General features: G+C 37.4%; 1 protein-coding gene and 1 long non-coding RNA gene across 4 annotated transcripts; one reads left to right on the forward strand and one right to left on the reverse strand.

The window, feature by feature from the left end:
- Nucleotides 1–1,337: 1,337 nt before the first annotated feature.
- On the reverse strand, nucleotides 1,338–29,589 carry LOC131158244 (E3 ubiquitin-protein ligase RING1-like). Of its 3 annotated transcripts, XR_009137433.1 has the most exons (3): nucleotides 28,264–29,575; nucleotides 27,641–27,691; nucleotides 1,338–1,808 (listed from the first exon to the last, which is right to left on the reverse strand). XR_009137433.1 is itself a non-coding variant. In XM_058112976.1 (2 exons), the coding sequence occupies exon 1, from the start codon at nucleotides 29,579–29,581 to the stop codon at nucleotides 28,283–28,285; it is 1,299 nt and encodes a 432-aa protein (XP_057968959.1). In that variant the 5' UTR covers nucleotides 29,582–29,589; the 3' UTR covers nucleotides 1,338–1,808; nucleotides 28,264–28,282. The 3 variants fall into 3 exon arrangements, 2 of the variants coding, with proteins under 2 accessions (XP_057968959.1, XP_057968960.1); XM_058112976.1 differs by lacking the exon at nucleotides 27,641–27,691 and having other exon boundaries at nucleotides 28,264–29,589; XM_058112977.1 differs by lacking the exon at nucleotides 1,338–1,808 and having other exon boundaries at nucleotides 27,265–27,691.
- A 22,731-nt stretch (nucleotides 29,590–52,320) lies between these two features.
- Nucleotides 52,321–59,797, forward strand: LOC131158269 (uncharacterized). Its single transcript, XR_009137438.1, has 2 exons — nucleotides 52,321–52,817; nucleotides 59,436–59,797. It is a non-coding gene; the product is annotated as an uncharacterized LOC131158269 (long non-coding RNA).
- Nucleotides 59,798–72,089: the final 12,292 nt, after the last annotated feature.

The raw sequence follows: 72,089 nt of genomic DNA on the forward strand, positions 1-72,089 counted from the left end.
TTGGAGGTTTTCTCGTTGGATATTGTGCCATCGACATGTGAGAGATATTCTCTACTCATGTCAAAACATAAAGATGCTTTGTTAAATCATTCAATGTTACTTCATGAGCTCAACTTAAAGAAGTTACTAGTCAAACAAATACACATTGATAATTTTCCTCCCTGATTCCACACAGAACGAGTGAAAAAATAATGGATCCCTCCTCTTCATCATTCATGTGGCTCATTCACAAGCAATATGCATAGTCCCACATTTGTTAATCATTTACATCCATTTGTTTTTTTGTTTTTTTCTTTTTTGGAATATGCATGTTACATTAACAAGTTAATAAAATATATAATAAGTTAATTGCAGAGTTCTACATCCAATATATGTACCAATCTTTAAACATGGAGATTTTGCAATTGATTGAATAAGATGCTAGAAAGGATTAGTTGGAGTGTTGAGTTGGAATTATTACCCAACAAGTTGTTTTGAAATACCTCAAGCGTAGAAGATTGATTTTAAAATTAATCATTGGGTGGTAGCTGTTAGGAATGCCTAGAAAAAAATTTTAATGTTTCACAATCGTTAAACACATTATTTCTAATGAAATTGAATTATTTTTTTTATTTATCTAGCCTTTCTTGTCAATTAAATTAAATTCAAAATCATTCTTGCAAATGAACTTTACAATACTTTCAAGAAAGAAATTGAAGACCATTATCACCAATTCATACAAATAAATTATAATGTAAATTCTTCCAATAGAAAAATAAAACTAACCAAACATTAACAAAAGGTTGTGTTCTTGGCATTAATTCTTTTCATTTTTCTTGCAATTAAAGTAATTTAATTTTTTTTCACTATAAGATAATTAGATAATAAAAATAAGTCTTCAATTTCTCATTAGAAAAGAATGTAATTTAAAATATATTTACAAATATTTTAATCTAAAAATAATTGAAGTCTATACACACCACATATCTTGATGGTAATGGATCTTTTCCCATGACAACATTAGGTCCTGTGGATCAACTATTGCGGTTGTCTGAACAAGATTGATCTCTTCCACCAATAAAATTACTCTAAACAGTTAATTTCGTTGTACCACATCCAAATCCTGGAAACTCAAAAGTTATCATTGCCCAAAAAGGAGGTGACCCAAAGACCACCTTGGGAGGACCAGGGTCCTCTAATTCTTGGGCCTCTTAAAAGTTGCTTGGCCTCCCCTCGGCCCTCTCTCTCTCTCTCTCTCTCTCTCTGCCTGTTTTCTCTTAGGAGGCCACTGAAGTGTCATCATGTTGGATAGCTGAACAAATGCACTAAACAAGCGCAATACACTAGAATGGGATAAATTGAGAACAACATAAAATAAAATATATAAAAATTAATTCCATTCTAGTTTTGTCTACCAAACAAAATCATAAGCTCCAACAGCACGATGGAATGATTTCACTCTTTTCCCAAACATAGCTACTAGTTTTATAGCTAGGTATAGCTTCAGATTTGCAACAATACAGATTCATTGGAGCAAATAACTCGCGCTTTAAGTTCCCATCCATCACAAAACAAAAGTCCCGGGGTGGGATGGATGTAGTAAGCATAACAGACTTTCCACATGGTGCAATCATCATACATACATGCAATGGTGAACGTAAATTTATCACATGAAATAACCTCCAAAAAAATTTCGAAGCATGAAAAAAGGTATTAAGAATGAAAATACATTTACCTATTAATATAACAGTATTAAAAATGCCCGTCACTAATCCCCAATGTAGAGGAAGATCCTTTCCATTTGCAAATATTAGAGCTGCTTTTCTTCCCTGCCATATAACAAAAACAAAATTCATCCGTATGAACTATTTCACGGCCAGCGATATGGAAATGCAATTAATTGCCCCATCTAACATTGAGCAAATCGATGGACAATTCATTAAAAACATAAACACAGCCCTAAAAAGAAAAGTAAAATTAAAAGGAAAAAGAAAAAACAGTCTGAATTCTTGCATCCTTCTGTCTCTTTTTTCTTTTCCTCCTGTTGGTACAAGCATAGTGTGGTAGGGGATGTGCGTGCACAGGCACAAGTGTGAACGAGAACTTATTGCACACAAAGTACGATAGAATGGAATGGAATTGGAAATAATGGAATCAAATTTATCATTTGATTTTGTCATTGTCTCCATTCAAATTTTCAATTCATTTCTTTCCTACCTCATTCCATACTACAAGCCAAATTGAATCTTAAGCCTTCATTTTGCTTTCCTATTAAATAGTATTTGTTTCAAATAAACTAATACGACATCCATAAAAAGATAAAGTCAAGGTTTGTAAAAATCTGACTAGATTTTAAACATTTTTTCTATGATACCAGGCATTTCAGCACCAAAAAATATGGAAACATTTTCCCAAAGTACTTTGGGACCAATTTCATATTCTTCATCATTGTTTCCTCTAGAAAACAAGAAAACCTAAATAAACCATGAATCAAAATATACAAACAGAAAGAAAACAAGCCACATTTTCAAAGGCACCTGCCAACTTCTTGTTTGCCAATTCCCTATATGCATTTTTTATCAATTATTAAGGGAGCGTTTGGAGCATAGATTGCGGGGGTTAGATTTGGATTTTGAATTTGTATGGATTTGGAAAAAATTAAATATAATTTTGTACTATATTTTATCTAAATCCACAAAATCCAAATCCAACTCCTGAAATCCATACTCCCAAACACAGGATAAAAGTACTTCTGCTACCATGAAATGCATTTTTTCAGTCTCACTGGCAAGCCTAAGAGTTCTAAATGATACAAAAACTCAGCATGTCAACTTCAACAGGAAAGTACAGAAAAGCAAGCACAATAGAAACTGAACATAATGAAAATTGCACAAAAGCTCATACCTTTCGTAGAATGCTACAAATTAAAAAACACAAGAAATTCAACCAACCAAAGATTCTTAATACCTACAGCAAGGTAAGTGTCCAATATGAAGTTATCATGCATAACTGAAGCATCCTTAAAAACAATGCACAAGTTCCAGCTTAAGCCTTAAATTGAATTCCCAAACCCCAACCACCACCCCCACCACCCCCAAGGGCCGCATGGGGCGAGCAGCCATGGCCTCAATTTTAATTAGGAAACATATTGTCCTAATATTCTTCCAGATCATTCCACTGATTTAGTGAGAGCAGGGCAGACAAGCCCACACTCAGATAACAGAAAGATTAAACAAGCTAATAAACTAAGATTTCTTGTGTTTATCAGATTTGTTACGAACTCTAGGCTTGTTTGTAGTACAGTGGCCCCTATTCTACATCCAATGTTGCCATCTTCTTGTCAGGCTGCTGCCACAACTGTGCAAAATACAGCCAATTATTCTAGATGAATTAAGCTACCAAAAACAATGTCTTATGGAAAGGTCAGATCCACACTAGAAAAATGAGATTCAACTGGCCTTCTCCATGAATGCATAATTATTTTTGTACTATTGGTGCTTATAAAATTGTTCTGAATGCATTGAATGCTATATTGGTGTGACGGAGAAAAATTTTAGACTGGCAGTTTCCTAAATCCTGTCTGGAAGTACAGTTGTCAGACAAACTAGCTTTTCAAAGCAGATCAGGACTGTTAAGAGAAAAGTGTATTCCATGATGTTAAAATGCATTCATCAAAAGAGTTTCTGTTTAGCAGCCTCCACAGCATTTCCTAATCAATGGACTCCCTCAGCAATGTTGGAAATGAAAATTCCATAGACCCTATACTGTCTAAGACATTTTACTTACATGTTGTGTTTTGGGTTCTTTCCTTAGATGGTTAGAGTGTTCAATAAAACCATGATTTTAAATCGCAGTAATGGGTAGCGTAGCGTAATGTAACGGTAACAGGTGTAACAGGAAGCGGGAGTAGCGGATGTTACATAATGGAAAGTGGGTGTAACAGCTGTGAATTTTTTTCAAGCACACACAGCCTCGTGCATATTAGTGTATTTGTATGTTTTAAGCTTTTAACCCTTCTTAGAAAGAGTTTTAGTATATTTTGAAGTAAGTTGTTTAGTAAGGGGCAAGAAATTTACACTTGTTTTAAACAACCATTGACAAAAAAATTACATGTGTGCATATTTACACTTTCTCATTTTCTTATGCATGATAAATTCTTACGTGTGATAAATTAATTAATAAAACAAAATATATTATACACTCCATTAATCTATTAGACACATAAGACATTCGAATAATACAAATATACAATAACTAGAAAAGAAAAGAAGGTTGAAGTTGAAAAATATAGAACATAAATATCAATTTGCTAATATTATCAAAATAAAATATTTTCATAACAAGTTATTATTTTGTGTTAATTAATACATCTCTTGTGAGTATTTAAAAAAAAGAAAATTTTGTTTTGTTATCATCCTCATTATAATCTTTTCCCCCTCTCTCTACATAGTATATTGAGAATGATTTATGAAAGGAGTGAAAAACAAAAGAGAGAAGAAAAAGCAAAAAAATAAAATAATTTTTTTTTGGCGTAACAGTCCTATAGTGGTTACATAACGGTCATAGCAGCCTTTATATAACGATTGCAGTCCATAATGGCAGCTACGGCTGGGATTTTTCTTCCCACTGATTTGGCCGTGTGTAACGGTATCGAGAACTCAAAAAACCATTATGTAACAGCGTTACATAACAATCGTGACAATTATTTAAAACCATGAATAAAAAATATACCCAGAAATTATTTAGCACATCTACGATGTTTTCTAATCCAAAACCTCTGTGGCTTGAAGCTGCTCCATAACATATATCCTCCACACTTCAATTATTTAAGACAACGCCTCAAGTGTTTTTCTTTTCTTATTTTTTTAAATCCAAAATCTTAGTATCTACAGGAATCACCATATTTTATTAGCATCATTCAATCAACAGTGGATTACATATTCTTCAGCTTCACTAAAAAAATCTAAAGCCAAAGGCTCATGCCCTCAATATTCTGAGTTATATATTTATTATAGTGTAAGTCTTAAATCTTTTTACACAACCAGGCTTGGGAGGGATTGCATTAAGTAGGCAACAACCAACATAAAACTTGTCTGATCTCTATGATATAAATCCATACTGATTATGTGGTGGGGCATCCCCTACGAGCGACAAGTTGTAGTTATACCACCTGGGTGTTGTGAAAAATGGACGAAGATGGGCTGGGTCATCACCCTGAAACGATGTGCTGCATCGGCACCACGGTAGAGTGTCAAATATCGAGGTTCCCACATTATTTTGGGCGTGGGCTAGCAAAGAAGTTAGTTCAAAAAACTAAGGTTAGATTAGCAACATGGAATATAGGGGCACTTACTAGTAAAAGGATGGAGACAATTGAAACAATGATTAGAAGAAAAATTAACGAAATCTGCTTTTAAGAAACTCTGTTGGCAGGGGAGAAAGCTATAGAAATTGAAAAGTCAGGATTTAACCTTTGATATACTAAGGGGGAGAGGAGGAGGGAACATAAGAATGGGGTAGGAATCATTGTAGATGAAGACCTAAAAGAGAGAGTGTTGTAGATGTTAAAAGAGTAACGGGATAGAATCACAAAAATCAAGATGGTCTTAGGTCAAGAGATAATAAATGTCATTAGAGCTTATGCTTCTCAAAATAGGCATGGCAAAAATCCTTAAAAAGACAATTTTGGGAAGATATGAATAATATTATACAAAGGATATCAAGGACTAAGAAAATATTGATAGGAGCTTATATGAATGGACACAATGGAAATAATAATAAAGGTTATGAAAGAATACATGGAGGATGTAGAAGGAGAAAAAAATGAGTTTGGAGATGCATTCTAGACTTCGCCACATCGTATGATCTTATTACAATGAATACATGCTTTACGAAAAGAAAAGAAAAGAACACTTAATACCCCTCAAGAATGGACTAAAATAAGTCAAATAGTTTTTTCTTTACGAGGAGGACAGATTGTTTAACATGTAATAATTGTAAAGTTATCCTAGATGAAAATTCACCTACACATATAGGGTTCTCGTGCAAGATATATGTATTACAAAATGGTAGGGAAAAGGTAAAATGAATCAACGCAAGCAAACTAGGTGATGGAATCTAAAGGGAGAAAATATAGTAAAATATAATGACAAAATGATCAAGGAGGGGACTGGACAATATAATGTAGGCTCAAACACCCTAAGCAGAATAGCTAGCTCTATTAAAAAGATAACAAAAGAGATTTTAGGTGACTCCAAAGGAAAGTTATGGACCAGTAAAGAAAGTTGGTGGGATCAAGATGTCCAAAAAGCCATAAAGACGAAAAGAACTTGGTATAAAACATGACAAAAATATAAAAACATGGAAATCTTTGGGAACTATAAAAAGGCAAGAAAAAAATTCAAAAAATACTATTAGTGAAGCTAAACATTGAGCATATAATAATTTATATGAGATTATATAAAAAATAAGGTGAAAGAGACATATTTGATAGAGTTAGAGAAAGAAAGAGTAAGGATTTAGGCAGTGTAAAATGCATAAAAAATGAGGATGTGATTAAATAAGAAGACATAAAAGAAAGATGTTGGGGTTACTTTAATAAGCTATTTGACCAAAACTAAGTGGGAAGGGGGAGCATTAGTGCCAAAAACTTCAAAGATACGGGAACTCTGATGTAAATTTCTTAGCAAGCTTGTAGTTATAAAGGGCCCCATTTGTTAGGAAAGGCTGTAGTCCTAACCAGAAAAGGGTAAAATTATATAGCATGCACATACTGACAAAGAAGCCCCTGTAGAGGAATTGAGGCCTACAGAGGTTGTGTCTGCAGAGGGCAAGCAGCCTTAAAGCACTATAGGCAAGACATGAGAGCAATGGTGGGGAATCAGCCATGGCTGATGCAACTAAGCCACAATCAAGACTTGTTCGGGCCTAGGAAAGATCCGCAAACAGAGATTTCTTGGAGCCTTGGATGATGAAGAACCAAGAATCAAGCATTAGGCAAGGGCAAGGCCCAGTTTGTTTGCCATAGCTCCGTCTAATCTTGATAATGGGGCTGGGTGCTCTGGATGACAGACAAGTTCTGAACTGCTGCCTAATGCATTTACTCTCCTAGGATGGAAGAATTGCAACACCTTGACCCGGTCAGCAATTTGTTAAAGGAACAGATTTCCATATGGGTAGCTCAGGAAAGTCAAGATCTAGGAAGTACCGACTCCTGAAGACCTTGTGTGTCAGTATCTGACACGCCGGACACGGATGCATGGCTAAAATAGCCCAACCATGTTGAACATTAATTCAGTTGTTTTTTATTTTACAATACTAATCCAACACCACCATACAGATGAGGGGCACATCTGGGACACATTGCTTTAAGATGCCCCATTGGATCCCTTTTCTGAAGCAAAAATGGCCAGAGGGAGTCACCAGAGATGCGACAGCCAAAGGGAGTTACCAAGAAGAACCTTTCCTGTTTTATTTCTGCTTTTTAAAAATTTCATGACGATTAGTGTCCCTCAGCTCCCTCCCCCTTAGGGCTGCAAACAATCTGAGTTGAACCAAACTTAAGCATGTTCAAGCTTGGCTTGGAATAGGAACAGGTTGGCTCATGCTCAGGCTCAGCTCAGCTCGATCTGAATTTTGGAATCTGGGCTCAAGCTCAGCTTGAAGCCTAAATTACCAGCTTGAGCTCAACTCAGGCTTGGTTTGGTTTTACCACATATTTAATAATTTAAATTCAAAAAACAGAGGCGTCCACCATGTGGGGCCAGAAGCTTGCACAGCTCAGCCATAGGATGCGGAAATGAGTGGGAGAAACTTGGATTTATAAGCAAAGGAGAGGCTGAAACTTCAAAGGGTTTCCAACGTGGGACAAGAATGGGATGGAGACTGGCCTGCAAGTTGCAACCTACCTAAGCATTTTGTCCCACATCGAAAATTCTAAAGTGGGAAGAGCCTCCCCATCTCTATAAAATCTCACCCTACCCCCTTCTGCTACTTCACACACATTTGAAATTTTATTTTTAATAAAAGCTGAAAATTAGTAGTGTAAAATTCAACATATTAGGGGAATTATATATTTAAAAAAAGCACTTAAAATTTATTAATATAATGTAAACAAATTACTGTTGATTTGTAAACAAATTAGTAGGCTCGGGAATCGCTCATTAAGATAATTAACGAGCTTGAACGAGCTCTTACCGAAACGAGCCCCCAAGGCACTCAGGAGTGGCTGGATTTGTTTGCAGCCCTACTCCCTCTCAAACTGATAATCGCATTAACGCTGATATACTTCTTTTCGCTATTTGGTCCACTTCTAATTGCCTTGAATGGTGTACACTACAAATCAGTATATAGAATCTATATTAAACTTTAATGCATTACCTTGGAATGTATGTGTGTTCTTTCAATTGTAACGTGCATCTAATCTGTGTTTGGTAATGGCTTCGATAGAAAGTCCATCCTTCTCTACTTCTATCACAAGAAAATAGACGACGCGTGCTTCAAATGACCCTCTTTGGGTTTATGTTAATAAAAAAGAGGGGTTGAATGAGGGAGATGGAAATGATAGTCTTCACTGGAACTATCATCAATAGGTCAAGGGTTCATGTTCTAGGGTAAAAGTATATACACTGAGATTTGTGGATGTAGAGACAAGGGTGGTCTGAAGTGGCTATGGAATATCTTGCCGAGATGCAAAGATTGGAACATGCAGCAGATCATTGGAAAAAAAAGAATGAAACAAGTGCACGTGCCATGTCTCTATTACATCTTCTTAGCCAATCTACTACCTCAAAACTCTTTCATTATTTAAGAAGATAACTATAATTGGGAAGTCCCCACTGCAGAAGGCTTTCCAGATGGAAGCTAAGGATCATTTGACGAATTTGGTAGCTAAAATGTTTTATCCAATAGCCTACTTTTTCAATTTTATTGAAATCCATATCATGCAAAGCTTTAACTAATGCAGCCAATGTTCCTAGGTATAATGCTCAAAGAACCACCCTCAATGAGAGATGGCACATAATAGTAAAATGTTGCAGGCAATCAAGGGGACTAGGAGAGAAAAATAGGTGTGGGTATGGTAGAGTGATTCTCAAAAAATAAATAGGACACTAAAATTTTTTGGCTATATTAGAAGGGCACTCCAATTCAAAGCTATTGATGGCACAACAAACAACAAAGTAAAGCATTATATTGCTCATTTAATGTTGAATGTTATTGCAAAGTTGGACCAAAAATATGTGCGGTCCAAATTATTATTTATGCACCTGTTATGAAGTTTGTTGAGTCTCACTACCCACATAAATTTTTGTGGACTCCATGTGTAGTAAACACCCTTAATATTGTCTTGAATAATATGGGTGTAATCAAGATCTTAAATTTCAAATTTGACTAAAATTTTGAAACTTCAAAAGTATAGAAATTTTGAAGCCAATTCGAATTTCAATTAAAAAAAAAAGACGGAAATTAGTAGTAAAGCATGAAATTCTTTTTATGAAACTTTAGAAATTGTAAATAAAATAATAATGCAAGTTTAGAACTACTATATTACAAATTAAATACATCAATAACAAGTATGTCGTGTATAAGGTGCAGTAGTTGTAATATAATATTCGTATTAAACATATTCAGTTAATATAAATGAAATTCATAAATCAATTGAATGTTATCTATTATATAAATAGAGATAATTTAGACATAAATGATTAACTAAAATGATAATGCTAATATCTAAGTTTAATTTTTCATATAATTTTATAAGTCGTGGTAATAATATTTGGTTTCAATAAATAAATAAAAAATAAGATACATTATGAGAGAAATTTCATTGCGTTAAAATTTCACATTTGAATTCATAGGAAATTTAATTCTATAATTAAAGTTTCAACAAATTCTGCTAGAATTTCAAATTTTCAATAATTTTGGATGATTTAATGAAATTTTGAAAATAAAGGGATAGAATTATAAAAATTAAAATGGTATTAAGACAAAAAATAATAAATATCATTAGTGCTGATGCTCCTCAAGTTGGCTTAGCAGAAAATCTTAAGAGACAATTTTGGGAAGTTATGGATAGTATTATACAAGGCATATCAGGGACTGAGAAAATATTTATAGGAGGAGATCTGAATGGACACGTTGGAAGAGATAATAAAAATTATGAGAGGATAAATAGAGATAAGGATATGGAGACAAAAATGAGTCTGGAAGATGATCTTAGACTATGCTATGTCATATGATTTTAGTATAATGAATAATTGCTTTAAGAAGAGAGAAGAACACTTAATAACCTTTAAAAGTAGACAAAATAGAAGTCAAATTGATTTTTTTTTAACTGGGAGGGTAGATCATTTATCATGCAATGATTGTAAAGTTATTCCAAGTGAAAGCCTAACCACACAACATAGTCTTAGTGTTAGATATATGTATTAAAAAATGGAAGAAAAAGGATAAAATAAACCAGTGTAGGAGAACTAGATGGTGGAACCTAAAAGGAGAAAATATAATAAAATTTAAAGATAAAATGATCAAAGATGGGGATTGGACCATAGAGAATGGGATAGATACAAATACTCTTTGGAATAAATTAGCTAGCTCTATTAAAAAGATAGAAAAAGAGATTTTAGGTGAATCAAGGGAAAGATTCTCGAATAGCAAAGAGGGTTGGTGGTGGGATAAAGATGTACAAAAAATCATAAAGACAAAAGAAAAAGGTATAAAACATGGCAAAAATGTAGAAACGGAGATAACTTTGAAAAATATAAGGAGGCAAGAAAAGATACAAAAATGGTCGTTCGTGAAGCTAAATATAGATCTTTTAATAGTTTGTATGATAGATTAGGTACAAAAGAAGAGGAAAGAGATATATTTAAACTTGCTAAAGCTAGAGAAAGGAAGAGTAAGGACTTAGGAAATGTAAAATGTATAAAAAGTGAGGATGATATTATCTTGGTTAAGGACGAAGATATTAAAGAAAGATGGCAAAGTTCTTTAGTAAGTTGTTTAACAAAAACCAAATAGAAGACTTAAACTTAGAATTACCAAATGAGGAAAATACTAAAAATATAAGATTTATTCGCAAAATTAGAGTTAACAAAGTTAAATTTGCACTAAAAAAGATGAAAAATGGGAAAGCAATGGGACCAAATAATATCCCAATTGAAGTTTGGAAATGTTTGGGTGATAACGGAATTATATGGCTAACTAATTTATTTAATACAATTGTTAAAACTAAGAAAATGCAATTGAGGAAAAGCACTTTAATACCTATATACAAAAATAAAGGAGATATTCAAAATTGTAATAACTATCGTGGAACTAAACTTATGAGTCATACGATGAAACTATGGGAAAGGGTAGTTGAACAAAGATTAAGGTTAGAAACGAAGATCTCAGAAAATCAATTTGGTTTTATGCCTGGGAGATCTACCACAGATGCTATTTATCTTTTAAGAAGATTAATGGAAAATTTTAGGGAAAAGAAGAGGGACTTGCATATGATATTTATTGACCTTGAGAAAGCATATGATAGGATACCTAGGGAAGTTCTATGGTGGGTTTTAGAAAAAAATGGTGTATGTTGTAGGTATACCGATGTCATTAAGGATATGTACAATGGAGTAATGACTGGTGTAAGGACTATAGATGGAGAAACTAGAGAATTTTCAATTACCATAAGTGAACATCAAGGATCTGCTTTGAGTCCTTATCTTTTTGCTTTAGTGATGGACCAATTGACTAGGAGTATTCAAACGGAGGTTCCATGATGTATGTTGTTTGCAGATGACATTGTATTAATTGACGAAACTAGGGACGGAGTAAAGGCTGAGTTAGAATTATGGAGAGAAACTTTGGAATTTAGAGGCTTTAGGATAAGTAGAAATAAAACAGAATATATGAAATGTAATTTTAGTAATGATAGGAGGAATATTGGAGACAAAGTTAAACTTGACGATGAAGAAATAAATAGTACTTGTAGATTTCGATACCTTGGATCTATTATGCAAGTTGAAGGAGAAATTGAAGATGATGTAATGCATAGAGTTAAAACAGGTTGGGTAAAATGGAGAAGTGCTTCAACTGTGCTATGTGATCGAAGAATACCCTTAAAATTGAAAGGAAAGTTTTATAGGACAGCTATAAGACCAGTTATGCTATATGGATCGGAATGTTGGGCGACGAAAAAACATAATATCCAAAAAGTAAAAGTTGCCGAGATGAGAATGCTTAGATGGATGAGTGGTATGACATTGAAAGATAAATTAAGGAATGAACATATTCGTAGTAAGTTAGGTGTAACTTCTATAGAAAATAAGATAAGGGAGGGATGACTCAGATGATATGGACACTTGCAACGTAGGCCACATAGTGCACCTGTAAGGAAAAGTGACTTAGTTACTTTGGAGGGCAGTAGAAGGGGTAGAGATAGAACTAAAATAACTTGGGAGAAGATAGTAAGCAAGGATTTAATATCCTTGAATCTATCAAAAGAAATGGTCCATGATCGCATAAATTGGAGGAAAATGATTCATATAGCTGACCCCACTTAGTGGGACTAAGGCTTGGTTTTATTGTTGTTGTTGTTTAATGAAATTTTGATGAAAATATTGTAAGACAAAAATCAACTACCATTTGATTTCAAGAGTGATGGAAAGCAAAAATTTCAAAGGAAATTTCAACACTACCATGGAAATTTAAAATAGGTGCAAAAAAAAAAAGTATTAACAAAAGAAGGCTGCTTGACGGGACTCTAGTTCAACAATTAGATGTTACTGATGACATTTTTCATACACGCTTCCATAATGAATCATTCAATGTACTAGCAAAATGTGTATGTGCTACAAAATTGCTTGCCATAGTTGATACCAGGTTAGCATTAGTGATAATCATGCTTAGAAGATTGAAGTTGATGCATATAAGCCTCCTAGCCATGGACTAGTCAGAAGCCAGCTTCTAATAAAGATGTTGGGAACACTATGCATGTGAAATAGATTCTTTTAAATGATGTCTGGCAAGGAAAACTTGATTATATTTTATCTTTTACTACAAATGATATTGATAAACTCATTTTGATATTGATAAACTCATTTTCCACTTTGTGTATTGTTGGGACAACATGATAGAAGATGGGAGGAAAGCAACATTTCAAGATGATAACTTAGTCGAGGGGTACCAAATGTGTTATAAAAAAATTTCTTAGGAAATGGATAAATGTAGAAGAATATTTTTTACCCAACACCAGGATATGAAGAATGCAAACATGGAATTTGCTAGTTTTATGGTTTCAAGGATGCGTTTGGCGACGTTGATTCCATACAAGATAGATGAGCTTTGGATCCAGAAGTTTGGTAGTATGTCCATAGTGTACGGGCACCTATGCTTAAAACAATAGCCTTTGGATCCAAAAGTTTGGTAGTATGTCCACAGTGTATGGATACCTATGCTTAAAAAAATAGCCTCCTAGCTGAGGATGGAAGATACACAATCAACTTCTCCCACTGAACTCTTTCACAGGCATATCATTCCAAACATCATCATCTTTATAAATCCACTCATAATCAATGGCCATGGCTTGGAGGCTTCTCTCTATAGAAGCATCCTACCACTATGGCAAGCTATTTCAGTGGCACAATCTCATTGAGTGATCCATTATACAGTGTATATAAAAGAAGAATCATCAGCAATATATATTATCTAACTACATTCCTGATAAGCAATCACACTTGTTCTGTATTTGTTGTTGCATGTATGTTCTTCAAGCCAAGATTATGGGTGTGCACCACACAAGGAGTCTAAAAATATGCGGACAATAAAACTCATCCTTTAACCTTCATTACAAGTTCATTATCAATAATAATCAGAACCAATATTACGGACCAACTTTCAAACATTCAACATCAACCCATTAATGAATGCTTGTTCAATTGACTTTAGAAAATTTGAACCCTTTCAATATAGCCATGAAATTTATTAGTGACATTCTTTCTAGGATACTCCACTCATCTGCTACAATACCCACACCTTTTTTTCTCACCAAGGACCTTGATTGCCTTCAACATTCTCTTAATGTGTCCCTTCTCTTATTTGTTAAAGACCCAAGAGAAACAAAACCAACAATAAATTTAATGACTACATAAGTAAAAACTTCCATACATTATGAATTTCAAGTGAAGTATAAGGGTAGAGCACCTACATAAAACTTCCAAGCAATCAAACTATTCAAATGATCCCTAGCTATCATTTTTGAAAAGCCTTCTTCAATTTGGAATTACTAATCATCCTTTTTCTTCTCAAAAAATGAAGAGTTGAGGTAGTAGATTGACTAAAAGCAGCGGTGAAGCTGGACAGGGCTGGGCACTTCTTTAAGTTTTCTTTTCTGTACTTTTTGCTGCATCTTCTAATATTTGCAAGCTAAGATCCATAGCCACCTTAGGGCAGCCCCTTACCCCTACACCCACAATTTTAGAAAATTTACTTTTACCCTAAAATATGAGCTCTTGTAAATCAATAGTTGCACTTGAAACTAGCATTTTCCATCTCCCTTGCTCAACCTCCCTCATTTTGTAACATAAACCCAAACAGGGGCATCATCATGGCATAGTTAGTCCTGATAGAAGTAGAGGTAAACTATCTTTTTGAAACCATTAGAAAATACATATTCATTGCACCCAAAAATTGGAAAAGAAAAATACACATTTAGAGAACATTAAAGCCTAACACAGATTCAATATTGTTGATACGCAATGCACCATTCAAGGCAATTAGAAACAAGCAAATAGCAATAAATAAATAAAGGATATCACATTAGTGATATTATTTGTTTATCAAAAAAGGAGAAGGAGACAGTTGAGAGGCCAAAATATCAATTATCACAAAGAAAAGGTAAAGAGCCCTAACAAGTTGTGAGACAGTGTCCCATTTTTCCTTTTTTTTTTTTTGCTGCATCTTCTAATCTTTGCATCTCAATAAGATCCATCGACACCTTAGGACAGCCCCTTATCCCTATGCCCCAAATTTCAGAAAATTAATTTTTAGCCAAAAATATAAGCCCTCATAAATAAGTAGTTGCTGAAAAACTAGCATTTCCATCTCCCTCACTCAACGTCCCTCGTTCGGTAACATAAGCCCAAAGAGGGGCATCATCTTCTTAGTCATATGTAGCATATTTAGTTGTGATAAAAGTAGGGGATAAACTATCTTTTTTAAACCATTACAAAATACATATATATTGCATTCTACAAGTGGGAAAAAAAAATTGCAAATTTAAAGAAAACACTTTAAAGCCTGTATAAATTCAATATGTTTACACACAATGCACCATTCAAGGCAATTAGAAACAAGAAAATAGCAACTAATAAATAAATAATGAATATCACACTAGTGACATTATTTGTTTATCAAAAAAGGAAGAGGATAGGGTTGAGAGGCCACAATATCAGTTCTCGCAAAAGCAAAAAAAAAAAAAAAAGTAAATACTGCTACATTTTGGAGCAAAACATGCCCAAGTGTCACGGGCTAAGCTTGTTCAGGGCATTATGCTTGCCTATGACCGCTTATCTCGTGTGTTTGGGATGGGTTTCCATCATGTAAATACTAGTGTAGGGTTATTTTCTAGTATTTCTTTCATTGTAAGCCAAATAAGGCAGTATGACTCCTCGGTCACTTTGATGTTTCCTAGTGTTAGAGTGAGAATGGCCTAGAAAGCTCTTTAGGGGAGGGTGAGTGTTCATCAATCATTGTAAAACTCACTAGCAATTGTCAACGTGCTTAGCCTACTTGCCTCCCTCGCTAAGTACAACATGTCAACGGAGGATTTGTTAATGAATTACGTTTGCTTCAATATTTACTGCTTGGTTGCCACGGCTTTCATGAATTGATTATAATTTCCGCTGCTATCTGATTGAATGTTAATGAAAGTGTTCCGTGGATGAATGTTGGTAAACAAAAGGCTGGCTAGTTAAGCAAGAGTGCTTTAGCTAGCGCCGCACGGCCCTTCACAACGGTGTGAAAAAGGCGGACCGTGACATTTGGTATCAGAGCCCAAGTCGGTGACACTTGGTGAGAGCCCAAGGTTGAGTTGCTACGTGAATTCGATTGCCTTCGTTGTTGAGTTTGGAAAGCTTTGGTAAGTGACCATGGCACCAAACAATGCTGAGAGGATCAGCGTGCTGGAAGCACAGGTTGAAGAGTCAACCAACACTATGGCCGCGGAGGTGGCCCAGATGAGAGAACTTGTTGATGAAGTGAGGGGATCACAAAAACATCAAGCAGGTTTGATAGGCGACATGTCAAAGGACTTTCGCCACACTGTGGAAACTTTGCAAGCCCGGATGGCAAATCTGGATACAAAGGTAAATGTGATGGTTCTTGCTATGGGGAACTCCAACACTCCGGGAGTTAGCAAGACTAAGGTGCCAGAACCTAGGACGTATGGGGGTGCCCGAGATGCCAAGGAGTTATAGAACTTCTTGTTTGATGTGGAGCAGTACTTTCGCGTTGTGAGGATGGCCTCAGAACAGGCAAAGGTGGATACTGCGACCATGTACTTGGTTGGTGATGCCAAACTGTGGTGGCGTACCAAGTACAGAGAAATTGAAAATGGAAACTGTGTGATTGATAGTTGGGCAGACTTGAGGAGAGAGCTCAAGGCCCAATTCTTTCCTGAGAACGTTGAGTATAATGCAAGGAGAAAACTGAGAGATCTCAAGCATACGGGGTCAATCAGTGACTATGTGAAACAATTTTCTGCTTTAATGTTGGATATTCGGGATATGTCGGAGAAGGACAAGTTGTTCTATTTTCTAGAGGGGATGAAACCGTGGGCAAGAACTGAACTTCATAGACAAAGGGTTCAAGACTTGTCAACTGCACAAGCGGCTACAGAACGCTTGACAGACTACGCTGGTGAGGAGACCACTTCGTCCAAACGGTTTGGCGGAGAGGGAAACGGTGGAAAGTCTTTCAAGAATGGCAAACCCAAGAGTGGGGGAGCCGACCCTAATTCATCAACCTCACAAGAAGCTTCGTCGTCTCGAGGGTTCAACACACCCAATGGAAAGGGGAAGAGTAAAATTGAGTGTTTCTTGTGTCGAGGTCCTCATAGAGTTTTTGAGTGCCCTCACAAAGCATCACTTAATGCCTTACAGGCTTCTATTGCAGAACAGGCAGTGGAAGACGATGGGGAAGAGGATGATGCCCCGAGGGTGGGTTCAGTGCGGTTAGTGAACGCATTGGAAAAGCAGGCCAAAATACCGAAAGTTACACGAGCAAAAGGGTTAATGTTTGTGGACTTGAGGATAAATGGGAAGAGTACTCGCGCTATGGTGGATACGGGAGCTACTCATAATTTTGTTTCGCAGTTGGAAGCAGAAAGACTCAACTTATCCTTAGAGAAGGATACAGGACGCGTGAAAGCAGTTAACTCTGTAGCCCAGCCTACTCTGGGAGTAGCCAAGCAAGTGGCTATAAAGCTTGGACAGTGGGAAGGTCATGCGAATTTCACAGCGGTGCCATTGGATGACTATCCAGTCATTCTAGGAACGGAGTTCCTAATGGGGACGAGGGCAGTGCTGATGCCTTCGGCTGGTTCCCTGTGTCTGATGGGAGATCACTCGTGCATGGTGCAAGTCGTTGCAATGAAAGGAGACGAAGGGAAGTCCCTTTCAGCCATACAACTCAATGAAGGATTGGGTCAGGGTGAGCAGACACGTCTAGCCACGGTGGTGGTAGACAAAGAAGTAGGCCAAGAGCTGGAGCCTACGCCCATCCAAGCGGTGTTGGATGAGGATAAGGAGGTGTTGCCGGATAAGCTGCCTCAAAATTTGCCTTCACGACGGACTGTGGAGCAAGAGATCGAGTTGTTATCAGGAGTGAAACCACCTGCTAAAAGGCCATGTTGGATTGCGCCTAGAGAGATAGTAGAGTTGGGAAAACAGCTTGATGAATTGGAAGCGGGATGTGTTCGCCCTTCCAAAACACCGTTGGGAGCATCGGTGTCGTTTCAGAGGAAACATGAAGAGCATCTACGGAAGGTGTTCGACAGGCTGAAGGGAAACAGTCTGAATTTGAAGAAGGAGAATTTCTCTTTCGCTCGGCGGAGCAACAAATTCCTTGGTCAAGTCGTTGAACAAGGTCGTATCCGGAGGGGTATGGAGAAGGTAAGGATGGTTCAAGAACGGAAGATCCCCACGACAGTGAAGGAGTTGCGTTCCTTTCTTGGCCTTACTGGATGCTGCAGGAAGTTCGTTAAGGGGTATTCGCGGAGAATGACTCCAATGACAGGACTACTGGGAAGGTATTATTGGCTGCACATGCGGGATGATGTGGTTGATTATACCAAAACTTGTCTCACTTGCCAACAAGACAAGGGGGAGCGGAAGAAGTATGGTACTTTCATGGCCGCACCAAAGTACTGTTCGGCAGAGGGGACGACACAATTGTTCCTTGTGACTATTGTGAAACATTGGGGTTTTCCCCAAGTTATTATTTGTGACCAAGATTTAATGTTCACTGACAACTTCTTAACAGGGTTTTTCAGGATATTCAGGTCACACCTTGACATCTCTTCGAGTTATCATCGACAGACAGACGAACAGATGAAGAGATTCAGAGAGCTACTAGATGAGTACTTGCACCATTGTGTCAATGACAACTGGAAGAATGGCGTGCAACTACTTGATGTGGCTCCATTCTGTGGCAAAGCCCAAAGGCGCTCAACAACCAAAAAGAGCCCTTTTGAGCTTGTTATAGACCAGCTGCCGCTGTTACCTCACACAGTGGGCGAGCCGTACAGACGAAAGAGTCCTAAGGCATACATCTTCACCAGTGAAGGGAGACAGAATGCAGACTTTGCCCAAGCCTATCTGGATAAAGCTTGTAAGCAGATGAAGAAGTGGGCAGATCAACAGAGAAAACCGCAATTTCATGTCAATTGCCTCAAGCCATTCAACGCCAACACCAAAGAGCTGAGCAGAAGTCAGTCAAACAGCGCAGAGTTGAAGATAGTGCAACCTGACAGACATGATGTTGAAGAGATCCTTACAGGCAGAAAGTTCATATCCTCAAGGAAGAAGCGGCAGAAGTTCCTAGTGAAGTGGAAGCGCCTTGATGACAAAGAAATCAGCTGGATTTCTGCGGAAGATGTTCAACTGTTCGTGGACAAATTTGAAGTGTACCTACCCCCAAAAGTCTACGAGGACGTCGACCGCATAAGTGGGGGAGAATGTCACGGGCTAAGCTTGTTCAGGGCATTATGCTTGCCTATGACCGCTTATCTCGTGTGTTTGGGATGGGTTTCCATCATGTAAATACTAGTGTAGGGTTATTTTCTAGTATTTCTTTCATTGTAAGCCAAATAAGGCAGTATGACTCCTCGGTCACTTTGATGTTTCCTAGTGCTAGAGTGAGAATGGCCTAGAAAGCTCTTTAGGGGAGGGTGAGTGTTCATCAATCATTGTAAAACTCACTAGCAATTGTCAACGTGCTTAGCCTACTTGCCTCCCTCGCTAAGTACAACATGTCAACAGAGGATTTGTTAATGAATTACGTTTGCTTCAATATTTACTGCTTGGTTGCCACGGCTTTCATGAATTGATTATAATTTCCGCTGCTATCTGATTGAATGTTAATGAAAGTGTTCCGTGGATGAATGTTGGTAAACAAAAGGCTGGCTAGTTAAGCAAGAGTGCTTTAGCTAGCGCCGCACGGCCCTTCACAACGGTGTGAAAAAGGCGGACCGTGACACCAAGTGTGTCAGTCGTGATAGAAATGTATCATGAAATAAAAGGTTTTTAAATTAAATTCTGCCACATGTCAATTGTCAAACATGTGTCAAGTCATGTTAGTCCCATGTCTCTATCTCATGTGTCCGACATGTGTTGAGTACCAAACACAAGGCCTCCAAGAGTGCCAATACTTCTAGAAACCAAGAAACATGGTTGGCAAGTTTATTTAAAAAAAAAAAAAATTGACTAACAAAATAACAAACAACAAACGTGGTTGGCAAGTTTATTTTTTTAAAGGAGAAAGTAAATGAACAACTATATCAGAAAATCGGAAAAGTTCAACAAAGGTACACATCTCTTGAGGATTTTAGGGAAAAGAGAACATAACTACATATGGTTTTTAATAAACTAGAAAAGGATTATGATTGGGTTTTAGAAAAGCAAAGAGCATTTAGTGTGTATATAAAAGTGACTGAAGATATCAATAATGACGTGATAACTCTTGTTTGGACCACGCAAGAAACTAGGAAATGTCCAAGACTAAGAGGGAAATAGAAATTCCCAATCACAATAAATGTACATTAAGGATTTGCTTTGAATCCTCATATCTTTAGTCATTGACGAGCTTGTTTAACATATCCAAAATTAAGTTCAAGATGGAGCACAAGGCATCCTCATATGACTGGAGGAAAAAAAAAATAAAGGGAAAGAAAGATATCTAAAAAATTTAAGAGAAAAAAAAAAATTTTAAAATAAAAATAAAACAGAAGCAGCAACCCAATCTTGACGCATGTTGCCCAAGGAACATCCTTAAAAATACGAAGTTCATGTCATGCGTTACCTATGGACAAAACTGTCAAGTATGAAACTAGGTCAGGCAAAGAATTGAACCCAAAACCATGTAGAGAAGCATCAGATCTAGAAAGTTCAAGACAATTGACGAGAAAATGAATTAAGTAAAATTAGTAATTTTAGGAGGGATATAAAAATAAATAAAAATAAACTCTACCATCAAGAAATTCCTAGGGGCAGGAAACTCCTTCGTCCAGAAGTAGGCATGAAATCCATAGAGAACTTCCAGAGAATGGCTATAAATGCATACTACAATTTTTATATTAGAATGTGTTAACCATTTCACATGTTTTTTAGATGTTAAGGTTAAAATTAATTTAATTTCTCTAACCCCCGGGGTTTGGCTTGCAGATCCAAGGCTAGAATGGAATCGAAATTCTGGCCCAGTTCCCCTTCTTATGTTTCGTTTGCGTAAATGAGGTGGAATCGCATTCCACCATGAATGTTGATTCCCTCTTTGGAATGGTGATTCCTCCTCTTATAGGTGGATGACAACATAAATAATAATAATAATAATAATAATAATAATAATAATAATAATAATAATAAATAAGTTAACTGTCTCTCAACTTTACCACTGCAAATATAATAACAATATTATTAATACCATAAAAATAGTGGCAATAATTATTAATATAATAATAAATAATTATTATTATAAAAAATAAAAAAATAAAAAATAATAATAACCAAACAACAACGGATAATAACCTCTTTTTGTAATTATTATTATAACAACAAAAACAACAACAACAATAATAAAACAAAAAACTAATTATTATCATTATTATATATATATAAAATAATTATTATGAAATTTATGAAAATAATAAGAATAAAAACAACAATAAAAATAATAATTACACTAATAGTTACTATCATAAAAACAATAAAAAAACAACAGCAACAACAAAAATTATAATTGTTTATTATTATTATTATTATTATTATTATTATATTGTTTACTTTTGAAAAATAACAAGAGAATCCAAACAACAATACCATCTATTATTGTTACTATTATTATTATTAGAAACTTTCAAAAAATATTATGATCCATAAGCTGCAAAAAAGATTCAATGAAAAAATAATGTTGAGTTAAAATCATATATTTGAAAAATTAAAAAATTATGGGCCTCTTAAGTTGTGGATAACATTTTCCATTTCCCATTTTTTAGTTTTCCAAAAAATTATAAAAATTCAATTGGTTGAAAAATAAAGAGTTTGCTTGGTTGTACAAAACAATTTTTTTTTATTTTTAGATTTCAAAATAATTACAAAAAATTACAACTTGTTTTCCAATTTTCCAAAAATTTATATAAGGTAGTATTAGAAATCATGGATTTTACAGCTTGGATTTGGATTTATGAGGATTTGGAAGAAACTCAATACATAATTCAAACAATTCAAAGTCTACCATCCAAATTCCATGCTCCCATATGCAAAGTAAGAAGTTAGAAATCTAGAAAATAATTTTTTTTAAAAGTGTTTTTCTACTCTCTTATATAAATTTAGAAAATTGGAAAACAAGGTGGTATTGTTGTAATTATTTTAAAAAATTAGAATTGTAAAACTATTTCCACAAGAAAATAAGGCCAAAATTGTTTATTGTTGTTCATTTATACAAATGTTGTAAAACTGAAAAATTAGCTAATTTTTTATGTATTTCTTTAGAAAACTAAATTGAAAAACAGAAATTATTTTCCACAACTAAATGGGCCTTAAATAATTATGTATTAGGGGTATTTTGAAAATGACTTATTTGTCATTCCATTATGGGCCGCCACCAGAAGAATACCAAATGTTGAAAAAGAATCAAAACTTCAATTACTACAATCATTCTATACCAAGCGCAGTAATTGCATTCCAAGCAATTCTATTCCAGGTTTGTTTCTATTCCTCCCTCGATTTCTTTCCAAGTAACTTATTATAGATTTTAAAAACATAAATATATGTATGATCTTAGATCCCACAGATCCTACTATAATCCTACCAATTTGCAATTCTACGTAGGATCAAGATTGTTTTGGTAAAGCAGGCTCTTAAGATCATTGATCTGGATTGCAATTTTAACAACAATGGTGGCATGCTAATGCAGGAACTAATATTACTTATTCAAGTCCTTGGAAATCTCTATCACAGATCTATTGTTATTTCCTTCCTAGTTTTCATTATAAAGTGGGTGATGGGGAGAGAATCCATTTATGGTAACGATCACTAACCTAAGGATGTTCCTTCGGCTCTTAGGTTCCCTCATCTTTTTCGATTATTTACTCCTCATGAGTCTCCTATTTCTACCTTCCTCATCATGCAAAAGGAGGACCATTTGTGGGATTTTGAGGAATCTCAATAAGAGACAAATGAGCTTGCTTTCTTTGACTACTGTGTTCAATTCTTTCGTGTATAGTTTGGGAAGTGATAAAGGTGTATGGAGTTTAGATTCTTCTAGTGATTTCTTGTGCAAATCTTTCTTTTCTCATTTGATTCATTGTCCTTTCAGTTGGGTTCTTTGGAGTAAATTGTTTGGGATTTTTTGATGAAAATTGGGTGTGCTCCTCCTTGTACAAGAGTTTATGTACTTTTATGTTTAGGGCTTTTTGTCAGAGAAAAGTGAGGAAAGCTTTGTGGCTTAGAATTGTTTTGGCTATTATTTGGTGTACTTGGTTGGAAAGAAATAATAGGATTTTTAATGATATATCCAATAGCGTGTTTTGGAGTAGAGTAGTGTTCCTTGCGTCTTTTTGGTGCTCAAAAAATGAGTAGTGTTCCTTGCGTCTTTTGGTGCTCAACAAATGTATTCTTTCGACATATTTCTTTAAAAGACTTCTTTTGTCAGATTGGTTGGTGTCACTTTATTAGGTTTGTGTCATAAATACTCTTTCATTAATTATCTATTTTCCTTATGTATTGGGAGGATATCTTGTTCTCTCTGTTTTCTCTTTTCTCTATTGAACTGCTTTCTTCCTTTAATGCGATTCTTTAGGTAAAAAGCGGGGGGGGGGGGGGGGGGGGGGGGGGGGGGGTTGTGGCAGAGCTCCAAAACATAAAATAAATAATAAATACATCCATAGAATGCTAGAAGTATCCAAGATAAATGAAGAAAGATAGGAGAAAAGAAACGTAATGATATGTTCATTTCCAACACATTACAAGATAAGAGGGATTTATCCTAAATTGATGTATAGCAAATCCACCCGAATATCATGAATCCTTACCAAATCCACTTGGGTCAAGGGAATAGACCAAGTAAATATAGAAGGGAGAGGGTTAAGAAATTAGCACAAGAAACTAAAATTAGATTAGCAACTTGGAATATAGAAACGTGGGCAAAAGCGTGGAAATAGTGGGTAAATACTATTTGGAATAAGATGGCTAACTCTATTATAAAGTTAGAAAAAGAGATTTTAGGTGAGTCCGAAGGACGATACTAGGGTAGTAAAGAAAGTTGGTGGTGAGATGAAGAAGTCCAAAAAACCATCAAGACAAAAAGAAACTGGTATAAAATATGGCAAAGTTGCATAAATATAGAAAAACTAGAAAAGTATAAAGAGACAAGAAAAAATGCAAAAAAGACTATTAGTAAAACTAAACATAGAGCTTATGATATTTTATATAATAAACTAGATACAAAATACAGATAAAGAGACATTCATAAACTTGCTAGAGCTAGAGAAAGAAAATACAAAGATTTAGGTAATGTAAAATGTATAAAGGATGAGAATAATAATGTATTAACTAGAAAAGAAGTGGTGGAAATACTTCGATCCACTTCAATAATTTGTTTAAAATCAAAATGAAAGATTAAACTTGGAAGTGACAAATGAGGTGAAGACTAAAAATAGGAAATTTATTTGCAAAATTAGTGTCCTTGAAGTTAAGATGGCTTTAGAAAAGATGAAAAATGGGAAATTTTTAGGACCAAATAACATACCTATTGAAGTACACAATGTTTAAGGGATAAGGGAAGTATATAGGTAACTAATCTATTCAACATTATTCAAAAAAGTAAGAAAATGCCGAATGAATGAAGGAAAAGCACATTAATACTTTTATACAAAAACAAAGATGATATTCAAAATTGTAATAACTATTGTGGAATTAAGATAATGAAACTAAAGGAAAGGGTAATTGAACAAAGAATAAAACTAGAAACAAGGGTTTTAGAGAATCAATTTGGTTTTATGCTTGGGAGATTGACAATAAAAGCTATTTATCTTTTAAGAAGAATAATGGAAACGTTTAGAGAGAAGAAAAGGGAGTTACATATGGTTTTTATTAACCTAGAGAAAGCATATGATAGAGTACCTAGGAAAGTTCTTTCGTGGGTCTTAGAAAAGAAGGGGGTATGCAATAGGTATACTGAGGTTATTAAGGATATGTATGATATTAGAATGACTAATGTCAGGACTGCAGGAGAGGAATCTAAAGATATTCCAATCACAATAGGTGTACATCAAGGTTCTACTTTGAGTTCTTATTTTTTACTTTAGTGATTGATGAACTCAACAGAAATATCCAAAAGAAGATCCCTCCGTGTATGTTGTTTGCAGATGATATTGCCTTGATTGTTGAAAGTAGGAGCGGATTGGAATCTAAGTTTAACTTTGGAGAACTATTTTAAAGTATAAATATTTTAGGATGAGTAGGAATAAGACAAAAATATGAAATGTAACTTCTATAATGAAAGTTGTGGAGAGAAGATTATGCTTGGTAATCAAAAAAATAATAGCACTTGTAGATATTGATATCTTAGATCTATTATGCAAGCAAAAGGGGAAATTGAACAAGAAAAGCAGGTTGTGTAAAATGGAGGAGTGTGTCAAGCGTGTTGTGTGATCGTAGAACACCCTTAAAATTAAAAGTTAAGTTCTATAAGACAGTTATAAGGCCAGCTATGCTTTATGGTTCAAAATGTTGGCCAACTAAGAAAAAACACGTACAAAAAATAAAAGTTGTTGACATGCAAATGTTAAGGTGGATGAGTGGTGTAATATTAAAAGATAAATTAAGGAACAAGCATGTACACAATAATCTAAGCATTACACCGATCGAAGACAAGATAAGGAGGGGCTGCTTAGATGGTTTAGGCAATTTGAAGCACGGGCCTAGCCTAGTAGCACACATGTGAGGAGGAGTGAGTTGGTTATTGTTTATGGCTTGAAAAAGGGAAGCAGTAAGCCAAAAATAATGTGGAATGAGGTTGTAAGGAAGGATTTAATGACTCATAATCTGCTAGAGGAAAATGCTCTCGATCAGGTGAATTAGCGAAAAAAGGATTCATGTAGCTGACCTCACCTAGTGGGGCTTAAGGATTCTTGTTGTTGTTGCTGCTATTGTTGTTGATGTAGTGCAAATAAAGGATTTACCTTGGATCGTGTAGAATGGCAAAAGGGGATTTGTATAGCCAACCCGACATATAATTGTAGTAGCGGTAGTAGTAATAGTAGTAGTAATTTAGAAAGATACGTGGTTGGGTAAGGGCTGCAACATTCGTTTTTGGAAAGATATATGGTTGGGGAATGTTGGTTTGGCCACCTCTTTTCCCCGCTTATTTTGTTTGAGCTCAAGGCAAAATGATCCCATTTCTTCTTTTATTGTAGATTCGTGCAATCCTCTACCTTCTTGGGATTTTTGTTTTAGGATAGCCTTGAATGATAGGGAAACTATTGACTTATCTTCTTTGTTGGTTATGTTAAACAATTGCATAATGCCTTTTGAGGATGATAATCGATCTTGGTTGTTGGATTCCTCGGTGTTTTTTTGTGTAAATCTTTCTTTAATTTCTTGGTTGGTACCAATCATTCCTTCACACACTAAAAAGTAATCTGGAAGGTCAAAATCCACCATAAAATCAAAGTGTTCCTTTGATTGGTTGTGCTTAATAGAATAAATACTAATGACTTGTTGTAGATGAGGAGATCTTTAAAGGCTCTATCCCTTGATATATGTATGCTTTGTTTTGATTGTTTAGAATTTGTTTCTCATCTTTCCTTGTGTTGTGATTTTGCAGGGAAGGTTTGGAATAAGTTATTCAATTATTTTGGAGAAAGTTGGGTTGTCTGAGAACAGTGGAGGAGTTCTTGACAATATCTTTTGTGGGGTTCGGAAGGAGGAAGGAAGGTATTCCTTTATGGAATTGTGCTTTATTTGCAGTGCTATGGAACTTGTGGAAGGAACGCAATTTACATATTTTTTTAGGGAAGAAGATTCCGTATTGGTTGGTGTGGGAGAAAGTGTTTTTTACGACTTCTTTGTGGTGTGTGGACAATGGGGAAATTTTAAGGGGATGTGTTTGACAAATTCTCAGCGGGATTAGAACTCCCTTCTAAGAGCTTGCTGATTTGAGTTTGCTGTATTTTTTTGTTTTTTCCTCTTTTTGTTTTGTTTTTCAGGGGATTCCAATATTTCATTAAGGAGATGTCTTCTCTCCTGATTGTACATTCTTTATTTATCCAATGAATTTATTCTTCTATCAAAAACAATAGTAGTAGTAGTTTAGAAGAAGTAGAGGTCGTAATAGTAGTTGTTTTTGCTGTACTTTCTCTAACCTCCACCCTTTAAATTTTAAAACAAGACACAAAGTTGGTGTCTAGTCCAGATTTCCCGCCAGTTAAACAGCAATTTCTCACTCTCAAAACTAGTTCAGTTCAATCCATTCTCATTCATAAAACATACCGCAACATTTCCTTCTCCAGGAACCGTAAACCCGCTAGCTTGTTTAACCTACATCCATGGCAAAAACAAACTGGCGTCGTATAATATAAACCATCGGTTTAAGCAAGCAACAATTTAGTAGTTTAAACTCAACCTGGTCCCATGCACAGGTGATTCAAGTTTTAAATAAATCAGGGGTATAACCAGACCTTAAAAACATACCTAACCATACAGTTGCTTTTGACTTACAGTTGCCCAGTTCAGCAACTTCTTTTTAAAAATGCAAAACACTGGTCATGGCTAACTTAAACAGCCAGATAGCTCAGATGAACAATTAAGACCCAGTGACCCTCATCCTCCAACAAATGCAAACTAAATCAAGCATCTACTGATGAAAACAAGCTCCAAAAAACATCTGGTTGTTTGCTGAATACCTTCCAAGTCAGTTTCAAGTCTTGCATGTGCACAATTCCTCATTGCTTATTCTGCATTGTCCAAGGATGCAGCCTTCTTAATGCTATTCAACCAAAAAAAATGCTACAAAATTTACAATCCACAAACCACAGCAAACTCCAAACCCAAAATGATAACAACCTTTTACTATTTCCTCATCCTTTCTATTAACCAAAAAGGAGCAAACAAAAAGTTGCCACACAAAACAAACAAAATAAACTGGCCATAAGTGCAGTTTTACAATGAAAATCTCATCAAGCAATCAATAAATGATTAAAACACACTTTTTTGGGTAAAAGATTTGAGCACAAGTCACTGTTTGAAAGGAGAATATTTAATGCTGTATGTAATTTATATATCTGTGATCGTGGTAACATAAATGCCATAAAGCAGCAAAATTAAGGAACGCAAGACACAAATCAACAAGAAAATGAATAATTGGAAGAATCTTAAGAAAAAAAAAAACCGGGGAGAAAAGAAAATGATGAAATTAAAAGCAATCCATAGCTTAGCAGTTTTCAGCATTTTTCTTTCCTTCACCCTGTACTACCAGAGATCCAAACAAAAGACTAAGCTAAAGAAGAGGAGGAAATTCCATAGTTACCGTTGCAGTAGTCATAATCTCAATCAAGATCTTCTTGTCTGCCCTCTGCTCCAAAATCTCGATTTCCCCTGCCCGCAGAGTTTGATTCCCCGTCATTGTTGCCACTATTACTATTGCTCGTTTCTGCAGATGATCCAAACATCCTAAACGGCCAATACAATGGAATCCTAAACCTCCGTTCTGCCGTCCGCGGCGTCTGACCACTTTCTTGAGATGTTGCCCCAGCACCTGTAGCAGAAGAAGATGACGAATCTGCTAAACCACCAACTGCAGTTGAATTGGGAGTGACCCGAGTTTCCCGAGTCCCATGCTCATAATCGGGATCTTCAGTCGGCAACTCATATCGACAGACTGGACAAGAATTATGCATTCCCAACCAAGGGAGGATACAGTCCGGATGATAAATGTGCTTACAAGGCATCTGCTTGGCCTCCGCACCAAGCTCAAAGGTGTCTTTACAGACCGCACATTGTGAAGAGTCCGAAGACAGCAACTCCTCCGTAATTTTGATTTCAGGAAGCGCTTCAACTGCAGATTTCGATGCAGGGGGCGTACCGTATCGATTTGGGTCATTTTCGGCCAGCTGCTGGATGAGTTGCTCGAGACCAGGACCAATAAAATAGTCGCCAAGATTAGCCGGGAGACGTAACCCTCCTCCGGCGGGATCGCCGGTATTGTTATCGATCACGAATTGGATATTGGCGCCGCCAGGTCTCATGGTTTGGAGATAGTTCTGAAGAAAAAGGAATGGGTTGAAGGCATCGGGGTCTTGAAACAATACCGCCCGTTCACCGCCGAAAAGATTAGAAAAGTCGCTGGCGTTTTGGAAATCGACCCCGCCGCCGCTGCCGGCACTTGGGGTGGTGGAGAAGATGAGAGGGAGACCACCGCCACCACCGACGCGAGCGGAAATGGACGGCGAGTCGGAGAAGGTAATGAAGGGATTAGGGTTAGGGTTTGGATTAGGGGGTTGTTCATGTTCTTCAACGAAGCCACCATAGCATACGGAACAGCGTACGTCGGAAGAGGAAACTACGGAGACCGTACGATTGCACTGGTGACAGAAGTAATTCTGAGGGCCGGTTGCCGCGCCGCCAACGACACCTCCGGCGCCATCGGTGCCTGGGATTCCACTGAAAGACATTCTTGGCGAGGGGACGGAAGGGGGCGATTTACAAGAGGACGACCTTGCAGACTCGGGTATTACAAAACGAGGAGAAAATGTGGATGACTGGGCAACGAGCCCGACCAAACATTTCCTTGGTGTTTTGGTACACCCAAACGAAAGCCGAAGCATGTAACGAAAATGTGTTCGCATCGTGCCAGAAAATTATAAAATAATTAATTGAACTGCACTTTAAAAAATAAAAAATAAAATGGTTGTAAATGAAATAAGGAGAGAAATATAGAAAAAGATTAAAATAAAGAAATTTGATGCTATAAAGATTCAGCCGTCTAGTTTTTTAAGGAGTAGATGTTGTAAAACATGTATTTATATAGGCAAACATTATATTGGCATCCTAAAAGTCAATTCTATAATGAATCATTATGTGGGCATACCAAAAGTCATGACATATTTTCAAGATAGTCATCCACATGTATAATATACACGTTTCATAACACTTTCCCTTAAATGACTATACACTATGAATATGTCTCGTTAAAACATTCGCTAAGGAAAACTTCGTAGGACAAAACCTTAACAAAGGAAAAAAAGTACAATATTCATACTTTTCCTAAAAAAAACAATCAACGAAAAAATGTCATTAAGTTGTCGCATTCCAATGTTATGTACATGTTTTTTTGAAAATTGAAGTTGGCAATGCTTTTGTGAATAGATCTGCTGAATTGTCAGTTGAACAAATTTTGCAAATGTCAACATCTCTTTTCTTCAAAAGTTTACGAGTGTGAAAGAATTTTGATGAAATATATTTAGTTCTATCACCTTTTATGTACCCACCTTTGATTTGTGTAATACATGCTACATTGTCCTCGTACAATATTGTTGGCTTGTCATTCTCCAGTGATAATCCACTTGTCCCTTTAATGTGTTGGATTATAGTTCTTAACCATACACATTCACGACTTGCTTCGTAAACTACCAATATTTTTGAATGGTTTGAAAAAGTAGCGGTGATCGTTTGCTTTATAGATCGTCATGAGATAGCAGTATCAACACATGTAAAGATATAGCATGTTTGTGATCGAACTTTATAAGGATCAGAAAGATATCCAGCATCAGCATATCCTTTCAACACAAACTTTACTCCTCTTTAGGTAAAACAAACTCATATCAGATGTGCCGCGGAAATAACGAAGAACATATTTTACTCCATTCCAATTTCTATGAGTTGGTGTAGAACTAAACCTTGTTAGTAAATTTACCGCAAAAGCTATATTTGGTCTAGTGCAATTTGCAAGGTACAAGTGTGCTTCTATTGCACTAAGATAGGGTACTTCAAGACTAAGGATTTCTTCATCATCTTCTTGAGGACAAAAAAGATCATTTTTCACATCAAATGAACGAACAACCACCGGGGAGCTTAATGAATAAGATTTATCCATATAAAATTGTTTCAAGATTTTTTCTACATAAGATGATTGATGAATAAGAATTCCACTTGTTAAATATTCAACTTGAAAACTAAGAAAAAATTTTGTCTTTCCAAGATCCTTTATTTCAAATTCTTTCTTTAAATAGTCAGCAGTCGTTAAGATCTCTTATAGAGTTCCTACTATGTTTATGTCATCAACATAAACTGCTATTAGAATTAATATATTTCCAAGAGAGGGTATGAATTGGGTATTTTAAAATTTCTTCCTAAGTTTGACTATCCAAATCAGCAGTAGTATTACACAAATCTAAGGTCTTTCTACATAATCATAAACCCAATAATTCACAATAGTAAAACATAATCATCTAAGTTCTGGAATTTAAATTGCGGAAATTAAAAATAGGCACAAGAAATGTTATTGGGGTTCGGCCAACTATGTCTACGTCCCCGCCTTGGTTCGCAAGCCTAAGGATTCCACTACGACTCACTTAACGGGTGGAGCGACACCATTTACAACCAGGTCAAATTAAAGCAAGGCTGACCTCAACCTTTACACACTCTCCTTGCGAGGCGGAGAATGCCCTAGGTTAAATTCACAAGACTGAACCCAACATTTACAACACACTTCTTAACAGGGCAGAGTATACCCTCTTCAGGCCCACACCTGAAATACAATCAATCAGCTCAAATTTTGCGTACAAATAAAATTGCTTCTAATACAAGCAGATTTGTACCGATACGCACAAGAAATAATTAATGCACTTCACAAATCATAAGACAAACTTAAGAGTCTTGCAATACGAAAGCTAAGACTCACAAGCTAAAAAGTTTTCCCATATAATGGATTTATTAATTAAATCATGAGGAAAACTTTTGGCTAAACTCTCAATTAAAAATCAATTAAGCAATCAAAGCAATGACAATTTAAACAATAGTAGGGAGTGTAGGATCACTTAGAATACTCTCACTCAAAAGGATTTTGCAATAAAATGATCAATGGAAGAGTATTTGGCTTAGTATGTGAAGAAAAGGCTCTAAAAAATTCAGAGGATTTTTCTTAATCCAAATTCCTAATCTTAACTTAATTTGTGCAAATAAAGACACCCTTAAAATTTTGACCGTTTGGACATAGGGGACTATTGGTTTTACTATAATCCCAAGAGGGGGGGTGAATTGATATTTTAAAATTTTCTTCTCCTAGGTCAGATATCCAGCACCAGTATTACACAACCCTAGGGTCAATTTAAAGCAGATAATTAAATGAATCAATAAATGTAGTTGAAATTTAATTGCGTAAATAAATTACTCAAGTAAGCACAGTAAATCAAGTAGGACACCAGATATGTTATCGAAATTCGGCAAATGTGCCTACGTCCCCGCCTTAGCTCACAGGCACAAGGATTAAACTAAGGCTCACTTCACGGGTGGAGCGACACCGTAATACAACCAAGTCAAATTAATATAGGGCTGACTTCAACCTTTACAACCAATACTTCCAGGCTGGATTAATGCCCTCTTAGGCCACGCCTAGAATACAACCAAATCACAATACAAGATGTGTACAAAATATATGCTTCTCAACCAAGCAAATTTGTACCAGTATAATCAACACATTACAATATGATAGGACATGATAAGCTCAACGTAGTCTCGATGTCTTTTCTCAAAATAATGCTAGTATATCAATCAGAACATGAGAGTGTTTGTGTTAGGATCTTTGTGTCAAGATAATAATATTAATCACAAGATGCAGCAACAAAGCTCTTCAACACACAAGCAAATATCTCAAAAATATTTTTCTCAAAATAAGCACAAAATATATTTAAAATCGGTTTGTAAAAATTATTTCACAAACAAAATACAATACAAGCTCTTGAGTATTGCAATGATAGTGCAAAACTCACAAGATCTAAGGAGTTTTCCCAATGAAGACTTATTGACAAAGTTTCCAAGAAAAATTCTAAGCTTACTCTCAAATAAAAAATAAATCTCAATCAAACAGAGCATATGAGAGTGTAAGCCTTATAGGATAATCACAAGGGCACTCTTACTAAACGATTTTTGCAATGGGAATGAGTAAGAATGGAAGTGGAGAGCTTGAATATGAGAAATAGGATTTTTGAATTTTAGAGAGAATTTGCCAATGATATTTGCTAATTCGGTGCTAATCCATTAACATGAGGGGGTATATATAAACACCCCAAAAATTATAACCGTTCGAGACCTATCCGGTATTTTTGAGAAAGTTTAAATAAGGTTAATGTCAACCCCTGAACTCGAAAATGGGTCCCAGGGTGTGATTTAGTAACCTAACATGTCTTTGTATCATACAACCATCCATGATACTATACAATATAAGGGTCCGACCCCGTAAGGTTCACATATACCTTATCCACAAGCACATACACAATATACGCAGTGGAATAATTCAACCTATTAAATCATAACACCATACTAGATTCTATACAAAACCAAGATCTACTCCCATAATACTTCACATACCCCCGAGCACCTACATAACCCAAAAATGACAATCTAGCCAAAGATCAGTACTTACACAAGTACTTAGACAATGCTAACCAATAACCACGCTCCTGAAACGTTAGGACGCTAGTGTTGGCTACTCGAAGTGTAACGACCTCAAATTCCTTAATATAAAATGTAATATAATAAATAGAAAAGTCAACCCAAACCCATGGGTAACGGGGACACCTGTTAATCACAGCGGAAACCTAAGCAGTAGTAAGTATAAAATCTCAATCATCCAACCATAAAACGTAATACCAGAGTTATCTACATTCCCAAAATACTGTATTTATTTACATTCTTCCAAAATATTTCAAAATGCATCTAGGATCCCATAACCAAAACAATTCTGACCCTAATACATTGCTTACCCTCCTAACGGGGTAATATATCACTAACTCAACGGCAGTCAAGACCCGTCAGTCCTTTAGAGTCTCCTAAAAATTAGTTAGGTTCAGGCGTGAGACACTTCTCGGTAAGGGAAAATAAACTAAATACAGCTGTGTGGCAATATGAACATTTAATGCAATTATATATATACAGTACATTTCATATATCTGTAAACATGCATCGTATTATACTGAATTCTCATAAACTTTCATATTTATTAATAAATCATAATGTTTATAAAGCATATGTTATAACTGATAATACTGAAAACATACCCAGGATGAATAGCTAGCTAATGTCATGTATTACCTCCCATAACGGGTTGTGCAGCTCGAAGGCTGGACCCGACAATGGCTGGTTGACTACTATCGAGTCAAATATGTCTGTAAGTACGATGGGCCCGCCACACCCTGATCCGGACTGTTAGGTGGACGTCTACAACTCTACACTGAAAGTCACACCGACTATCCATCTCCCACCCCCTTGTGGGGTGGTTAGCACAAGTCTGAACATAGATATCTGATCTATATAGCTACTGTACCGAGCTCTTGAACTGAACTAAACTAACATCCGGGTTCTGATATCATATAATACGTGATAATATAGCATCTTTCATAATTACGGCCTCATGCCGAACATTTCATAATTACGCCCTTGCGCCAAAATCATACATAAATACGGCTTTGTGCCAAAATCGTATATAAATATGGCCTTGTGCCGAAATCATATATAAATACGGTCTTGCGCCGAAATTGTACATAAATATGGCCTTGTGCTGAAATCTTTTCATATATGTATATCATTTTGAAAATAATCAATTTATCATGTATTTTCAACATCATAAGGTACTGTATTCTTTCATAGTTTCTCAAAACATATTCCATTCATATCATTGTCATATCATGATATTCTTCCATGTAAAATAATATTCATGCCACACATTTACTATACAAAACCATACATTGCATTCTAAAAATCATAATTTCTGGCATCTCATACATATATATACATTTCAACGTAGTAGCAGTATTTTTCTCAAACGTACATTTCCTTTGTAATCTATAGATATAACACATGCTTTCCAAAAAATAACTTTTCTCATAAATAATAATAATAATTTGCATGAAAATAACTGCTTTAGTTTATTCCCTTACCTGACTACTGAGAAAAGCCCCTATAAACTCTAGTCTCACACCCGTAGGTTTTCTTAATCAATACCCTAAAAATGAAAACTCCTAGTATTAAATTTCAGTATTTCTATGTATATATAATTTCCTTTAACTACCGTAAGATCAAATTTGGCTTAAAAAGCCTCACCTCAACTTAGGGATGAATTCCAACTTACTTTCACGAGTGATCCGTTTCGGCAGATTTGGAGAGAACTTCCCCAATAGTGTCGTGGTGGCTTCGGATTGCCGAACCGGCATAAATACGGCTCAAAATCAAAGAGAGAGAGAGAGAGAACCGAAGGGAGGAGAGAGAGGATGAAATATTGCTTAACTGTGAAGTAAAAATCTAGATTTTAGATATTTGTAGACTGGATTCATTGATGAGCCACGTCATTCGTCGACGAGTCCTTCAATAATTTCGTCGACGAAACCTACTCCTCATCAATGAAATTCAGTCGGCTCAAAAACCTCTCTCGGTATTTCCTTGTTGATGAATTTGGGCTTCGTCAACGAGGCCCCCTTACGCCCTCATCGACGAATCCCCTGTGTTCGTCGACGAGGCCTCTAATTATTCTCCTTTTTCTTTATTATTTTAAATATCATTTTAAATCGAGTTGTCACACAAAGTACCTGAAAAACATTTGTATGATAGGGGTGAGACACCTCTTAGTAAGGGAGAAAAATATTATATCAGTATGTCGGCACATGAGTGTTATTTCAATAGTAAAACATAAACATTTCACAATTCCAATATTTTCATAATACAGTTCCAGTATACATACGATACAAAGTAATACGATCTAGTGTCGTCACACTCTTCAGTCTAAGATGACCTGTCTGGTGGTATTTCACACCCTTCGGCAAAAGCCGGTGCCCTCGATAACCTGGCATAGCATAAGCCCCCACAGCGTTGAACCGGTGTAGATCTAGTGTTCTCACACCCTTCAGTATAAACTAGCTTGTCTAGTGGTATTGCACACTCTTTGGCAAAAACCAAACATCTGAGCCTACAGTAGTTAACCAACTCAGCTACCTACGGTATTATTCCGGTACGCCTCATATCTCAGCCTTTGATAATTAACTAGCACGCTTCGATTGTCCCCGGCCTTTAGTATTATTCCGACTCAGCATTTTCACAAAACCTAGAACAATTTGGAACTCATGTTCCTATATCTCAGTTCAACAACTCACAACTCAACTCATTTCAATATACAAGCTCATTCCACACTTATTTGGGTAAATAATAATCTCATTTCAGATAATCTGAAAATATAGTTTAACATAATCAAAGGTACTGTCATCTCTATATTATAGTTTAACCAAATATATAATTTTTCAACAAAAACGGAGATGATACCCAAAACGCCCAATTTTTCCAAAAACTGTAAACCCAAAAATCCCGTAATTTCACCCAATAGATTTTCCCAAATACGTAACTGAAACATTCGTAGAATCGTAAACCACCGTTTTACCGATTTAGATTTCACAAAATAACTTATATAAACAAAAACCCCTTACCTTTCCTTGAAAACTTAAACATGAACTATACGGCTCCAAAACAGTGAACCGAATTCCCAAAACCTAAAAACTAAAGAATAATACTTCAATACAATCCTACCTACTACAGATCTACCGAACCGAAAACAGATTTAGACCCTTACCTCGATTTTGGGATAAAATCCAAAAATCCTCGAAACAAAGATCTGATTCACTATAAACGTAAAGATTCCCCCTAATCCATGTAGTAACGTTGGATCATTGATTCGGGTAATAGATGGCCCGAAACCTTAGAAAGAGAGAGTGGTTCAAGTTCTAGAGAGAGAGAGAGAGAGAGAGAGGGAATTTTTATGTTTCTTAACCATTAAACAAATGAAAATTCAACTTATAGACTTTTGACCTGGCTAGCCTTGTTAATGAATTGGAACGCTCATCGATGAGCAGAAAAAGGGTGTTCATCGACGATGGAGTGGCCTCGTTGATGAACCTGAGATTTCAGAATTTCCAAAATCTCTCGGTGTTCACTCATCGACGAACCTTTGAATTTCGTCTCCGAGCTGTAGAAGGGACTTCGTCGATGAGAGAAGGAGCCTCGTCGACGGGCCCAGTTGTTTTCACCTTTTTAAATTCCTTCCCTTTTTTTTTTTCATTTAGTTAATCCAAAATTCTCGAGTCGAGTTCTTACAACCTCCCTTCCTTACAAAAATTTCGTCCTCGAAATTTGCGATCTCTCACTCGTTAACTCACCAATATACCTAAATGCATACCCGACTCTATGAAAAGTCGGCGGCCACCCACATAGCAGCCCCATCCCAAATATATTACATAACCTCACTTATGGCAGAGGAATACCATGGTTATATACACAGTGTTTCGAGAGCTCACAATATCATAGAACTCTCCTAGAGACTAACCACACATCACTCTAAATAACAAAACATTACATCCTTACCTAATCGACTCAGCAATTCTATCCTCGGAACAAGTGTGGATATTTTCGATGTATTTTCGTCTCTAACTCCCAAGAAGCTTCTTCAACTGCGTGATTCCGCCATAGTACTTTCACTAATGGTATCTCCTTGGTACACAGCTTCTGAACTTTCTGGTCCAAAATCTGAACGAGTATCTCCTTATACGCCAAAGCATCCCCAATCTCTAAAGATTCATAACTAACGTGCAACAGATCTGACATGTACCTCCTCAATATAGATACATGGAAAACATCGTGGATCCTAGAGAACACTGGAGGTAGTGCAATCCTATAGGCTACCAAACCCACTCACTCAAGTATCTCGAATGGTCCAATATATCTCGGGCTCAGCTTACCCTTCATCCCGAATCTCATCACTCCCTTCATCGAAGCGATCCTCAGGAAAAACTTACCCCCCACCTCGAATTCCAATTCTCGACGGCGAACATCCGCGTAACTCTTCTGCCAACTCTGAGCTAATTTAATTCTATCCCTGATTAATTTAACCTTCTCAGAAGCTTGTTGTACGAGTTTGGGACCCAATACATGTTGTTCACCGACCTCATCCCTGTACAAAGGAGACTGACACCTCTAACTATACAATGCCTTGAAAGGTGTCATACCAATACTAGCTTGGAAGCTATTGTTATAGGTGAATGCTACCAACAATAGGAACCACATCCAGCTACCGCTGAAGTCTAACACACAAGCCCATAGTATATCTTCCAAGATCTATATCATCCTCTTGTACTGTCCATCAGTCTAGGGGTGGAACGTTGTACTGAAAGTAAGTTTCATCCCCAATGCGTCCTATAAGCTCTTCTAGAATCAAGAAGTGAATCTTGGGTCTTGATCTGAAACAATGGACTCTGGTACCCTGTGCATTCTGACTATCTCCTGCACGTATAGGTCTGCTAGCCTACTCAAGGAGTAGCTAACCTTCATCAGTACAAAGTGAGCAGATTTAGTCAACCTGTCCACGATCACCTAGATTGCATTCTACCCGTGAACTGCTGGTGGTAACCCGGTGACAAAGTCCATGGAGATGTGCTCCCATTTCCACTCCGGAATGCTTAATGGTTGCAATGGCCCTGCCAACCTCTGATGTTCAGCTTTTACCTATTGACACGTTAGACATTGCTCTACAAATCAAGCAATATCTTTTTTCATGTCACTCCACTAGAAAGATTCGCACAAATCTCGATACATCTTTGTGCTACTCGGATGTACCGTATACAAAGAACGATGCGCCTCCTCTAGGATCATCCTCCTTATCCCTTCGTCATTTGGAACACATAGTTTGGTACCAAACCTCAATACACCTCCCTAGGAGATGTTAAAATCTGCAGCCAGCCCCTGCTACACTTTCTCTACAACCTCGACTAACTCTTCATCATTGGCCTGCGCGGCTTTAATTCTCTCAAATAATGTTGGTTGGATCACCAAGCTAGCAATAAAAGTCTGATGATTACTATCCACCAATTCCATGCCAAGACTCTCCAGATCCAATCTGATATGATTCTGACCTACTATTACAGATACTGACGTGTGCTTTGACTTTTGACTCAACATATCAGTTACTACGTTAGCTTTCCCCGGATGATAACTAATGGTACAATCGTAGTCCTTGATTAGTTCTAGCCACCTCCTCTGCCTCATGTTCAACCCCTTCTGCATGAAAAAGTATTTGAGGCTCTTGTGGTCCATGAAGATCTCACATTGTTCACCATACAAGTTGTGTCTCTAGATCTTCAACGCATATACTACTGCTGCCAATTCCAAATCATGCGTAGGGTAATTTTTCTCGTACTCTTTGAGGCAATTATTTTCCCCTGTTGCATCATCACACATCCCAAACCCTTCAGAGAGGCATCACTGTAAATCACAAAATCACCATTTCTAGATGGGATGGTTAAAACCAAAGCAGTGACCAGTCGGTATTTCAACTCTTGGAAACTCTGCTCACACTAGTCGGTCCAATAAAATCTCACATCCTTCCTCATTAACCATGTCAAAGGGTCAGATAATCTAGAGAATCTCTCCATGAATCGCCGGTAGTACCTAGCCAGTCCTAGGAAACTCCGGAATTCCTGCACGCTCTTCGGTTCACCCAGTCGACCACTGCTTCAATCTTACTTGGATCAACTGAGATACCACCTCCTGACATGATATGGCCTAGAAATGCTACATGTTTCAACCAGAACTCATATTGCTTCAACTTAGCATACAACTTCCTTTCCCACAATACCTGAAGCACCAACCTCAAATGGTTTTCATGCTCTTCCGAACTCCTAGGATATACCAAAATATCATCGATGAATACCACTACGAATTGGTCTAGGTATTCATAGAAAACCCTGTTCATTAGGTCCATAAATATCGTCGAAGCGTTCAACCCAAATGGCATAACCAGAAACTCGTAGTGACCATATCTGGTTCGAAAAGTAGTTCTTGTAACATCCTCAGTCTTAACTTTCACCTAATGATACCCTTACCATAGATCGATCTTCAAAAAGACTTGCGTTCCTTGCTGCTGGTCAAACAGATCATCTATACGATGCAACAGGTATCGGTTCTTCCTTATTACCTTGTTAATCTCACGATAATCAATGTACATTCTCATTAACCTGTCCTTCTTCTTCACGAACAATAATGAAGCTCCCCAAGGAGAAACACTAGGTCTCATAAAGCCGTTATCCAGTAGTTCCTATAACTGCTCCTTTAACTCTTTAAGTTCCCCTAGAGCCATCCGGTATGGAGTTTTAGAAATCGATGCCTTGCCTGGCAGCAATTCAATAGCGAACTCCACTTCCCGATCAGGGGGTAAACCGAGTAAGTCTTCCAGAAATACATCTGGAAATTTGTTAACTACTCGGATATCTTCAAGCTTCAAATCATCTCGAGGTGGTTCCTTCACACAAGTTAGGTACCCTTGACATCGGTCCAAAAGTAACCTTTTTGCCTGCATTGTCGATAGAATTTGTAGCGTTGAACGCACACACAATCCTACGAACTCATACTCCATTTCCCAAGAGGTCTGAACACCACCACTTTCCTACGATAGTCAATCACAGCAAAATTGGAGGATAACCAATTCATCCCTAGTATAACATCAAAACCAAATATATTGTATACTATCAGATTCACCGGTAGCGACCTTCCCTGAATTACCACTGGACAGTTCCCTAACATCTTCCTAAAGATCACCACACTCCGAGACAATGTAGCCACAAACAACCCCTCATCCATCACTTGAGTTTCAACCCCACACAATTTCACAAAGTTTGCAGATATAAAGGAGTGGGTTGCCCCTGAATTGAATAAGACAACAACTTTATTTGAAAGCAGTAACATGGTACCTATCACCACATTGTCAGCATGCTCTGCCTCGGCTGGTGTAAGCGAGTACACTCTCGCTTAAGTTGTGTTTCCCTAAAAGTTTCCTGAGGCACCTGATTATTTCCCTGGTTCTGACTAGGTGTAGGTGTACCAGTCATCTACATATGATAGTCTCAAGCTTTGTGGCCTGATTTGCCATAATTGTAACAGTTACCCACAAATGACTAGCATTCACCATCATGCCATCTGTTGCACTTGGTACAATGCTAGCAAGATCGATTCCCCTTTGGACCCCACGGTTCTGTACCCTGGCGATTACCCGAAACGTAGTTCCTCTTCCTCCACTACCCTTGACGAGAACTTGTATGAGAACCAAAAGGCACTGGACTTTTCTTCTGATCCTATTCCACCCCATCCAACAGGAGACCAGCCTTAACCACGACGGCTTTATCCACCAGAATAGGAAACTCCTGAATCTGCAGCATTCCCACTAGTCTATGAATATCCTTCCTTAGACCCTTCTCGAACCTCCAAGTCTTCTCATACTCGTTCGAGATCAGACATAGTGCAAAGCGAGAAAACTCTATGTATCTAGCTGCATAACTCTACATTATCAGGGTCAATTAGGTCAAACTCAAGAATTCGTTTGCCTTCGCATCGCGGGTGGAAGCCAGGAAGTATCTTTCAAAGAATACCTCCTTAAAACGGCTCCACGACATCCCTAACGAATCGACTCTCTGCTCTTCAAGCAGAATCATAGACATATATCCCTAGTGATATATGTTCGGCGCAAGGCCGTATTTATGAAATTATAGAAAATGCTATCAATTCCTTTATGCTAAATGCTATATTATCATGTATTATATGTTATCAGAACCTAGATGTTAGTTTAATTCAGTTTCGGGAACTCGATACTGTAGCTATATAGATCAGATATCTATGTTCAGATTGGTGCTAACCACCCCACGAGAGGGTGGGAGATAGATAGTCGATGTGCCTTTCAGTGTAGAGTTGTAGACGTCCACCTGGCAGTCCGGACCAGGGTGTGGTGGGCCCATCATACTTACAGACATTTTTGACTCGGCAATGGTCGACCAGCCATTTTCGGGTTCTGCACAACCCGTCATGGGGGGTAATACATGACATCAACTAGTTCTTCATCCTGGGTATGTTTTCAGTATTATCAACTATAACAGACATTTTATGAACGGTATGATTTATTAGAAAATATGAAAGTATATGATTATTCAGTATGTTATGATCAATGTTTACAGATATATGAAATGTATTGTATATGTATAATTGTATTAAATGTTCATGTTGCCACACAGTTGTATTTAGTTTATTTTACCGTAGTGAGAAGTGTCTCACCCTCGAACATTAAATGATTTTCAGGAAACTCAGAAGAATCGGCGGGTCGAGGCCGCCATTGAGTTAGTAGTGCTACCCCACTAGGAGGGTAAGTTTTGATTTAGGGACAGTAGATGTGTGTTGTGAGTTCCTAAATATGTTTGTATGTATGTTGTATTTTTGGAGATTGTACATAAACACAGATATTTGGGAATGTAGTTGATTCTGGTATTTTATATTTTATGGTTATGAGAATGTGATTTATATTTACTGCTGCCTAGGTTTCCATTGATACCCACGGGTTCGGGTTGACCATATTATTAAATATGCTTATTATATGAATATTTAAGCAGGGTGTTACATCTTAAGTCTGTCAATAACCTAAGAGAGACTAAAGAGGAACCCAGAGCTTATGTTCGTAGCGAATACTTATAGGCTCTAGAGTTTACAAGGTTTATTTTACAATTTAGGAAGGTTTGCAGCAAATATCGTGCAGAAGATCATTGTTGTCGACCAAGTCGCTCCTCTGTCATTCTTGTGCGAGCCCTAGTCAAGACTCGCGTAAAGTCAAGGATTCGAATCTTCAATGTCTTCGGCTTCATCGCTCCTCAGAGTCTTGATGGTCGAGTTGATGGTTGAGGCTTATAGTATCTCGTTCTTCAGGAAATCTCAGCATCTCGACATAGTCGCTCCTGAAGGTCTCGTGGTTGAACACTTTATCGAGACTCTCGATACTTTTGAATTTCAATTCTGTCTTAGCATCTCGACGCGGTTGCCACAGTGGGTCACTTGGTCGAGCACTTGGTCAGACCTTGCAGCATTCTGATCTCAGTCTGAACCTTGGAGTTTGCAGTAGAAGATTAAGTCACCCTTGTGGTTTTCTGGTTGGCCACAAGTTCGAACATCATCTTCTTGTCCATGTATGATATGAAGCTTCTAGAGCTTTGAGTCTTCCAAATCCTCATTGACTTCTTGTAATGCCTAACTCCATGGATTTGACTTGCTTTTCCTGAAAAGACAAATAAGCCTTACATAACTATGAATAACAATAATTCTGGGTAAATACATAATAAAATGAGAATAAACGAAGGCAAATGAGGGTCTAAAATCACGTATTTTAGGGACTCAACACAAGCAAAGTAAGAAGAAGAAGGGGAAGGGAGAAAGATAGACTTACGACCATGTCAAATAGGAGAGCAAGCAAAGAAAAGAAGAAGAAGAGGAAAGGAAAGAGGCTAGCGCATGGCCACCCAAAGGAGGAGAAAAATCAAGGAAATGGGTTAAGGTAATTGATGTTTTCGTTTTGAGCATGTTTGCTAATTTGTTTCTCATTTTTTTAACATTCATTCTTGATTTTTCTTTGATTCTTTGCTGATTTTGTTAATGCACATGTGAGTTTAGGGGTTGGTAAAGCTTTAGGGGTGTGATAGTGTGTGTGAGGGTTTGTGGGAGGTCAGCTAGGGTAGCAGCAGGAAGAATAAAAACAGCAGTAGGAAAAAAAAAAAAAAAACAAGCAGCAGCGCAAGAAAAAAAAAATACCAGCAGGAAGAAGAGAAAACAGAAGTTTAGCTGCTGTGTTTCAGCAGTAGCAGGAAAAAAAATAGCAGCAAGAATAAGCCAAAAAAAAAAAAAAAACAACAACAGGAAGAGGAAAAAACCAGCAGCAGCAGAAAAAAAAATAGCAGCTTAGCTGTTGTGTTTCAGCAACTGCAAGCTTAGAAAGGGCTTGGGGGCGGAGGCCAGGGCTGCTGCATCTAGGGTTTTCAAACCCTAGCTCTTGTTAGTTCAAGAGGAGAAGGCTTTTGGGGTGGTGGCTAGGGTTTCCACCCTAAGCCATGCATGGAGTTTTTTTAGGGGTTGTTCACGGCTGGAATCTCAAATTTTTTTGTCCATTCTTCTTTGCCCTCATCTGTGGTTGTGCTCTAATTCTCCATACCATTCATGCTTTCATTCTTACTTACAATATTGTTATGTTCCTTTTAGCTTGGATTTTGATATATTTGATTGACGGAGTTAATTTTTCCTTTTGGGACTTGAATGAACGCATGAAAGAAGGCTATGCTTGGCTTGTGTTTTGATTGTTGGGTATTTTCTTTGGTTAGATAGATTTTTCATATCTCATTTGGCTTGGCTCAAATATATTAGATTGTGGATTTCTCTTAGCAATGAAAGGGATGTGAAATAATGGGGCTAGTAGCCTCTTTTGGGTAAATAATATTGAACAGATTTTCAAAAAGTTTACTCAATCTTGAGCATTAAAAACAACTAGAGATTTTTGAAGTCTTTAACCAAAGAGTTGACTCAATCATAGCATTAAAATCCTAATCGCCAGTCAAAGATCTTCAAATCCTCAATCAATAGTTGACTTTATTAATGCATTAAAACCTAGATTGTCAATCAGAGATTTTCAAATCCTTAATCAAGAGTTGACTTTATTAATGTTGTAAAACTCTCATTGTTAGTTAGAGATTTTTTAGATCTTCAATTAAGTGTTGACTTAATTAGAGCATTAAAACCCTAATTAACAATTAGATATTTTTTCAAATCTTCAATTAATAGTTGACTTAATCAAAACACTGAAATCCTGATAATTAATTAGGGATTTTTCAAATTTTCTAGAATTAACTCAATTGGAGGATTTTCAAATCATTCATTAATGATTGACTTCAACCAGGTTCAAATCCTAATTGCCAATTAGAAGACTTTGTAAAATTCATTAATGATTGATTTATTTCAACTCTCCATTAATACCTAATGTCAATTAGAATATTTTCAACTCTATTAGTATTGAATTCTTTAAATTCAATCACGGGATTGGGACCATAATTCCCATTAATTCAAAATTCAATCCAAAACCTCATCCAGTTTATGGTTGAGATTAGATATTTTGATGTTGAGTTTTACCAAACCTTAATTTCAAAGGAAAGAGTCATCTTTGAATCTAAAAGCGATTAATCAAAACCTTTTCCTTCAATGTCCTCCGTTTTTACCTCATGTTTGCAAACTTAAGGGTTATCTGAGGTCAAATTCCCACTTTCAAACAAGAGCATGTCAAGGTTTTTTAACCTAGTTGTTTGGACTCTTGGATGGTGGAACTTCATCAAATGACTCGAAAAAGGGAACTTTCCTTTTTTCCTTCTTTTTATTCTTAGTTAGGACATACACTTAGTGGTAGTCGTTCTTAAAATGAGTGTTGGTAGGGTGATGGTTGGCTAACCCCCCTTAGAATAATTAGTCTACCATCTTCACTACACACAAATGTACTCCCGAACCCACGATCTCTGTCATAAATCTCACAGGGTTTTTTCCTTTATTTTTCCTAAAAAAATAATAAAGGTGGTGACTCCGCACTTTTAATCTTTGTATTTTTTTTTTTCTAAGTCTTATCCACAGTGTTTTATATCCTTGTTTGGGGAATTGTCATTCTTACACATTTTCCATCTGTCAGCACACTCTTGGACCAGAATCCAGTGTGGATAGTTCCTCCCAAAAAAAAACCAAATCATGCGAATTCCTAATGTTTTTCATATATAACCCAAAGAAAAAACCTAAATCCATCATTCATCTCTTATTCATTTTTCTTTGTTGTTTGTGTATTGTATGTGTTATATATGTTTGTTTAATTAGACATATAAGTAGTAGGACTTTCACAAGTCCTATGTAAGCCTTTTCAAGGTTACGCATTTTCAAAATGGAATGTACACATACACACACAAGGTAAGCATGGTTTCATTCGTGAGAATGGATGTTTTAGGGTGCTAACTCTTTGAATTCTTAAGAAAAGGAGTTTATAGTGCTACCTTCCCTATGCATAATTGTACTACCAAACCTAATCTCTTTAAAAGACTTTCACTAATTTTGCTTTTTCAAAAATAAAATAAAGCGGTGACTACGTTTTTCAAAGATAAAAAACAAAAAGTTAGATGTACCAATGGTTTGGTAATCTACACTTATTGGATTTCGAAATGGTCACCAAATGTTGGCAACACAAATGGGTTCTCAAAACCCGATGTCAACAATTTCCCAACAATGAACACATGAATTTCTTATGTTTTTCTAGCATTCCTTTCTATTTTCCCCACTATATGTGTTCCCAAAATTCACCCCAACAGGGTATATATATATATAGACCAATTAAAAGGGTGAGAAACCTTTGAATTTTAATTAAAATTTTAAAAAGTCAACCAACAAAACTACCCTATGTGAGATAGGGTAGTTATCACTATCTTGGCCATTGCAGGAGATCTATCAATTGTCAAGGACATGTGGAACACTTAAGCAACACACTAACTAAAGAAAATGATACATTTTGGAAAACTACCTAGGCTAGTTAACCGCACTTAAGAGGCTGGTTGACTAACCATCGACTTGGCACCAACCGCTTCACGTGTAAGCGAAGAAAAAGCATAGGAAAAAGGAGTTAGCCAACTACTCATAAGTGACTGGTCGACCGCCTTGTGAAATTTTTTTTTCTCTCTTATTTGTATCTTGAAAAATTGATTATTTAGCTAGATTATTATTTGTTTGGTAAAAAAAAATGACTATCAATAAGTACGTAGCCATGACCTAAGGATTATGGGTGTGTCTCTAGCAAGGATCACATATTTGAAAAACTTAAACATCCTTTTGCAGTGTAGGCCACCATTATCCTCAATGAAGTGCTTCTTGAGAAAGTCATATCCTCTCATGAATCACCCTTAGAACATAATGTGCCTTTTTATAAGGATGAACAATGCAAATAGGGAAAAGTGTATGACCTATTTGGAGTAAATTTTGATGTTTGACAAACTTTGATTGGAAATTGTGCTTTAATTATGTAGTAAATGGGCGCTACTAATGCATATACAAATATGATTACAAATGCATTAATAGAAGTATATGCAAAAGCAATGGTAGATGTTGCAATAGATGCATTAATGGTTGCATAAATAGAAATGATTACAAATGCATCTACATATGCAATAATAGATATAGTGACAAATGTATTTAAGTGTACTAAGTTCTTTACTTTCATATTTCTTTAAGTATTCAAGATTTGTTCAAATGTCAGATTAATATGAAGTTTAAATTTTGAAATATCCTTAACCAAAGAAATTTAAAATTCCTTGAAAGTACTATGTCTTGTTTGGAACAAATACTGTACTTAGCAAGGTGTATAGTTGAAGACATTCTCCAAGTAGAAAGTGTATCATTAATCATTTAATGCATCCTCAGAAGTCGTTAGGCAGTGCTTGAGTTAAGAATCGACCTATGTATGGATGATTGACTTGAAGAAGGAAATTAATAAAAAAGACATACTCATGAGGAGGAAAAACTATGAAAATTATGTTGATCTTTGTTAGTTTATATTGTGTTTATGATTCGTGAGCTCATGTTGGGATATCTTATGTAAATTACTCTAGCTTGCTATTTCTAATGGATACATTGTAAGAACTAGAATTTGATCTTTTCTTTTGTAAGTAGGAGTGTTTCTTTGAAGTGGACTGAGGTCTATGGTGTTGTTGCATGATTTTTTTGACATGGTGTCAAGTGAGTAAGCTGCTTGGCTTGAAGAGGATGATTGGCCTAAGTGGTGGTCCTTGGAAAATGTGTCAAGTGATTGAACATAGTTGGTTGGATAAGGATGGCTGTCCAACAAGAGTGTTTCTCTTATGGAAATACATTAGAATCTAGAGGGCGAGTTTGTTGGCTTAAGGGACAGTTGTCCAATAAGAGTAATTCTATTGTGTAAAAAAATCGAAGGTATAGTAAAAAGTTCAAGTTTGTTGACTTGGGGAGTGGATGTAGGTCAAGAGAGCGAGCCACTATAAAATTGGATGTCATTTTTCTCTCCTTCTCTAATATGTTCTGTTTATACTTGAGATTGTTGACAAGGCGTGCATTTGTGCATGTTTATAAAAATCTATCTTTTTGGTTGGGTGATATAAATCATAGCTTTTCTATTAACATAGTATTTAATTATTAGATTTCGTATTGTGTACATCAATATCTTGATAGAAAAAACATTCAATTCAAACCCCATTCTTTTGCATGCCTACTAGGACCAACAATCTGCAACAAAGCTCTTAACATATTGAGCTGCTCGAGGAATGATCTTCTAAGCTTCTTTTTAGTGTGGTAGCATGGTGTCACCCTTTAAGTAGAGAATGATTAGATCCTTCCAAATTGGTCTCTATTCTATCTACACTTGTGATGCTTGAGGTGAAAAATTCTCAGTAAATTGTTTTTACCTTCATGAAATACCTTTTGGCAATAATTTACTATTTAATGAATACTTATTATTGTTGGCATTCATTTTTTGTTCGTGCTAATTCTATACCTCAATTTCTAAATTATAGGGAATTTACATGTTTTTTTGAGTCTCTAAGTGCCAAAATAGGTTAATTTTGGTTAATTTTATGTTGAATGTTGGCAAAGGTTAAGTCTATGTTCATAATTTTGGAAAATTAATGAAAAAACTACATTTTTACGGGCATTTTGTGAAACCTATAAAGAGCTAGGGAAAGAGGTAGGGGGAGTGATGTTCAAAGGAGAGGAGAGTACACATTCAAGATACTAGGAGCTTGGAGGAGCGAGGTCCAACATCTTGAATATTGGAAGCAAGAACCATACATTAAAAGCAAAAAATTCTCATATGTAACTTAATTGGTAGTTTGTTGTAGTCTATATTGTTTACAATGTGCTAGGTACTCCATGTTTTCTAGGTAAAATTGAGTTCTTTGTGCTAGTTTTAGGTTATCCCATATGCCCAAGATGCAACTCTTCATTTTGAGTGTACTTATATTTTGATCTCCAACACAACTTGACATCATATTTGAGTGTTGGCCCTAGAGTCGAGTCTAAAAGAAGGAGGGGGGGGGGGGAGGTGAATAGGCTCTTTTGCGTATTTTTTCTTTTCTCTACAAAATATAAATCTTGACAAAATTCAAGCAATTATATCACAATATGTAAAATGTAAATCATGCACAAGACATAAAATAAAAGAGTAGTGAAGAAAAGCTCGACAAACAATTTTAATGTGGTTCAGCCTCTTGCCTACGTCCACGCCTTGAGACACACTCAAGGATTCCACAATCCACTATAAGCCTCCTTCACTGGTGGAGAAGCATTTACAAATGGGAACAAATCCCTCTCGCTCACCAAGAGCCGCAAGGTTCACCAAGAACCTTCACACGGGAACCAATCTTGTTGTATTAAGGTTCTTGTTAAACCTAGTTCAAAGGTTCTTGGTGAACCGTGATTGAAGGTTCTTGGTGAACCAATCCCTTTCACTTACTAAGAACCGCAAGGTTCACCAAGAATCCTTACAATTCGGTTTACCAAGAACCTTTGAACTAGGTTCAACAAGAACCTTAATACAACAAGATGATGAAAAATGATTTACAAAACAAATGCTCCTTGAATGAGCTGATAATTGATACAATCAAAACCTCACACAAATCTCTCCAAGTAATGATTCATAACAAGATTAATGAGCAAGAGAGATTTTGAGCATAAGAATGATGAACTAAAATATGATGTGCTTGGGAATAATATATGAACTACAAAATCAATGTTTAAACAAGCCTTTGGACTTGTATTTATAGGAAAATTGGGTTACTAGCCGTTTTATGACCATTGGGCTAATATATTAATTGTTTACTTTGAAAACTAACCGTTTATAGTTGTTGGGGCTAGAATCCCGACGCAAATCGTCTACTATTTACCCTAAATAGTCGATTGTTTACCCCAAACCATTGATTGTTTGACCCAATTTGTTCATTATTGAAACCTTCTCATAAGTGAAAGTCTTCAACATGAAAGTTGTGAATTTTTTTCTTAGCTTTCCGTAGATACCAAGATCGCCCTTTTTGGAGTCTTCTAGTAAAAGTTATACTCCAAATACTGAAAGATGTTTAGGAAATTTAAGAGAGGAATTTGAGTAATGCATAAATGAGGTTTCAAACCCAACCAGGACCAAGTCTTTAAAATATTATAACATTAATATGATTTAAAACTTGTCCCATATAAAAATACATTTGAGTAAAGGATACTTTTATAAAACTCTTGTTTTGACTTTGAAACTCATAAGTACTGAACTTATGACTTAGTGATATCCTATGTACTCTTACGAACTAGTATGCACATACAATTTGCTCAACTCTTACTCAATGATCATACGTGAAACAATACTGCAAGAGTTGCAATATTTCCTACCTCAAATACTCTTTATTACACTATGACTTTGCTGGATGTGCTTGATTTCTTTTGAGTGACTGTCCACCTTGACCTTTCCTACTCGAATGTCTACTCGGTCTGATCATTACCTTTGATTCAGTACCTTCATGTACTTTTCACTTGTACCTGTACTTAACTTGATCTGCAAAGATATGTTACACTTTGAACTACAAATAGGTTAATATCATCAAAACACATTAAATATGATTATGTAGTCACTAAGGCTAACATTGAGGAACATGACTATTATGATGATTATTGCCTCATTTGTGTCAATCTAAGAAGTTTTGAAATACCGTTCCAAGTCAAATTGCTTGATTTATTGTCATCCTAATTCCCATTTTATGATTTTGGTTCTACTAGTCTTGTTCGACTCACATCATATAATGTAAGTTTTTTCTAGATTGATTAACTTGTTACGCCACTATTTTCACTTTTACATTAAATTCTTGCATTTGGCTCTGCAATTGGGGCATGGTGTCTCTAATCTTCTTGGTTTCTATTATGTTGCTGCTAACTCCATCTAGTTTTAATAAGGAGAACTCAAGCTTTGTTGGCCCTCCCTTTTGGAAAGTTAAAGTAGGCTTTACCTTAAGTTCTCTTAGATTAACTTCAAAGGATTTTATTTGTTTCACAGTCCTATAGGCCACAAGCTTTAGTGGCCGATTCTCTAGAGATTTACCTATAGGAATAGGGTTCTCTAGTTCAACAACCCGTTCCTCTAATCTAAAAAAAAAACTCCTTTATTGCATTCGTAGGTGGCCTTAAGCTTTATTGGCACACCTTTAGAGTTTAACAAATTTATCATCATATCTAAAATTCAACAAATTGCACCTCCAATGTTCGAAGTTTAACTAATCTTTCCTTGAATGCCTTGATACGTTGACAGTAGCCTCGGGGTGACCACTTTTTGTATCAATCTTGCTTTTGATCCTTGCTATCACATATCCTAAGTTTCCTTCTACTTGAGAAGCTTGTTTGACATTTGTCGAGAACTCTTCACAACTAAGTCAACTAATGTTCGCGCAATCAAAGTTTAGAATCTCAAACGTCACTGATCCACAACAATAGCAAGTGAATGATTCCATGGCACATAAGAGGTAGAGCTATAGTCATAATAAATAACCATCACTTAATAGCACATACAAGTGTCACAATGCACAATACTTGAAAAAGGCCTATTCATATTATACATCAACAAGGAAATTCATCTTTTAAAAATAATGTTTAAAATAAAATCCTTGGAGGGAAAATATAAGAATACACATTTCTGGAGACAAACATATATGATTATTATCTTTTCCTTGGTTATCAACTGTAACACATTACAATGTCTGTGCAAGTTTATACGTTTATGAGGGTAGGAATTTCACACTTTCTAAACTAAATTAAACAAGAAATTAAAAAAAATCACTTTCTTATAAATTACATTAAAATTTTTTATTCTTAATTCCTATAGCATGACTTTATAATTCTCAACATATTTATTATTTATTTTTCTCAATTGCTACAGTCAAATAAAGGTTGAAAGTTGAAAATTGATGCTTATGACAATGAGAAAATCACAAGAAGAAAAATTGTTCCAAAATATATGAAAGTTTCATGTTTTTGTTTTTTAATTCCTTCTTTTAGCTCAATTTAAAAATTATGAGTTTAATATTAAAATAAAGAAAAATTAAAACACAAATAGGAAAAATATGATGACACATAATATTAGATTTGATGAATGAAATGAAGGCTCCGTTCCGATTGAGGATTTTGTTTAAGGAAAATAAGAATGAATGTATTTTTTTATTATATTTTCTCTTTAGATAATTAAGACCAAAAATAAAAAAAATATATTTTAATATAATTAAAAATTTTAAAAATTAAATATGTATAAAATTAATATTTTATTCATTAATTTACTATATATTTTATTTTTTTTCACTTTTTACATATAATCAAATATTAAAATAATTTTATTTTTATTTTTATGTTTTAAAGAGATTTTAAATTTAAATTTGTGTTGAATTTAAATAAAAAATAATATTAAAATTAATCTATCCGAAATTAAAGACCGAAATTTATTTTTCTAACAGAGTGTTTAAGAGAAATTTGAATGATCCGGAAAGGGACTACTAGAAATCAAAGCACACATAAGGTGATTAATGAATCGCTAGGGTTACAGGGAGATCCCGATATTGGGTGAGAAAATTTAGGGTTTCAAATGGGTTCGCGTGTTTTGATCTCAAGGGCTAGCAGAATCAAGGAAAAACTGCAATTTGCATTGGAAGCCAGCGTTTTGGAAGTGGAAGACGTGTCATACCAGCATGCAGGTCATGCTGCAGTTAAGGACAACGCGAGCGAAACCCATTTCAATGTCAAGATTGTGTCACAGAAATTTGACGGGCAGAGTTACGTAAGCCGCCATCGAATGGTGTATGATGTTTTAAAAGATGAGCTTCAATCTGGTTTACATGCGCTGTCTATTGCGGCAAAGACTCCGCGAGAAGTTGGGAAACATTGATTCCTTCATGAACAGTTGAACTCAAGCTTTAGGTATTTTTTTTTATAATCTGTTAAAGTATTTTTCGATAAGTTATTTATTCTGTACTTTTTATGAGGATTAGACTGAATTTTAGCTTTGACACCCATAATGAACTAGCCTGGGTACTGCTACACGCTATTGTAATGAAGCTTAGTATTTTGATGCTTCGAATTATTTGACTGCAACTGCAATTCTCTCTGCCAATCAGGATTTTTGTTTTCACATTATGGTCTGATTTTACTTTAAATTGTATCGGCTGTTTAATGATATGGTTGCATTTATTCTAAAAATCTTGAATGGATTATCGGTATAGTATTCTTAATTCTTATATGTTTCTTTGGTTTTTGTATGTTTACTCTGTTGAAGGCATTATGCCAAATCATAAGTATCTACATTGTAAATAGATCTTGATCTGTTTTTTTTTTTTTTTTAATTTTATCTTTTTGATTTTAATTTATAAATTTAAATTGAAAAACATCTATGGATTGGAATTTTGATTTACTAGATTGTCCATTTAAAAATTCTAAAATTTTCTTTTATTCACATGCCTTTATTGATCTTGGTATTCTGGCTACCGGGATCTATGCCTGTGCATGGGGAACCAGTTAGGGCCCACCAAATTACTACAAGGATAGTTCTTTTGTTTTTTTTTTTTTTTTCCTTTCCACTTCTAACTTCTAAGAAAGGTAACTCTGATTTTTTTTTTATTCATAGGAAAATCATGATCAGTTTATTTAAGAAGAAAGAGCAATCTACTAGAGCAAAATCCCTTGGGTTGTCTTTGGAGCATGGATTTCATGCCTTGAATTTGGACAAAGCTCAATATAAATTTATATTTCATTTTGTTCAACTTCATGTAAATTATTACAAATGCTATTGTTATTATTATTTTGCATAAGAATGCCATCCTTCTTCCATCTTCTTCCTCCTTTTTTTTTTGAACCCTCTTCTTTAAAATATATTTCATTTCATACCTTGTGTTAACAGGAGGTTCTCTATGATGGTTGTTTTTGCCCCATCCAAATGTTTTGCTAATATTGCTGCATAGGGCTAGCTGATCAGACTGCTAGGCAATCCTGACCTCCATGTATCATAAATTTGGGCAGCCTCATGTACATGATTGTTTGTTGATTGACATGATTTGTGGAAAATGTCCACTTGTGGCTTCTAAAAAACATTTATGTTCTAAGAATCTTAATCCTTGGGAGTGTGAAAACCAGGACTTCAAATCTTGATGGTAAGGGGAGTTAGTTCAGATAATTTGAAAAGAGGAAATGTTTACACCCGTTGTAAGAAAGTGCAAACTGGTGTTGAAGGGAGGAAAATTAATGGAGAAATGCAAGACTTGTAAGGTGAAAAAACACATAAAATTATTAAGAGAGATTCCAAAGGTTTTCTAAGTATTTTGGGGGAACCAATTGGTGAGAGAACCAAATGGTGCTAGAATAGTATGGGATGGGGAGATGTTATGGATGAGGCTAATGTAGGGACTAGTTATTTTGAATGCCAAAAAGGAGTACTTTTAGATCATATTCGAGATCCTCTGATTCCTCTAGTGATTGCCTAGGGGATTTATCTTAAGTGCTGCCTTCTCCTTTAGAAGGCTTAAAGGGAATTAATATGTTTGATGATGAGGTTGATGAAGTTGAACAAAAGGTTAAGGATGGAATTCTACCTACTCCAGTCTAAGAAATGATGCAAATCATAGCACAACTTCAAAGGAACTTGTCCACGTGCCAATTGGGCCGGTTACGAGAGCACGAGCAAGGAAATTTAAAGCTGCACTCAACGGACTGATTTAAGAGGCATGGACTCAAGCAAATTCGTGGAGGCCCATTGAGCATGACCCACATGAACAACAAAGATTGAATCTCGTTATTTTGGCAGGAATTCGCATCAAGAAATCTCTAGGAAAGACGTTGAAACTCAGTGTGTGTTGGATGAATTGGGCCTCAAGTTGTCTGATCAAGGAGGAAATGAAGTTAGGCTTGAGAGGGGAAATCAAAGGCGATGAAGGGTCAAAGGAACTAGCTAATGATATTCTGCTGTTTTCAAAGGACATAGCATGCCATGCTAGGCTCCTAAATCAATTCATGGAGATTGTTGCACGTTATGGAATCATGCTGTCATAAAAGAAGATGATAATTGGTATTAATTTGAAGTGTTCAATGAACTATGTTGGAATGGATTGAAGAGGGGATTTCTAGGGCTTGAAGTGGGAAATCAAAGGTGAAGAAGGGTCAAAGGGAACTAGCTAATTTGAAGTGTTCAATGAACTATGACAGGAATGGATTGAAGAGGGGATTTCTGGGTTGATATTAGCAGTTTCTTTTGTTTTTCTTATATTTTTTCCATTTATTTATTTATTTATTTCTGATTTTTATTTTTTTTCTCTTTTTTTAGGATTTAGTATCCTCGATATGTTTGTACATTCTATTTCTTAATAGATTTTTCTTTTGCTGTTAAAAAAACATTTCTGTTCTTATTCATGATAGTTTACTCCATAGTAGTCCTACCAAGCTTGTGTAAGGATATTATACTAACAAAACTTTTAAATAGCAACCTACAGGAAAAAGAGTTAAGAATGTGAATTAGGGAGTAAGTTCAAGATCTACACTTAGAGAAAAAGAACAGTAATGGAATAATGAGGATAAGGATATAATAAAGTTCGGAAAAAAGCCTTTGCATTGTATCTTCTAGACTATTTATAGAGACTATGAAGAGATTTAACTCTTCTTATTTTTTAAAATTTAAACCTTTAGAAAGGTTCCATTGTTTTCTGCTAGATTGTGCTCTATCCAAAGCAGTTAATATTAGCATACAAGTGGGTTCAATAGGAGGTTCTTTATTCTTTTCAGATTTGGCAGATTTTAATTCCATCGGTACTAGCAGAAGGTTCTAAAAATGAGATAAATTGTGTATTCATTTTACTTTTCATGAATTTTTTTTTTGTAATTATTTTATTTTATTTTATGAAATTATAGATTTCAGCTATCCTAACCCATGAAATATAATAAATTTGAGAATAAAATGTACATTATAGAAAATCATAAAAAGCGAAGAAAAATGTAAATCATATAAGTCTTGTAAAAATTTCTCATATAATTACAAGTTCAGAAGAAAGATATTGTGGCTTAACTATTTAATATGAATTTCTTATTTGGTTTCTTAGAGAAACTAGTGCTATTATTGATGTAGTTCACTAATCCCTAGGGATACCTATTTGTTGATGAGTAGCGACTAGTGATAAGCACATCACCGACATAGGGTGAGTTTCTACGTGTGAGGTGTGCTTCTTCTCCTTAGCCTAATTACTAATAGACAAATGGCACAAAACTAGTGAAGCTCAAGCTTCTAGATTAGCTGACTAAGATTTATAGTCTTTGAACAGTTGTATATAAGTCTAGAGCTTTATGTGACACCTGCACTTGCATAATTTTATGTTATATTTGGATGGAAACTTGTTTGTCATAGTCCACATGACAGAGGGCTGCAAACATCACTTAGCCTGCCTATTCGTTGTACATATTTTAGGTATAAGCTTGGGAAACTATGATTCATGTTTTAGATCCATGACTCTGTTGGTTTGTTATTATTTTTATTATTTAAGGGTTGATTTATACATATGCGTTTAGATAACTGTAGGATTTTTAGATATTGGGTATTTGTGTTGAAGAACTTTCAGACTTTCAGTTAGCTTTTTGAATCAAATTAAAATTTCCCTGCTTCTTTTTTCCCTCTTTACGTACACTATTGCTCCTTTTCCCTCTTCTTCTTCACTCTCTCTTCTTCCTTTTTTCTTCCATTTCTATTTCTCTCTTTCCTCCTGTCTACGTGTTGTCCTGCACCAAGTTGGTGTCAAACCAGAACTTAAACCACATTGACAGCTACTGCATCACAATTGCAAATCAGACACATCACTGTTTAATGCCCAAACAACCACTTCCCCTTTTTCTTCAAGTGCCACTTCACTGTTAAGAGACCCTCCAATCAGCTCAATGCCAAATTCGGTCACCATCTTAAACTGGAATATCCTCATATGATGGCCAAAGCATTTTACACTACTTCCCTTTTATTTCTCAGCATTTTACACTTTGTGCCAGAAAATCATTGCTAGAGGTCCACTGCCAATGGCACACACGCCCTGGACCAATAATGAGAGTGAAATAACAGTTCTTTTCATTTTCCTTTTTGTGATGTTTTACACCACACATGAGGAATTGACTATTTCTGCAATATTTTGACTCTACTTTGTTATAACTTGACCCTGATCTGGAGAAGTTTGACTGCCAGAAACAAATACAGATTTCAGAGGAGAAATTGATTCTGTCAGCACCAAAATAGTGCGTTTCTGCTGTGATATTTTAAGTAATTCCTGTGAGAAATTTAAGAATTTCCCTGAGAAATTCAATTTTTTTTAACGCAAATTCGGGAATAGAGCTTGAGAAATTGCGGGAATAGCTGAGTGTAACTGCGAGACTGTCTTTAGGGTACGTGGTAAGGTAGGATATCTCACAGGACTTTATTTGTGTTTAGATGAAGAAAATTAATAAAAACTGGCAATGGGCATGCACTATGTGTGTGCTCTACGGCTCTCTATTTTTTTATAACTTTTTAGAAATTATAAAAAAATACAAAAAAATTAAATAGTATAAGGGCATTTAGGGATACTTGTAGATAGTTACAGGGGTGTTTTGGGATAATTGTGACTAATTATAGGGATAAATTTGACATAATCTTTTAGGTAGTTAAAGGAGTATTTTGGAATTATCATTGGTAGTCATAGGGATAATTTGAAATTTTTGAAAGAAGACACCAAAGGGAGAGTCCCCTTTATAGTATTAGAGATGCATAGTACCAAGTTCCTGCTCCAATTCATTTACACACACACACACACACATGTATACATATATTCATATATATATATATATATATATATATATTTATATAACAGAAAACGGAAAAAATGCTGCTGCCCTGTTTTCACATGAATACCTTTGATTGATTGATTGCTTGCATATTTTTTCAGGCCATTAGCTACTTGTTTGTTGCATAATGTAGGACTATGACTGGTCATTTGTATTAAATTCATTGACTCTTGTGTGTGTGCATTGCAGTAATTTTAGAATGAGGAATACTAGGGGCATTTGCTCCTTGGCTCAATGAAATCTTCCTTATATATTCGCCCTATGATTAGGCTGCTTGGCAATTTTTTTATTATTTTTTTCCAAAAGCAAAAATGAGCTATCTATTTTACCATTAACCATAAATTATGAAAAGAATAAAAAAAAATATGCAGCATTGAGATATGCATCCCCTCACTTTTTATGGAGATTTCCTACTTTGGGACTTGCATGCTGTTTGGTTAGCTGCTCATTTGGGTAGAGATAAGACCATTGACTTTGTTGAGAATAGGTTCTATTAGCCTTCTTTGAAGAGGGGTGTTGCTGGGATACTGTTGCTAGCTAAATCTAGGAAACAGATAATTTGACCTTTATACTCCTCTTCCTTTGCTGAACATGCCTTGCAGGAGTATCGATGTTGTTTGTGGACTCCTCCAGATATCCAAGTACATGATTTAATCTTTCTTATTGGAGTTGATCTTTTTCCAAAATTTCACATTTTATTCCGAGCAGTAATACCTCTAATGCATCACATATAATTGTTATTTGAGGAGGTTATCAAGCAATATGGCATGCCGAGTTATTTTTAGTGTCTGATAGGGATATCAAGTTCATTAGTTATTTTTGAAAAATAAAAAAGGCATCCCCAGGCCATAAGGATCCCCACTTTGCAAGTGTAGAGGGTCGTCTCATTGTATGCAGCCTTATCCCTGCTTTTATGCAGAGAGGTTGTTTCCTTGAACTCGAACCCATTACCAACTGGGCATAAAGGAGCAACCTTACTGTTGATCCAAGGCCTGCACTCAGTTATTTTTGGAAAATGCTTTGGGAAATGTGTGGCGCTAATTTGATGTTTTTCTTCTCGTCATCCCAAAACTAATGGCTTAACCAAGGTTGTTAATCATAGTTTGTGTGATCTGCTTTGATATGTAGTAAGAAACAACAGAGAAATTGGGGATTAGTGCTACCTACTTTTAAGTTTGCTTATAGTGACACCATGAATAGGCCCATGGGCAGGAGTCCTTTTGAGTGTCTTGGCTACAAACCTGTGCATGTGTTGACCATAGTCCTTTGCCACAAGATGCATATATTTCTAACCTGCAAAGTCTTTTGTTCATTGCATCCAGGACTTGCATGCTTAATTTTGGCTTAAGCTTGCTACGAGTAATATGGATTATGAACTTACTGTTGATGTGCATCGCAGGGCTAAAAAACTTGTGGGGCTGATAGTGTCATGATTTGCATTAGACCTATTTAATAAACCCCATGCTCGTGCTATTAGCCCGCTATCCATCATTGGAAAACTTGGACCTATTGCATACTTTATTTTGCTTTGATTGTATGAGCATTATTTTGTTTTCAATGTGGATTATCAACGCACCTTTCGATCTCCTGCTTTCTAGGGCTCATGCAGATTGTGCAATGCCTCAATTACTTACCATTCTTAGCAACTGGATGCAACTGAAGCTATTTTGAATATGTGGTTTTTGTCAATATTTGATTCAGGGGAGAGGCCATAATACATGCTTACTCAGGATGATGTTTGTGAGAGTGCTTCAGAGTTAAGTGTCGTATTTGCTGTCAAACTCTCCAGAGTCGAGTTCTTTTCAGCCAGGAGAGTATGATGGAGGACCTCCACCCCCACTTAGGCCATCTATTAGGTACACAGATCTTAAGCATAGGCTTAGGAAAATAAAATTTATGTATTAAATCCACAACTCTGTTGGTTGTAAATTTTTTTTGTATTTTTTTTTTATAATTTAGAGGTTGATTTGTAACTATGTGTTGTTAATTGTAGGATGTTTAAATATTTTGTTGTTGTGTTGACAAACTTTCATTAGCATTTTGAATCAAATCAGAATTTCCCACTCTCCTCTCTCTATGTAATGCACCTGATCTTCTTCTCTCTCGGCCTTGACATCTTTTTCCTGCTTCTTCTCAATCTTTTTATTATTCTTCCCTCCCAGTTCCTTGCTGTTCCACTTTACCATGTTATTTGGATTATTCAATATGCCCAAACTTTTCATCTTGGGTCTGACTAGGGATGTGTGCTGTCAGTTTAATCAAGATAGTTAAGAGTATTTGTAAAATTTAAAATTTTAGGTTGTCTTTTAACTGAACAGCTGACTGAAATTATGTATAAGAACTGAATGTCTGAAACCAAATTTGTTCGTTAATTCATCAATGTCACTGGACTGAACACATCATCTCAGTGGCTTTTCTCATGATAACAAAAATGCCCAGCCCAAAATTGCAGAAATAGAATTGAAGAAAATTAAAGTTGAAGGAGAAGAAAAGGATAACTGATGGGTGATGGTCATAGGTACGAGAAGAATTAAAATTAAAGAACATGCAGAAATAAAATTAAATAATGGAAACCTTCAAATGCTAAAAACCAGCATGTAATAAAACCCTGAAATCTAGTTTCTTTGAATAATTACATTTGTTTTCTCTTTCCCAAAAAAATACTACAAAAGAAAATTCTACAATTTCTTAATTTTCTTCAACATTGCTTAGTGCGAGGCAATATTCTTCTACATTCATCCCTCAAGACTAGAGTTTCAATTCTAAGGTTTTCTTACCTTATTCTCAAAAGTAGTTTTTCCTCCAATTCTTCCCCTCTAAGTAGTTTCTAGGACTTCTGCAGAACACTTTTGACCTTCCCTTGCCATTAAACTCGAGTTTAGACTTTAAGTTGGTCTTTTAGTTCTGAAAAAAAAAGAAAAAGAAACTCCGTAGGTCTTTTGTTTTTGCTAGCTTACTCGATTTAGACTAGTTTTTAGTTGTACAAATGTAGTCCATACCTGCAGTTGATGACAAAGGCTCTTGTATCTGGAGTTGTTTTGTTTTCGATAGTCAAACACGAAGAAAGATCAATGAAAGCAGATAACAATTGACTTTTCATTTTTTACGTTTTTGCCTCATAATTTATTTTCATGATAATTGTATTATTTTCTGCATTGAAATAGATTGTCATTATTTTCAACGACGAGGAGTATCATGCCAACATTGATTTACCTACACGTTATGGTCCATATTTTGCAACTATAAAGTCACCAAATTGCATAAGCATTCCTATGAATTTTTGCACAAATTTGAAGTTTCTTTATTAATCATTTTAAGGGAAATCTAAACCATAATTTTATATCAGAAAAAAATGATACTGATACGCCCAAAATAGTCTAGCTAATAAGAGTAGGTCAACACTTGGCCCGCGCCTCCTCCGGGTCAAACATTCTGACGAGCAATTAGCTCCAACCCAATAAAGAGGAGGAGAGGTTCACGCCAACAACTTAAATAACCGAGTGATGGGCGCAAGCACTTTATGACCTGGGAGCGATTTATGCCCTCGCGCAATAAAGACGAATCAACCAAGGGTCAACTTGAGCCTCTATAAGAAGGGATCTAGGGAAGAGGCCAAGGTAAGTTATTCAACCTATTCTACTGTTGCATTCAGCCTCTTTAGAGCATCCCTTTTACTTAGGCATCGGAGTGATCCCCCGGAGTACATCCCGGGTCCTCCAAGCTTTTCTGTTTTCTATCCTTTTCAGGTCACCGGAGATCTGGGAGCACCCTTATTGGTCGTCACAGATTTTTCCCCCGCAACAGTTGGCGCCGTTTGTGGGAAACCACTCTAGTGAGGCACTCGTCCTGCTCCCCCCTCTGGCGTGGAAAAAATGTCCACCTCACACAGCTCTAGCTCCGGCCCCGCCGGAAAAGAGTCAGCTCAGTCAATCCGTTCTACACTCGTAGATCCATCAGGAGTTACCAGGGAGGAGTTCCTCACCTTCCAAAAGAAAATGGAGGGCATGCTCGACCTGCTCTTACGCCAAAAGAGTCAAGAAGCATGCGCCCCACTTCAACAACGGGTGAGTCCGAAAAACAGATGAAACAAAGGAGAGCGAGGAGAAAACTTTCCCTACCAAAAAGATAGAAGACATGAATAGCGTAGACGTCAACCAACAAAAAAGATTCTCGGAATTGGAGGAGAGGATAAAAAAGATAGAGCAGATAGAAAAAATGAGGAAAGCGGGCAAGACTAACCTCCTTTATGGGGAAGCGTCTCTATGGTCCACGGAGCCACCCTTCACAAGAGAAGTGATGAAGGTCCCATTGCCCAGTAGATTCAAAATGCCCACCTTTAAGAGGTATGAGGGTCTCTCCAACCCAATCGACCACTTGGATACCTTCAGGGTGCTGATGCAGCTGCAAGGCGCTCCTGATGCCATTATGTGCCGAGCCTTTGCAGCAACCCTCAAGGGTAGAACCAGAGATTGGTACCAGACCCTGCGACCCGGATCAATTGGCTCCTTCTCGGAGATGGAACAACTATTCACCGGCCATTTCCTCAGCAGTCAGAGGATTGTCAAAACAACAGCTCACCTAATGAGCATGGTCCAGGGAGAAAGGGAGACACTAAAGAAATTCATGCATCGCTTCAACGCTGCAACCCTAGAGGTCTGCAATCTAGACATGGGAGTGGCATTGGCAGCCTTGACTACAACTCTCCAACCTGGAAGTTTCCTGTACTCGCTAGGGAAAAACCCACCAGTTGATATGGGGGAGTTGATGGCCCGAGCGCAAAAGTACATCAACTTGGAAGAGATGATGGACATTAGGGGAAACCGCATTGAGTTGAAGAGGAAAGGGAATAGCCGGGAGATGGGCGAATCCTCTAGGTCTGCTAAAAGCCATAAAAACGCAACGCTGCTCGCCAGCCCTAACATGAGACGACAATCCAGTAAGTTCTCCACCTATACACCCCTGAATATACCGCGTTCTGGAAGTATTGATACAGATAAGAAAGAAAGATTATGTCTTGTGCTCTGAACCCATGCGAACTCCCCTACATAAACGAAACATGTCTATGTTTTGCCAATTCCACAAGGATCACGGGCACGACACAAAGGAGTGCATTTAGCTGAGAAACGAAATTGAAGCCCTAATAAAAAAGGGATACCTATCAAGGTTTATCAAAAAAGAAGATCCACTGAGGGAACCTCGCGAGCAAAAGAGACCCAATGCAAACGACAAGGAAGAACAAGTCATAGGGGAAATTGCAGTGATCTTCGGAGGATCTGCTAGTGGAGGAGACAGCGGAGGCGCTCGTAAAAGGTACACTAAACAGGTGCTCTCAGTGGAGAAAGGGGAACCAAATAGTAAAAGAAACAAACAAGGTGAAGATATCATCTTCGACAGCCGAGATGAAGAAGGGGTACAACAACCACATGATGACGCATTGGTACTCTCCTTGTTGGTGACAAACTACAAAGTCAGGCGCGTATTAATAGATAATGGGAGCTCGACAAACATTATGTTCTGATCAGTACTAGAAGGGATGAAAATGGGAAAGGAAAGACTTAAACCAATCGCAACCCCCCTAGTTGGGTTTGGTGGAGATGTGGTTCATCCCGTAGGGACAATCATGCTACCTGTGAGCAAGGGGACGACCCCATAGTTAGTTACTTCCTTGATAGAGTTCTTGGTGGTTGATTGGCCCTTGTTATACAATATCATATTGGACCGCCCTTTTCTTAATGCAGATCGAGCTGTAATGTCAACGTACTACCTCAAGATGAAATTCCCGACACCGCATGGGACAAGGGAGGTCAGCGGAGATCAAGTAGCAGCTCAAAACTACTACGTTATGGCCCTGAAAGGAAAAATGGAGGCAAGAGAAACCCTAACTGTGGAAGATCTAGAGGTAAGGGGAGAATATCCTCAAATCAGTACAGTAGATGAAAATATTGCCCACGTACCCCTACTTGGCCACCAGGAGATATCTGTGTAGATTGGGAGTCACCTGCCTAAAACCCTAAGAGCAGAGTTAAGTAAACAAATTCGCGGACGTGTTCGCTTGGTCCGCTGACGATATGCCGGGTATTGATCCTGCCATCATAGAGCATAAGTTGTAGGTGGACCCCAACCATCGACCTGTGAATTAGAAGAAAAGTAGTTTCGCAATGGAGCGAATTAAGGTAATTGATGAGGAGGTAACGAAGCTGATGCAAGCAAACTTTATCAAGGAGGTGAACTACCCGGAGTGGCTAAGCAATGTGGTCCTGGTAAGGAAGCCTAACGGAAAATGGCGCACCTGTATAGATTTCATAGATCTAAATAAGGCGTGCCCAAAGGACAGCTTCCCTCTCCCCTGAATCGATCAGCTGGTAGATTCAACTTCTGGGCACAAGCTTCTCAGCTTTATGGATGCATACTCGGGATATAACCAAATCCCCCTGCATCTGGCTGACGAAGAGAAAACGTCTTTTATCATTGAAAGGGGGCTGTACTGTTATCGAGTGATGCCCTTCGGATTGAAAAATGCAGGAGCCACGTACTAAAGGTTAGTGAACAAGATATTTAAAGATCAACTCGGTAAAACTATGGAGGCATACGCAGACGACATGTTGGTAAAAAGCTTGAAAGCAGAGAAGCATTGCGAAGACCTGAGAGAGACGTTTGAACTTTTACACAGATACCACATGAAGCTAAACCCATCAAAATGCGTATTCGGCGTTTCAGTAGGAAAGTTCCTTGGTTTCATGGTGACACATCGAGGTATAGAGGCCAACCTAGATAAAATAATGCCACTGCTAGAAATGAAAGCCTCGCGGACGAAAAAGGAGATCCAAGTCTTAACAGGGAGGATAGCCTCCCTCAGCAGGTTTGTCTCTTACTTAAGGGACAAAGGCTTACCCTTCTTCAAAGTGTTAAGGAAGAGAGAAGGATTCGAATGGGGGGAGGAACAGAGCAACGCCTTCGAACAACTTAAACAGTGCCTCAACTCCCCACCCCTGTTGAAGAGGGCAGAGAATGGAGAAGAATTATATTTATACATAGCCACAACGGCAAATGGGGTTAGCTCAGTTTTAGTCTGAGAAGAAGGCAGGCAGCATCAACCCGTATATTACACTAGCAAGGTGTTAAGTGGAGTAGAAAAGAATTACAGCATGACGGAAAAGGTAGCATTCTCCATCATCTGTGCTGCACGGAAATTAAGGTCTTACTTTCAGGCTCATAAGATAACTGTGCTGACAAACCAACCGCTGAGACAGATTCTCCAACGACCAGAAAGTTTGAGAAGGATGACGAAGTGGTCCATTGAATTGGGCGAGTTCGACATACAATACTTGCCAAGGCCTGCGGTCAAGGCCCAGGTGTTCGTCGATTTCACAGCAGAAAGACCCCCTGAATTAACGGGGAGGTTAGACGTATGGGCGCTGCACATTGACGGGTCATCAAATGCATTCGGAGGAGCCGTAGGATTTATCCTCACGGCAACAGATGGTACCGAGACTCTGTACGCACTAAAATTAGAACTCTCAGCAACGAACAACGACGCCGAGTACGAAGCTCTGCTAGTAGGTCTTCGACTAGCAGAAGCATTGGGGATAGCACAGATCAAGGTGTCAAGTGATTCCCAGTTGGTAGTAGAGCAGCTAAAAGGAGAATTTGAAGCTAGGGATCAGAAAATGAAAAAGTACCTAGCCAAGGCCTAAGAATATGCAAAGGCCTTCATACACTTTGACATAGAGTGCGTGCCAAGAGCCGAGAATACAAAGGCTGATGCGCTCGCGAAATTGGTCTCGGCAACCAGTTCAGAATGGAGGGATGCAATTTACCTAGAGCGAATTGCGAAACCCTCATGCGAGGAGTACGATATCAACTCGCTGCATTCCGAAGTCAAAGATGGAGACTGGAGGGCGCCTTTATTGCATTACCTCCGCGACGGGTCCATATCAGGGGATAATAAGGAGTCCCTTAAATTGAGAAGGAAAGCGGCAAGATACACACTGATAAATCAGGAGCTGTATAGACGATCTTTGTCGCTGCCGTACCTCCGTTGCCTGAGTAGAGAAGAAGGAGACTACGTCCTGAGAGAAATCCACGAAGCAATATGTGGAAACCATTTAGCCAGCAGGGCTCTAGCTCATAAAGCCCTATGACAAAGGTTTTATTGGCCCACGATGAGGAAGGACGCGATCGATCTCATTAAATGATGTGACAGCTGCCAGCGCTGCGGGGGAATACCATACGCACCCTTCAATCCGCTCTCCTCTCTTGTCAGCCCCTGCGCCTTCGCCCATTGGGGGATAGATATCTTGGGACCTCTGCCCCCGGCAACTGGACAAAGGAAATTCTTGCTGGTAGCGATCGATTACTTCACTAAGTGGGTAGAAGTCGAAGCCTTAGCCCACATAACTGAGCGAAACATCACTCGATTCGTTTGGGCATCAGTGGTTTGTCGGTTCAGAATTCCGTGGGCCATAATCACCGATCATGGGAGACAGTTTGATAATGAGCGCTTCAGAAAATTCTACTCGGACTTATCCATCAAACTACTCTTCGCGTCGGTAGCACACCCCCAAAGCAATGGATAGGTTGAAAACATATATCGAACCAAACTATATGGCCTAAGGACAATGCTTGAATCTATGAAGGGAAGATGGGCAGAAGAGCTCCCCTCCATCATCTGGGCATACCACACAACCCTGCGAGCTGCGACAGGGGAAACCCCATTCATGCTAGCCTTTAGGGTAGAAGCTGTCATCTCGGCAAAGGTGGGTATCCCCTCTTGGCGGAGGCAATACTTCAACGAGTAGGACAACAACGAAGAGCTCAGGGTAGAAATAAACTTGCTAGAGGAGAGACAGGACCAGGCCGACATAAAAATCGCTACCTACCAACAAAGGGTGGCAAGGTACTACAACCATCAAGTAAGAGTGCGTAACTTCCGGCCCGGAGACTGGGTCCTCAGAAAGAATCAAATTAGCACACAAGAGGCAGGCTCACACAAGCTAAAGCCAAACTGGGAAGGTCCATACCGAGTTGTAGCAGAGATCAAACCGGAGACATACAAATTGGAGGAGATAGGAGGGAAGAAAATTCATAATACATGGAACTCTGATATGTTGAAAAAGTATTATTCATAAACTGTTTCATACAACGTAGTAATAAATTCTCCATTACATCAGTTGTACCACTTCAATAAGCCTAAACAGAGTTACAAATAAAATTTCAGCATTCTAGCTCGCTTTGCTCCCCTCTCCTGCCTCCTCCTCTTCCCCCTTTTCCTCTTCATCCTCTGCGAAGTCTGGACTCTCGTCTCTATAACCATGTGAGCAAACACCCTCCAATGGGAGATCCGGGTGCTTAGTTCTCACTTGTTCCCGGAACCTCCTGAACCCTAATCGATAGGTCGTCGCGGTGTCAAAGACGAACCGTGAAGAGTCCTTGTACTCCTTCACAGCAGTTAAGGCCGCATCAGCAGTAGCAGCAGCGGCATCCGCGAGAATTTCCTCTCTGCGGATACACTCAACTTCCGATTGGAGAGCACGTTCTCGGCTCTCGGCATCGTGGAGTTCATTTTGAGCAATTACATACTTCTCCCTTGCATCCAGTGTTTGGTGGTACATCTCGACCACCTTTTCCTCCTACGTCAAGGCCATTGTCGCCAACTAAAAAAGGAGATAGGGGACAACGAATTAGTAGAACTCCACCATAAGAAGAAAAATAACCCAGCTAAAAAGTATACCTGGTAAGAGGTGTGCTGGATCTTCGCTGAAAGAACATCAGGTAGAGAGCACTGAGCCTGCACATAGTCTTCCACATAGATTGCTTGGCGTAGAGCAGAAGCAAAACTGGTCGGCTCATGAAAGATTGCCTCAGTATAAGCCGTGGGGACCGGAGGAGGAGCAACGACGTTCTCACTAGCAGGGGCTTTAATATCACCTACAGCAGGTGCGTCCCTTTGAGATGATTCTCCCTTGAGCTCCCTTCTCTTCTTCCTGCTCCTACTCGCCCTCTGCTTCTTAGCTTCCCCCATGAGAGATTCATATTTGTTAAAGTCCATATCTGTAAAGACACAGAGAAAAGATAAAAACGCCAACAATAGTAGGAATATCCGAACACATATATAGAAATCAAAGGCAAGATAAGACTTGGGGAAACTGGGCTGATCCCCCATTGCACGAGGACATGCTCTTGGAGCAGCTCCTCATGAAGGACAATCCCTTGTTCGCCAAGGGCTTGCAGCTCTTTCAAGATGGCCCGCTCTTCGGGGGAAAGCCTCGTAAGAATGTGGCGCACTCGAACTACAAAAAAAAAGGGGGGTGAAAGGGAAACAAGTGAGTCAGCGGATCACCTACACGCAGCCCTGCATGAAAAGGTGGATAAGGATAGATAACGTTACCATCCAGGGGAGCAGACTAGACAAGAAAGCCCGAGTAGTTCAACTCTCCCGAGGATAAGAAGTACCGGGACTTCCAATTGTGTATGGAAGAGCTGCCCGGTGTAAAAATCTTATAACCTGGTAAAGAGTTGAAATAATACAGCTTCTTCTCTACAGAGTGTGTTCGCATCTAGAAGCAACTCTTAAAGAAAGGAACTGTAGGCTGATGGCCCAGACGAAGCAGGAGGACGACAAAATAGGTGAGTAAAAGGTAGGAGTTCGGAATCAATTGTGAGGGCGCTATTCGGTAAAAATGTAATACATTAGAGATAAAGGGGGGAAAAGGGAGTCTAAGACCTAGGTCTAAGTAATCCGTATACAGGCATAGCTCATCGGAGCCCGGATCAAGGGCTGATTTTGAAACAGAAGGCAACCTAACAATAATACTCTAGGGGATGGCAAAAAAGTAATGAACATTTTGCAAATCGGAGGGGGTGAGGTCACAACGAGCGCTCCTCACTATAGTCGGAGCCCGAAAAGGCTGCGAGGAAGACTTCATCAGGAAAGCAAAAAGTGAAACGAACGAAACAAAACTTTTTACAAACAGATCAAATGGGCGAGCCTCCCGCAAAAACAAGGAAGGAAAGATGCCAAAACAGATCAAACCAACAAATTTTGCGCAAAAACAGCAAAGTTACCATATAAGAAAAGATCAAGCAAGCAAAGTGAACGCAAAAACAGTGAAGAACATGAAGAATAACAAAACAAACATGCAATTCAACACAAAGACGAAGAGAGGGAACAAGGGAGAGCGTACCTAACGACAAGTAGGGGACCCTTTGGATGGAGCTGAGAAATGTATGAAGGGGGCCCAACCTTTATAGAGAGAGGGTGGCACGAATCCCCGAGGAAGCAGGAATCTCAAAAAATCACGTATGTAGAAAAAGGATTGCGTCTCGAGATAGAAAGGACACAGAGATCCCTGTACGTACAAAAAATCACTATGTGTGCATGGCCGTGGCACCAATACCGAGAATAGGCAACTTCCCGAGGATCGACGGTGCCTAGGAAGGACAACGGTGCCTCGGAAGGACAACGTTGCCTCAGAAAAAGCGTCAGACTTAAACCCCATTAATGAAAACATTTAATTTAAACGACTTCCCAAGGTACGATACATTTAAACATGCATTTATCACATTTCTGCAGGATAGACGATGTCTCGAAAGGATAGTGACGACGCCTCAGAAAAAGGGTTAGATTGAAACCCCTCATAAATAAGGACATCTCACTAGGCGAAACGAGTACGACTCATGTGGCCGACAACAGCCCAACAAATGAGTATGACTCGTTAGGTGACATAGGCCCAACTAACGAGTACGACTTGTGAGGCTAACGACAGCCCAGCAAATGAGTACGACTCATTAGGCGAAACATGCCCAACTGACGAGTACGATTCGTGAGGCTAAAGACAGCCCAGCAAATAAGCACAACTCATTAGGCGAAACAGGCCTAACTGACGAGTATGACTTGTGAGGCCAATGACAGCCCAACAAATGAGCACGACTCATTAGGCAAAATAGGACCAAATGAAGAGCACCGCTCTTGAGGCCAACAATAAGTAAGTCAAGAAGTCGCACAGGAAAGCTACTTGGCAAAACCTACTTCGCAAAAACGTACCACGAAGCAGGATGGCAAAATCGCTCTACGAGGCAGCTTGGCTAGAACTGCTACGCAAAAATGCTGCATGAAGTAGCCCGACAAACATCCAATCGGCCAAAATCTAATTCGGCAAAAATACTCCACGAAGCAGCTCGAAACTTTGGCTCGGCAAAGTTTGCCCAGCACGGAGCAGCTTAGAATTTCGGTTTGGAAAAGTTTGCCCAGCACGGAGCAGCCTGGGAAAAGTGCTCCACGGAGCAGTTCGGAACATCAGCTCGGCAAAAGTCCTCCGCGTAGCAGCTCGGAATAGCAACTCGGTAAAAATGCTCCACAGAGCAGCTCGGGAAAAATGCTCCACGGAGTAGCTCAGAATAGCAGCTTGGAAAAAATGTTCCACGAAGCAGCTTGGAATAGCAGCTTGGAAAAAATGCTCCACGAAGAAACTCGGAAAAAATGCTCCATGGAGCAGCTCGAGAAAAGTGCTCCACGGAGCAGTTCGGAACATCAGCTCGGCAAAAGTCCTCCGCGTAGCTACTCGGAATAGCAGCTCGGGAAAAATGCTCCACGGAGCAGCTTGGAATAGCAGCTCGAGAAAAATGCTCCACGGAGCAGCTTGGGAAAAATGCTCCATGGAGCAGCTCGGAACATTGGCTCGGCAAAGTCTACCCAGATCGGAACAGCTCAGTAAAAGTCCTCCATGAAGCAGCTCAGAATATCAGTTCAGTAAAAATGCCCCACGGAGCAGCTCGGAACATCGGCTCGGCAAATCTACCCAGCTCAGAACAGCTCGGCAAAAGTCCTCCATGAAGCAACTCGGAATATCAGCTCAGAACACTAAAAAAAAAAAAAATTAAGAAGAAGAAGAAGAAGAAGAAGAGGAAGCATTACATATTCTGGAGGGAAAGTGCAGACATAGCGATTGTTCAAAATTCCGTTTAGAAATTTGAAATTGAGGGGGGGGGGGGGACAACTGATACGCCCAAAATAGTCTAGCCAATAAGAACAGGTCAACACCTAGCCCGCGCCTCCTCTGGGTCAAACATTCTGACGAGCAATCAACTCCAACCCAATAAAGATGAGGAGAGATCCACGCCAACGACTTAAATAATTGAGTGATGGGCGCAAGCACTTTATGACTTGGGAGCGATTCACGCCCCCGCGCAATAAAGACGAATCAACCAAGGGTCAACTCGAGCCCCTATAAGAAGGGATCTGGGGAAGAAGCCAAGGTAAGTGATTCAACCTATTCTACTGTTGCATTCAGCCTCTCTAGAGCATCCCTCTTACTTAGGCATCGGAGTGATCCCCCGGAGTACACCCCGAGTCCTCCAAGCCTTTCTGTTTTCCATTTTTTTCAGGTCACCGGAGATCTGGGAGCACCCTTGTTGGTCGTCACCGATTTGCCCCCCGCAACAAATACTAAAATCATATATCAAGAAAAATCACACCTTGTTAATCTAGACCACAAGGTGAGATGCACTGGCGGATTGCTCATCGGAACTTTGCATGTCTTATTTGTTTTCGAGTTCTATGGTATCAGGAGTTGTATGTCCGTAGACCATCTTAGGTAGTCATACTGATGTTCCTTGAGTAATCTATGGTTCAAACGGGGGTTTCTGTTCTGTGATCCATAGATGATTGAACTGCATTTTCAAGGATGCTTGGAATTAAAGAAAAGGCAGCTTACTGGCATTATATGGGATGCTGATTCAATGATAATACTGGAAGATGCATATTTTTATTATTTTATAGGATGCTGATTCAATGACTTTAATAAAGGTACTGTGTTAATTTGTTAATTTTGAGATGGAAGGAAATACATACATGAAAGATCCTAATTAAAGAAATTTAAAAAAGAAAAGCTTTCCTTTTTCTAATTTAAAACTTAAATTTGCCTCTAGTCATATTTTTTGGATGATAGAAAAAACATAAAAATTTTTGGGTAGTAGGTGCTTTGGAATGTGGTCATGTACAACAACAACAACAACAAAACAAAGCTTTAAGTCCCACTAGGTGGGGTTGGTTACATGAATCATTTTCTACCAATTTATGTGATCATGGACAATTTGACAAATTTGGAACTATTAAATCCTTATTACGTTATTTTAAGTTATTTTAAGTCTATCTCTACCTCTTTTACTACTACTCATAATAATTAACTCACTATTCCTCATAGGCACACTATGTGACCTATGTTGCATGTGCCTAAACCATCTAAGTCACCCCTCTCTTATCTTATCTTTTACAGAAGTTATGCCTAACTTACTATGAATTTGCTCATTTTTTTTTTAATTTATCTTTCAATGTTATACTATTCATCCATTTAAGCA

Source organism: Malania oleifera, chromosome 6, assembly GCF_029873635.1.
Source record: "Malania oleifera isolate guangnan ecotype guangnan chromosome 6, ASM2987363v1, whole genome shotgun sequence".
NCBI lineage: Eukaryota > Viridiplantae > Streptophyta > Magnoliopsida > Santalales > Ximeniaceae > Malania > Malania oleifera.

What these genes read in the sequence shown, in the direction of transcription:
- LOC131158244 (XM_058112976.1), bottom strand. Translation starts at nt 29,581, where the DNA reads ATGCGAACACATTTTCGTTACATGCTTCGGCTTTCGTTTGGGTGTACC.